The sequence below is a fragment of the Prinia subflava genome, chromosome Z (genome assembly GCF_021018805.1).
Source record: "Prinia subflava isolate CZ2003 ecotype Zambia chromosome Z, Cam_Psub_1.2, whole genome shotgun sequence".
In the NCBI taxonomy this organism is placed as follows: domain Eukaryota; kingdom Metazoa; phylum Chordata; class Aves; order Passeriformes; family Cisticolidae; genus Prinia; species Prinia subflava.
Genome location: NC_086283.1, coordinates 49,753,944 through 49,826,032, shown reverse-complemented (window position 1 = coordinate 49,826,032; position 72,089 = coordinate 49,753,944). Strand labels below are relative to the sequence as shown.

Here is a 72,089-nt window from a genome sequence, read left to right as displayed (position 1 = left end):
CAGAGCCACCCCACTGCTCCATTAGCTGCTTGCTCCCTCAGAAAAGGAGGAAAATGGCAATGACCTTCCTGTCTGGCACCTTTTTTTCTTTTTTTTCCAGTTTACACCACAACCCACTTCTTCCCAAAAGCCATAATCGCATACTTCTGCCCCAGCAAAGACATGAGGTGATACAGAGGAGCAATCCAGATACATCCACACAGCACCAGGCTCCACTCCCTCTCAGCTACTGTGGAAAATTAACCCTGTCCTTGGCTGATACCAGCACTCCCATCCAAGTCATAAATACTCTCATAGTGTGAAAGAATATATTTTAACTTCCATGTATTAGATGTTATATTGATGTTTTTTGCAAATTATTGATTCTCTAAGAGAAATTAATTTCTGTTTCCAGTAATATTCAGTGGATTTTTTTCCACTGGTATCTAATTGCCTCTTCATGATGATGTGTTGAAGATATGCAGATTACTTTACAAATTAAGACTGTGACAAAATAATTCTTCACTTAAAATGTTAACTTTCTTTGTTTTCTTTAAAATGTTTTACTATCCTACCATTTTCCCTATTGATTCAAAGGTAGTAAAAATTAACCAGAGTATGGTTTTGATTGATGTATGAGGTTCTATTTCTAATGTGGTTATTAAGGAAATGCTTTGTTAAAGAACATGCATTATGTATTTGAAAGATGAATGAAATCATAATTAATGTACACCTGCAGTACCAGATTAATTCCAAACTTAGAAATCCTCTTATTCTTCCCTGAGATACAAAGACATTTCAGGATCAGAGAGCTGAATGACCAGCATTAGTGCATTAGTAAGTTACCCTTCAATTGATGAAACTAGGCACAGATAAAATTTCAAGAAAAACAGCACCATGCTGCATGAAACATATCTGCAAACATAATAGTCTTTCACTGACCCCTAGATTCACTCATATCATTCATTTAATTCGTTCCAATCTAACCATAAGCTTGTATGTTTTCACTAGGTGCAATTCCAGAATATCTTAATATTTAAAGTCCACCTCCCGCTGACCTTTGCCTGTCAGAGGCAATACCATATTCTGGCTATCTCAAAATCTTCTGAAATCAAAGTACAAAATCTATGCCTGAGAAGAGGGGAGTAAACGGTTTAGCCAGCACCTTATTCTTGCAGAACATTTCGAGCACTGATGAGCTTCTTTTCTCATTCAATCAATGTGCATTTAGTTCCCTACCTGATTTGAGGCTCTATGTTGTTTTAAATTAATCTTCTGCTGATGGTGATTGTAGCTAAATCTTTTCTGAATGGATATAACAAGGATGACACAGATTAAAGTTGCCTTTATGGAGATGCTATGAGCAAAGAGTAAAGACATCAAAATCACTTATTTAATTATTTTTCAGACTAACTCTCCCCCTTTCCACTCCATTCTATGATTTACAGTGCTATGGGATGGGAAGAGAAATCAAGACTTTGTTCTGTAAGTCCAAGAAAGACCATTGGATTGTGAAGTCTAAGTATCTTTTACAGCTCGGTTCCATGGGCTGGAAAAGCCTAAGCCGTGGTGTTGCAGAAGTTTCCTGCATTCCTTCCTTAATGTAAAGACGACCACCACTTCTGAGAAGGCAGCAATGAAATCAGTAGAAATTACAGGTTTGTGTAATCAAAGAAATGGTACTGAGCTGTGAACTGTAAAGATTCAGCAGTGGGAACTGCTCCAGCTGCTTCAATCTGCCCCACTCAAAGGACACTTTGCCTAGTACAGTTTCAAACTATTGTTTTCCCTGGGCTTATTGAAGTATCTTGAAATTAGGCAAGGTGCATTACTTTATTACAAGTGCTTTATGTAGAAGTCTCTGTGCTCTCCTTGTCTAATGAAGGTGTAACAATAATTTTTACTTACAAAAGTAAAACATTCAGGATATTTTTGTCCTGGTTCATCAAAGCCATCATTACAAATACAACCGCTTCACTGGCATAATATTTAACATACTGAAATTAAGAATTAAGGCTTCATTGAGATTCACATGCCAAATCTAGAAACATTTTCTTTCCAAAAAACAGAAGGAGATTTTTACACAGATGTTCAGTAATGAAGGAAAATTATAACATCTAGAAGGTTTTGTATAAACACAGGCTAGATTTCTAGCTCTTCCTGTCTTCTTTCATTTAATTCAGTTCTCATGAGTCACACAGCAAGGTGTCACCAAGTTTTCAACTCTTTTTACATATAGGTATTTTTACAGTTTGATATGTTCTGTTCCAGGTATTCTAAGACAGCTACACCTATCCATATTTCATGTTAACTTTCATGTAAATGGAAGGGTTCTGTCATATATGATTTCTAAAGCATTACATTAAGGTCTTGATTTACAGATTACAGGCTATTCATATCCTGTTAGCACTCTTAGATCAAATTAAACTGATATTATGGAATGTAAAGTGATATGTCTGCAAAGACAGGACTATCATTTATCTGCACCTTGTGATGATAGACAATTGGGATTTCTGTGCCAGCTGACGCTTGATATTTCTTTCACACAGGTTCTATATTGCTAAAATTTCTCCATTTTCAGAGGTTTTTCCTAGTGTTCATTTACGGAAATAACATGACAGTGAAGGATATTTTCCCTCTTCAATACATAAGAAAATGGAATGCTGTTTCCAAGATGGTAGTATTAAAACAGTCAAATGAGAAATGCCTGAAATTGTATCCCTTTTAAAGATTGGTTGTTCCTATTATGTTGTTGTTCATATCCCTTTCACTTTTGAGCTTTTGAACCTGTACAACTGCGGAAAATGAGTGCCAGGAAAATTCACAAAAAAATATTAAAATCTGCAAATATTTTGCCTCTTTTTGAAAATTAAATCCTAAATCTAGCATTATTGCCATCCACAGGTATATAGTGATAAAAGTCCGTTGATGCTGGATTCCTTCAAGAACTTACATGGATTTTGTCTGCCTTGCATAAATCCACAAAATATATTGATGCCAAGTGACAGCTCTCCAGCTATATGTGGAGTTCAGCACCAGAGATCTTCATCACCCCTCATTTCTCACTATAATTCCTCTCCCATCTTAAACAGAACAGGCTGGTGCTGGTTTCTTACAATGCAAATAATTCTCCATGTTTTTTATTCTACATGGTAAGCATTCGGTCCTCTGTGCTATGGACGGAATATCCAGTCCTTGCCCTAAATTAGCATGTTTCAAATCTTTTCAGAGGTCCAAAACAAGTGAAGTGGACCTACCAGTGTTTCGTTTGTTTCTTTGTTTGTTTTAGCACCTAGTTGACTAAGTCCAACTAGTAACTGCTAACGATAATCTTCCAAGCTATACCATCCTAATAACTCCCAAGATACACTATCACTTTGACTGACTTAATGTAGAAACTAGAATTTTAAGATTCATTATGAATATTTTTGAGAATTTCTTTACTGTCATGTCAGCACCCAATTCGTGAGCATGCTTTGGAGGTGGAAGTGTATATGGTGAGCAACAAGCAATGTGATACCTAAAAAATTAATCAGAATTCATCCTACATGTCATCAATAAATTTCATGGATTTATGTAAGACAGACAAAAGCCACATAAGCTCCTGAAGGAATCCTGCATCATCAAAATTTTATCACGACTAAGATATGATCTAGGGGCTAAATGCTCAATTGTATTCTTGCAACAGTCCACTGGGCAATTTTCCAGTCAGATCTCCAGTCACCATTGCTGAAGCTCGGTGAAATTTACACCACATCCACAGAATGAAAATGACTGAAAGAAATGTCCTATCTCAAGGCAACAAACACAGACTATCTGATCAGGATTGCCCATAGTTTTCTCTACAAAACCATGTCTTATTTATGTTACCCAGACTTGCAGGTGAATTATTTCTTTGCTTGATACAAACTTGATATAAACAGTTGGTTTGCAAATTAGTTAATGGGAACTTTTGGAAACCTGCCCTTGGGAGTAAAGGATGACCGGCAGAGTAAACAGAGCTGACATCTGCTCAGAATCTTTAAGGCCTTTTTCCTTAGAGTAAAAAAGCACTCTTTCCCATGCATAAGAAATTGGGCAAGGAGGGCAGGGGACAGACATGGGTCAGAAAGACCCTCCTAATCGAAGTACAAGAAAGAAATGGACATGCAATGGAATCAGTGGCATGTATGCTGGGAATATTACAGGGATGATGTCTGAGTGTACATGGATTGGATCACATAAGCACAACTGGAGCTGGATTTGGCAACGAATGTGAAAAAAATATTGGGAAGGGCTTCTACAAGTACATTGGCCTGAAAAGGATGATCAACGAAAATATACCTTCCCTAAAAAATAAGACACAAGAGATGATGACAACTGACATGAATCCTGTGCAGGGGACAATTTCCCCTCCATCAGCTGCTGGGAGCTTGGGGATCCTCCATGAATGCTCTGTCCAGCCTCCAGGAGAGCCAGGCCAGGCGTGTAGGGGAGTTTACTGCTCCAGTTCTAAAACCAGGTGAATGCAGAGGAAAGAAAACACTCACTGTAAATCTCCTTTCCCCCCCTCTCTCAAGCCCTCGAGTCTTTAGACAGAGACTGGGGGGGATGAAGTCCCTCCCATCGTTGCAGATCAGGTTCAAATCTGCAAGCCTGGAGAAGTTTCACAGTAATGATGCTTATAAGGAAGACAGAGAGAGAATTTTTACTAAGGCCTGCCTGTAAAGACAGGACAAGGAGAAATGGCTTTAAGATGAAGGCAGTAAATTTAGGCTAGATATAAGGAAGAAAATTTTTTTATGATTAGTGTGGTGAGATACTGGAACAGGTTGCCCAGATAGTTATAGATATCTCATCCCTGGAAGTGTGCAGGGTCAAGCTGTATGAGACTTTGAACAACATGGTTTAGTGAAATATGTTGAGGCTGGACCACATGATCTTTAAAGATCCCTCCAATCCAAAACATTTTATGATTCTACATCACTATGAGCTTTTATCCTTACTGCAACATTGCATTTTGTATAGAGTTAATATGGCACATAGGAAGAGTCAATATCCTGTTTAGGGTCATTATGAAATTATTTGGGGAGCAAATGAAAAATTTGCCTTCTGGCAGCACTGTTGGTCATTATGGAGATGGTCTCAGCAATGCGGCTGTGTTCTTATGTGTTCTCCCAGCTTTTAAATCAGGATTACATATTTAGCTGAAGTGAGTAAACCACCCTAGATGACTGGTTTCCTCCTTCTTCCACATTCCAGATACCTGCTTAATAGTTTTGTTCCAGGACTACCCCATGTGCTTTTCCAGCACAAGCAACTATGCAGCAAATCAAAGCAAGGAACAAACCTGGTAGAAAAATAACCTCTTCTTTAAATAGATCTTTTTTTTTGTTTGCCACACAGTCAGACACAACCACAAAGGAAGTAACATTTGGCCAGAGAAACACTTAACTATGCAACCTGTCAGTAAGTTCTCAAAACACTGCTGCAGACCTTTCAATTCATTTGACCATCTCCTTGCTGGAAATCCTGATGTTATTGCCACAGAAAGCAAAACACTTGATATTCACATATACTAGAAAGGAAGTGCATAATTACTGTGTATTTCTTATCTGAGTGAAAGCTATCAAAGAGAGCCTGTATTATACAGACCTACATAACGAAAGTGACTGTTTAGCAAATCTATTGTGTTTTGCACTAGTATATTGTGCTCTGCTCAACTATTTCCTAGCTCCCCTCACTGTGTCATGGGTAATGTATATCTTAAAGTCACATTTACAGCAGAACTGGTGTAATCTCTACTACTCACACAACACCGAGCATTAACAGTGAAAATGCATCTTCATTCCAACTCAGCTACTGATTTACAAAATCATAGGATCATATAGCTTGGAAAAGACCTCTAAGATTACAGTCAAACTATTGTAGTGCTGCTAAATCATGTTCCTGAATGCCACATCTACACGTATTTTAAATACCTGCAGAATTGGTGACTCAACCATGTCCCTGGGCAGCCTGTTCAAAAACTCAGCTCTTTTCTTGAAGAAATATTTCCCAATATCCAGTCTAAACCGTCCCCAGCACACGGCAAGAGACCATTTCCTCCTGTCCTAACTTGTCAGAGACTGTACCTCTCCAAAACATGAACAGCCACTTTTTCCAGAAGAATGCTGCCAAAGGTGTCCTGGTTCTAACCAGGACACAGTTAATTTTTGCAGTATCAAGGAGGGAGGCTATTCTATACTACCTCATATCGCTGTCAGGGGCAGGGAGAAAAGACATTCTTCTGGGGAGAAGGGGTTCATTCCTTCTGGTCTGGAAGACATGGTGGGGGAAGCCATCTGGTAATTGATTACTATTGCAGGCTTTCCATGTGAATACTTTATTTTCTTATTCATTTTGTCACTAGTATTGTTGATGTTACTGTGTTCTCTTATCACCTTGCTATTTTCAGTAAATTGCTCTAATCTCAACCTATGATCTCTGCCTTTGGTGCCTCCAGCTGGGGGCATGGGCAGGAAGGGGAAGCAGTGTGTGGTTTTAGCAAGAATACTAAATTGGAGAATATCATTCCCATGACAAAAGCCTTTAATAAAGTCCAGGCAGACAACACTCACAACCTTTTACACATCCACTGAGCAGGTCACTGGCCATAAAAGACAACCAGGTTGGTCAAGCAGGACCTGCCTTTCACAAACCCCTGCTGACTGGGCCTGATTTCCTCATTGGCCTGCACGTGCTGTGATGTGATGGCACTAAGCATGATCAGCTCTATGACTTTCCCTGGGTTGGAGGTCACACCTACAGGTCTGCAGTTCCCTGGGTTCCCATTCTGTCACTTCTTATAGATGGATGATGTCACATTTGCTAACTTCTAGTCATCTGAGACCTTCCTCATTAGCCAGGGCTGTTAGTAAATGATTGAAAGTGGCTTAGTGAGCTCTTCTGATAGCTTCCTCTGTACCCTTACGTGGATCCCATCCCACAGACCTGTGTGCATCTAAATAAAGCAGCAGGTTATTAACTATGTCCTCCTGGATTATGGGGAATTCATTCTGCTCCTTCCAGCTGAGAGGGCTGAATACCCTGAGGATAGCTGGTCTGATTATTAAAGACTGATACAACAAAGGCATGAAGTACCCCACTCTTGTCCTCATTCTTTGCTGCAATATTTCCCCCAGCGTCCAATAAAGGATTGAGATTCTCCTTGATCTTCCTTCCATTCTAATGTATTTGTAAAAACATTTCTGTAATCTCTTACAGCAGTGGCTGAATCATTTTCTAGCTGGGCTTTTACCTTCTAACTTGCTCCCTGCATAACCTAACAATATCCTTGTAGTTCTCCTGAGTTCCTGCCCCTTCTTCCAAAGCTAGTAAATCCTCTCTTTTCCCCTGAGTTCCTATGAAAGTTTTCTATTCTTTTTAAACAGTTTTCTTCTCCACCAACTCATCTTTCAGTACATGGTGATAAGTGTGCTCTTGTGTCTGTAAGATTTTCCTTTTGAAGAATGTCCAGTCTTCCTGGAACACTTTATTATTAAGGACTGCCTCCCAAGGGATTCTTTCAACCACCATCCTGGACAGGCCAAAGTGTGTGCTCCAGAAGTCCAAGGCAGTGGCTTTGCTGACCTCTCCTCTCTTTCTCTGAGAATCAAAAACTATAATTTTGGGTTGCTGGCGTAAGCTGGCCACCACATCACCCACAAGTCTAGTAACAACAGCAGGTGTAGTGGAGCACCTTAGCTGGCTGGCTCCTTACAAGCTACATCACAACATTATCCTTCACACACTCCAGGAACCTCCTAGACTGCTTCCTCTCTGTTTTGTTGTTTCTGTCTGTTTCTGGCAGACATCTGGTGAGTTGAAGTCCCCCACAAGAATAAGTGCCAGCAACAGCAAGACTCCCACCTGTTTACAGAATGTTTCATCTACGTCTTCATTCTGGTTGGATGGTCTGTAAAAGATTCCCACTAGGAGATCTGCTTAGCTGGCCTTCTCCCAATCCCTACCCATAAACATTAGACCTTACTGTTACTGTCATTATGCTCTAGAATATCAAAACTCTCCCTGATTTCTATATTTTCTATAATATTTTCTATAATATTTTCTATAATATTTTCTATAATATTTTCTATAATATTTTCTATAATATTTTCTATAATATTTTCTATAATATTTTCTATAATTCTGATCTTTCTACTAGGACACAGCAAAAGAATGCCACAGAAAAAGGAAAAAAATTCTTAAGGTAACATTTTTATATTTTTCTTTTTTCTGTCAGGGTGAAGTTTCTGACATAGTCAGGATTCTCTCAGACACCAGTGAGTTGCATGAATCTAGAAACACAGTTTTTCAATTTAGTTAGAAAATATGGTGCTGTGCTTTCTGAGCTTGCAAGTGTTTTCACTTGGATGTTTTACATTCTGCTCTCATGAGCCTCCATAAATAATACTCTAGAAGCCCATTTACTTCATTTGAGACATTTTAACATAATATTGAACAAAACATTATCTCCTCAAAGAGAACTGCTACATAATATATTTATGGATTTAAAAACTGATACATGGCTCTGATTGCATGGATTTATGTGCTTGAGAAAGAAAGACCTAATGGATGTAATTTATAGTACGTATGTGAGATTGATACCCTTATTTATTGATGGCAATAATCTATTAATATTTGAAATATAGTTCTATTCCTATTATTTATACATACCTTAGAACATATTTTTTTTCTGTGATAGTTTATCAGTAACCTATCCACATTTCCACTAATTACATTTTCACAATAATATACTTTAAGACTCTACTGTATTTGTCTCCCACTTTAAAATTCATGGCAACCATAAATTCAGAACTTTAATACAGTGTTTTAACGTTTCTTAAGAGAGCAGAACAGATGTAGGTATGGAAAATCTCCAATTCAGAAAAAGCAAATAAATATGAAGCAAGGAATCAAAGGATTTTAAAGTCATGTCGGACTCTTCATGGGGAGTGGGGGGGAAGAGTAAAAGAGTACAATATACATTCTAGCTGCAAATATGTCTTTGAGACAAGATACCCGTACCATTTTTTTCATCTCGCTCAGCTCAAAGTGAGCTGATTTTACACTAGTATAAAATCAGAACTCCTTGCTGGGGTATCTGTCTTACAGATATGCTTAAGCACGATTATAGCCAGAATCTGGGGTAAGTGAATTTCCATTCAGATGAGCAAATGGGGCTAGGAAAGGTATATTAACTCTCCTGTTACCTGAAGTTTTGTAAGACATTATCGGTTCTTTTTCTGAACTTGACCAGGATTGTCTAACTGCCACAAAAGCATACAAGAAAGAGTTCTTTGATAAGTCTTGTCCAGTTGAATATTGCAAGTACTCTTCTTACACACAGGTTCTGGCCAAAGTTTGTTCACTGCTTTCTCTCAAAATGTAGCCAAAAGAGGGCACCTTACTTTTTTAATAAGCTAGCAAATAAAGCAGTTGTACAGGCAGCAGAGAATCAGTTTGTAAGCCTCCTCTGATGGGATTCAAGCCATGAAAACACTTAAACAACACTGTTATACATCATCAGAAAAGATACAGAGAAAACTAGGAATATTAACTGGCATCCCTTTCTCCTACCAGCTTGAACAGTAAGCTACCTCTTTTTGGTCTGAGAAATTTTATACTTTCTACCCAATCATGATATGTGCACAGGAGAAAAGAACTTGTTTGAGACAAGCAAAAAGTTGAGGAGCACAGGTTGAAAAACAGTACCAGCAAACCTGTCTACATGGAGGAGTGCTTTAAGATCAAGCACTGGGGGTGGTCTAACATTAAGATAGCCCCGACCAACTCCTCAGACCCTCTTTAAACGGATAAAATTTCACCACATCCCTGCTTTCAGGTATTTCCTATTGACTTGTTCAGGTTACAGATTTTCTGGAGCACTGCTTTGAAATACAGTGCCCTTACATACTATAAAATGAGAGAAGGGCCTGCAGCTCTAGGGTTTGTATTTCGGTCCTGCTCCACGCCTTTGACTTCCAGATGCTCGTATTCATTGGTTTGAATTCTGAATTTTAAGTGGCATCAGGTCAGCACTTCATAGCACTGTCATAGAATATGCCAGAAGAGCACTAAAAACAATCCGTCCTTCAAGAACAATCCGATGTTCTTGTATCCACAATTACAGTAGTTACCACCTTATTTCATACTGGTCCAGCATTTTGCTCATTTACAATTTGTCTTTAATGAGGTGATAAGTCTTTCAATTAAAGCCAAAAACTGCAGAGAGACCTTTACTTTTCACAGATGTGCTACCTAAAGGTTTCTCTTTTTCCACACCCCAGGTGCTAGTAACTACTTTCTTGCTGCAGGTTGCCACCCTTGCAGCGCAGGGTGTGTGAATGATTCCTATTTAGGTGCCAGCAAACCAGCTGCATTAATTTCAACAGTTCAAGTAATAGTTTGAATTAACTTAGTTTATTTTGCCAAATCTGAATTAGGAAGTGTTCCAGGACCAGTTTAACAAGACACAATAGTGAGGGGTGGAAATTTCAAACCATCCAAGAAAGATACCCAGAGGGACCGAACAATAACATATTCAGCTGATGCTGCTGCACCAAAAGAGAACATCTATCCATAAAATAAAACGCAGTTTCAGAGTCAGTAATACTGGGGCTTTAAACTACTGTATTACCAGATATTATGAATTTGATTTGAATCAAGGGTAGATATATAATTGCATTTTTATCAAATTAACCATAGCAAACAATCCCCGATCCAATGCAAAGTTGCAGCAAATTATGTTTGTTCCAAAATAAAATTTGCCTGCAATACTGTTGCCATGAATTTTCCTGGTTTGCTGAGCGTTCATATTAAAGGAGAAATGTGCAGTTTCTCACGCTGGTGAATTGTAAACACAGGACCATGTTTTGTAAATATTGGCAATGTTATGAATACTTTCTCCAAGAGAAGGGGAGGGTGAATGACAGCCTCCTGGACCAATGTGACAGGAGAGGTGGTGATACCCTTCTCCAATCCATGGTCACCTTGCCACAGATATATAATGGAAAAATAAACTAAGGGCAGGTCTTCTGCCCTGCTGCTGTTGATGCACCCAGATCTGTGTCCCCAGTCTGTTTTCCTGGTTGGGCCTCCACGGTGATAACTGGTGCCCAACGTGGTCAAGTTGCAAGCTAGTGAGGAAAGAAAAAAGAAGAAAGAAAATCTGCCTTCTACAGCTGCAAAAAAGAAGAAACCCACGATGTTCTCAGAGGAACGATTGATGATGGAACTGCTCCACTCCTTTTTGTTGTCCTGTGACGCTGACTTGATCAGGAAACACGTGAGAGAATTGTTTAGCTGGGGAAAGAACCTTGGAATTTTTTATACTGCTGAAAAGGCACTTTATATTGGCCCATGAAGAACCCTGGGAAAAAGACTTTTCTCTGCCGTCCTTGATGGAAACTCTAAGGCAGGCACTCTTTTACGGGCATGGACAACAGTCTTCCCACTTCTAAAAGAGGCTGGAGAGGACTTTGAAGTTGATTCTGGGCTTTCGACAGGAAGCAGGACTGGCTCCCCTGCAAGCTCCGTCGCTTCTGACGAGGATTGCTCTGATGCAGGGTTAGAGCCGATGCAGGAGATCCCGGCCCCCATGTCGGGGGTTGGGCGTGCCCAGCGGGGTTTTTAGAAGGGCTGGGAAGCGTTTTTCGGTCCGCTCCCCGCGCGGTTGGGCGGGCGGGGAGCTGGGGTGCCGAGGGGGCGGAGCGCTCGGCATCGGGTCCCACGCCGAGCGCGGGGGATCGCCCCCGCCGCCCCGGGCCGCCGCTCCGCCGGCGCCACGCCCCGCCCCTCACGATCCCGGCCGCGCGCCGGGTCCCCGCCATAGCCCGGCCCCGCCCCGCCCCCCGCCGCGCCACGCGCGCTCCAGCGGAGGAACCCGGCCAGGGGCGGCCCCCGCACTGCCCCGGGCCCCACCCGCCGCGGGGTCACCTGTCCCGCCGCGCCCCGCGCCGTGCGACCCCCCCCGCGCTGCCGCGCGGCACCGCCGCGCGTCCCCTCCCTGCCGCTCGGGGAATGCCCTCCCGCACCGAGCGGGAGGGGCTCTCGGCTGGCGCTGCTGCCGCCGACCTGGCCACCGACCCATCGGCTGGCCGGGCAGGAGCTGAAGGCTGTGGCCTGTCGGCCACGCCCCCCTGCCCAGCATGACAATCGCCCCCCCGCTCAGAGAGGAGTCTGAGCGAGTCACTGTCCCCCGCCCGCCCCCCCTACGGGGCCGGGTCGGCTGTGGGAGATGATAACGGGGCAAAAGCGTTTTCTGAGGTGCACGCTTTTCCTGTCTTGAAATTGGATGAGGTTTTTAGTCCTGCATCCCAGCCAAACCAGGCTGCTGAGATAACGGAGCTGCTGCCTGAAGATGCAGCTTTGCCCGAGCCAGTTCAGGGACCTGTGGTTTTGGTTCCACAACATCATAGCCATGATGACCCATCATGGGCAGTCCCGCTTCCCTTATCAAGGGACGTGGCAGAAAATAATACAAGCTTCACTGAGGCAATTCAATGGATCAGTGCAGAATTTGAGAATCTGATCTTTCCTTATGTGATAAGAGGTTTTGCAACAGTGATGCTTGAACCTCAACAGGTTTTTACCTTTGAAAGAAATTGGAAATTCCGAGCTGGACAAATGGCTGTCGTAAATAGCCACCTGCCTCGAGACGATCCCTTGTTTGGGGTCGGAGCTGACCTACTTATGGGGAGGAGTCAATATGCTTGCCCTGATGTGCAAGCTGGTCTTTCTCGCACTGTCTTAGATTCGTGCAGATACACAGGGATATCTGCATTGATAAAAACCAAGTTATCCTTCTCCTCAAAGGAAGACTTCTTAGACATAGCACAGAAGCCAGAGGAAGCTTTTCATGACTTTATAGTGCGTCTGGTGAAATTTTTAGAGATGAGAGTCAAAGATAGTATCTTAAGATTGATATTATTGGAGCAATTAGCATGGAGCCATGCTAATTCTGCTTGCCAGAGGCTCCTGGGGACCATTCCAGAGATTTCTAATATCCTGAAAATGATGCAGACCTGTGCAGTTCTAAACACCTGTGATTCTATGGTGATGACCCCAACGGCTGCTTCACAGCCGGCTGAACAGACGCAGAATGATGGACATGAGACACAGGCAGATATTCAGCCTAGTGGAGAACAGGAAAAGGAGGCACAGAAAGTGACTCCCTTGTTTTTCTGCGCACAATGTGGGGGTCCAGACCATACTGCAGAAACTTGCAAAGCAGTGGGTCATGCTGAGCCCACGCCAAGCCCAAAAACTCGGAGGCGAAGAAAAAGACGAAGACGTCAGGGGGACGAAACAGTTTCCCAAGCTCTAGAACAAGAGCAAAATTCTCTGGCTGGTGTACAGCCATCATCTCAAGTGTAGGAAGTGTTGATGTTGCCACATAGCTATGGTCAGTTTTCTTTGGACCTTGCAGTGGGTTTCTACGTCCACATCCTATGTTGCATGCATTCTTTGAGAAAAAGTCAATTGCTCAATTTGTGTTTTCTAAGTTCTCTATCCTCAGGTTCTGCGATCCATGCTAAGAAGGCGGCCACTGAAAGTCTGCTGAGCTGCCTCAGGTGCATTGGACTGATCCTGAAACCTTGTGCATCCTGTGCCACCCTAGTGCCACCCATCACAGAAGCCTCTTCGAGATCTGATTAACATGGACACGGACTGGCATCTTCTCTTTTCCTATATGGCCTCCATAGAGACTTTGGATCCTGTGGAGCTGCTGGACAAGGACTGACTGAAGCAGTGTGATGCTGAGAGCCAGCGGACTGTTAATCATGGACTCAGAGGAATTGTTTGCTATGGTTCAGTTTTATGTATGGTAGCCATTGTGACCTCTGTGGGGAAAGGGCACGTTGTTTGGGGGTTGTGGTTTTGGGACAGAACTTTTGGGGTTCAGAATTTTGAATTGAGTGATTAATTTTTCTTGGAATGCTCCTGCCTTTTGCACCGTATATTCCCTTGTATCTTATAAAAATTTAAATATATGAGGGTGTTGGTTGAATTATGTTAGACTATGCTCGAGATATTTTGAGCAGGTTATTGCAAGGGGTTCAGGGTGAAACCCTGGGTAGCAAAGGCAGAATCAGACCAACATGTAGCCCTCACACCGTTACCTAAATGAAGGTCGGTGAACTTTATATAGGTTTTTTTTTTTTCTTTCTTTTTTCCTGCCATAGAATTGTTCATTTTTCTTTTTCTGTTTTCTTTTTTAATATACTTAAAAGGGTGAGATGTTGCCATGAATTTTCCTGGTTTGCTGAGCGTTCATATTAAAGGAGAAATGTGCAGTTTCTCACGCTGGTGAATTGTAAACACAGGACCATGTTTTGTAAATATTGGCAATGTTATGAATACTTTCTCCAAGAGAAGGGGAGGGTGAATGACAGCCTCCTGGACCAATGTGACAGGAGAGGTGGTGATACCCTTCTCCAATCCATGGTCACCTTGCCACAGATATATAATGGAAAAATAAACTAAGGGCAGGTCTTCTGCCCTGCTGCTGTTGATGCACCCAGATCTGTGTCCCCAGTCTGTTTTCCTGGTTGGGCCTCCACGGTGATACAATACCACAAACAAAATACATTAAAACCATTTTGGGAGGGGAAGGTAAACTTACATTACTTTGGTATGTTTCATCATAGTAGTGCAGCTTTTTGGATCCATGTATAAGTACTGCAAATCAAAATGACATCTCATGAAATCACAGTTTGAGAAAAGCTTATTCCATCCTGTTTTGGTTTGGGTTTTTTAGTTTGGTATTTTGGGTGTTTTTCTTACTTATTTTAAGAGGATTCATGCTTCCTAGGTTTTGAAGAGATCCCCTTATACAGGAGCAAAGGAATTTTCATAGAACAAAAAGGGGAGAGGTGATCTCTGTGTGTCAATGTTGCTATGGAATCCATAGGAAAGATTAGGGTACCATTTATAGGAAATGCTTACTAATTGTAGGAAAACTTGCAACGATTTTTCATATATTGCTTTACTTCTTAGGTAAGCCCATGGTAATTAAACACAGTGAGATCACTGGGACCAGAGTCACAATGATCAGAAGACTATCATAACAGGGTAAAGGGCACATTGCTTTGATTTTTATATTCTTTTGACTCAATATTTTAAAAGCTTTCTCCTGAAGTTCAAGCCGTTTGCAAATACAAGATGTTGATGTCTTTATGAGCTTCATTGTTGATTACATATATGAGTTTCATTGTGATTGAGCACTGCTTCAAGAACTTGTTTTTGAAATTACACTATGAAGATCAAACATTTCAACACTTTTATTATCGAAAATTATAATGCTGTACGGGGTAGATGACCATGGGGAAGAGTTAGATTTACTTTAAATATTGCTTGTCTTGACTGTTATCATTAGATTAAAATATGCAGCTGAGGATGAGTCAAAATCAAAGCAATCCAGCCTATTGTTCTTGATGTAGAATGGAAACAAAATCCAGATTAGAATTTTGAATGATCACGTAAAGTTCAAAAACAGTCTAGGATGAACACCTCTTGAACTACACGTGGTTTAAAATCCTGGTCAAGTTTCAGATCAATATTTTATCCCAACATTTAGACAAAGCATTTATACCATTTCAACAACATTGCAGCTCATTTAACATCTAAGATTAAGGGAATCTCTAAAACTAAATTAACCAGACTACTAAGGGTGGCTGTAGACAAGTGACCTCTGTATATGGAGAAAAGCCTTGCCCTTGCCTTTTATACAGATGTGCTGATGAACAGGTGAGTGGGTGGTTGTAAGAACACAATTCTTCTCTGCTCATCCAAACCAGTTTTTAATTGACAAGGGAGACAAAGCTTTCTGCTTTCTGCTTTCTGGCTGCTGGTTTAGGCTCTCTGAGCAAGCTCTGAAGCTAAAAAAACCTAAACCAAACCCCAAAAGTAGAACCCAACATACATAACCCCCAAAATTCAAAACAGCATCGCCACCACCACCAATTTAAAAAACCCCACAAAATCACAAAAAAAAACCCAAACAAACCACTCATCACAAAAAATTGCAACCCAAAGCTAACTCCTTATAATTTTAAATCTGAAGATTATTTTCTGTCTGTGAAACTGTGAAAGCAAAGAACTACTTCAGGACTGATACTTGCATGGCAGAAATTCTAGTCTCTATTCTCTGAATTGTTTCTGTTTAGGTTGGTTTGTTTATTTTTTGTTCTATTGTTTGGGCAGTGTGTGTTCAATTATATATGTCTGTTATTATTTCTATGTTTCCTAGAAGCACTAAAGAGAATCTGGGTTCATGTAAATGAAGTTATCCAAGACATTTTAAAACTTGCAGCCATTTTTTATAAGTGGGTTTTGCACTTTTAGTTTAAACCACTGGAAGCTGAATTTAGTGGACATCTTTTCAAATGAAGTGATTATTATCTGTGTACTCAAGAAGATAATGAGACAGTCCCTCCAAAAATCCCTTTTACCATAAAATTGCTATAGACTTTTTCTGTTTGGGTAAAGCAGCAAATAGTATTACATACTCTGGATCACCATCTGCTGGTACCTGACTAATTCTTTATTCACTAGAGCTATTATTTCTTTTTCTCAGTGAACAGCTTTGTATTTTCTGTGATTTGGAGTCTTAAGGAGGTGGCAGGATCAGAGCTGAGGGGAGAGTTCCTGTTTTACCAGAAAGTGGAGAAGCTGACTAAATTGAAAAAAAGACTGTATTTCACAGAAATATTCCTGTCACAGACAGCAAATACATTACATAGCTATCTTGGTTTTTACAGCTCACTCTTGGAATGCATCAGTGCCTTGGAATGCACAGCTCAGGACCTGTAACAACCCATGAAACCCAGGGCAACAGAGGCCTGGCTACACAGACTCACTTGGGAGGACAGCAAGAAAAGATTACATGAGATACCAGGGTATAACTAGATAATGGGTCTTAATAAATTATGCGGGTTTGTCTCACAATGGCCACTGTCATTAAAGTTCCAGTATGAAGCAATAATCCACTCTCCAGAAGTGGTGCCTTGGGAGACAATGGCAACCACTGTTTCTATTTTGTCCTTCCAGTATCCCCAATATTGACCTGTCTATGGAAAAGAGTTGGCTAGGAGTTTGCATGGGAAATGGCTTTTCATATAATTTTTTTAACTATACTCTGTGAAAACTGAAATATTTCATGAACAGAGTCCAACAAAACAGGCATGTCTGTATCCTCTCTGGACTCTACCAGCTAGCTCAAGGAAAGTATTGAAACCACCATGGGCTGCAATTGGAGGATGGTATCATTTTCCTGCTAGGTATCAGAACTGGAGAGAGCCTCAACTGTAGGTTTCAGAACAGCTAGCTTCTCCCTGGGAGAATCATAGCCAATCATTAAGTTCAGAATGTGTATTCCCAAAGGAAAAATAAAAGACCTCTAACATTATACCCTAAATATATTATTTTAATCACTGCTAATTAAAGGTCTTAAAATTCTTCATCCCACTGAAAATGCTGGAAAATTGGTTTACTTTTTCCAAAGAGAAGAAAATATTTTTTTAAATTTCCACAGAGGGGAATTTCAGTTACCAGAGTGTTCTGAGCAAGATTATTCAGTGCGTTGCTGTCTTCCTAAATCCAGCAACCGCTAGTCATTCCTTTGGGAAATGAAAAAGGGGCCAAAGCTTTCCTCTCTCTCTCCAAACACATGCGTGCGCACACACACACACATCTTAATATCTCCTGAAGGCATAGTGATTTCAACAAATGTTTTCAATGGGCCCTGTAACTTTTGAATTCTGATTAGTTCAACTCCCAGCTCCCAGCCGTACTGCTTCACTTAGCATAAATTATTAATTTATTACCAAGAATTTCAAGGGGATGAGGAATAATTCAGCTTGATAAAAACAACTACCAGAAGGAGACTGAACTTGTCATGTAGTAAGAGGAACAAATTTCTAGTCATTGCTTTTCAAATGAAAATATATGGAAGGATGACCCAACTGGACATGAAAATCCCCCAGCCTCATCACTAAAATTATTAATAAGTGGATGACTTTTGTAAAAGCAAGCAATACTAAATCTATACTGCTTTATATCACCTAAAGACCTCTTTTAGCATTTGAGGGAGATTGAGTTGTTTTCTAGCGTGATTCTTTGAAATCCTGATGTCCTTTTTTAGGACAAACATCCAGAGTTTTGAGTATCGTAAAGAAAGCTATAATATAACATGAATTTATTACATACTGTAAAAACTACCTCATGAGACAAACAGATTGTCTCCGCTGAAACAAGCTGGAAAAGGAGAACTAAAACTGAGAGAAGGGGGATCTTAAAATACATTTTTGTTCTAATTAATTGCAAAAAGCTGATTGCATTAAGGAAAGAAGGTATCTACCTAGAACCCTTAATTGCTCAGTTTTACTGGAGTATCAGAACGTAGCTTTTACTAGTGGCACCACTTTAATCTGCTATTCACATGTACAGAAAACAAAACAAAACAAAACAAAACAAAACAAAACAAAACAAAACAAAACAAAACAAACAAACAAAAACCCCCAAACAAACCGAAACAAAACTGAAATACAAGCATTTATACAAATTTTATTTGATAATAAGATAGGTTTGATACAAATTTCAGAACACAGAAAGAGTTGAAATTAGGTATTGGTATATGTGTGCTAAAGTGGTTTGTACATTCCTCTTCACGGTAGCCCTTGTGTTGAGCTGGGGTGCACTTGCCAACTCACCCCAGATGGCTTCTTGACACCTTTCTACCTCTGCCATTTCTGTGCAGCATTAGAAGGGGATTGATCTGGTCATCTGTACAGGCTAGCCACTCAGATAATCACTTCCAAAAGTATCACCAGTGTTGAATCAGCAGGAATCGGTGTAGGAAGCTGCTCATTACACCTGGGGACTGTTCTCACCTACTCACCTGTTTAGACATATTCTACAGCACCTGAAAGTTGACAAGTACTTCAGCCACTGCAGGAGAATAGTAGCCCCGGAAGACAATAATTATTGGAGGCTAATGCTGTCATAACAATCCTACCTTCACTGTTAATCAATAGAAACTAGATCAATGTTATTAGCTGCACTGTGATAGATTTCAAATTGTTTATGTAACTTTTGTCCTGAGATCGAACAAACAGGGTCAGTGAGAACTCCCAAGGCAGAAAGTCGACAACTAGGAAAATGAAATAGTTAAAGGAGAATAGTTTTTGACAGCTGTGGAATTAGGACTAAAGAGACTAAATCATATTTATTGTCCTTCCACTCCTCTTCTGTGACTCCCTTCCGCCCTGCACCCCCTTCCCCAAATGCCTACAGCTCCCTGGAGACTGCATTAAACAGAGTTAATGGAGTCACCGGTGGAAGAACCCAGAGCAAATACTGCCATCCAGTGTCCAACAGACCTGTTTGCAGTGCAGACTCTTCCATCTGCATCTGCGCATGGAGGTAAGGGTGTTAACACACGGCAGCCATTGGTGGTGGATGCTCATACACAATTCTCTCTGGTAACGTCGAACAGTTAACAATTCTGAATGTACACGTCAGTGCAAACCCAGCCTCCCGGGGATAACAGAGATACATTAGAGTCTAAAAAGTGTAGCCAGGGTGGGAAATCCTTCTCCCCACGTCTGGGCTTCTGTAACTGTACAGCTTATTCCATTTCCTGGAATGCCTCAAAATTGAATTTAAATGTTTTCTCTTGGCTCAGAACTTAGGTGTGCTGACGAGAGCTTTAGGAGAAAGTGCACCTAACCATGTGGGATCACTACTGGCACCCTGATGGACTGCCAATAATGTTGGTGTCTCAGTCAATGCACTGACCACAGTGCAACAACAAACTACAACCTCCAGAAAGATCTGCCAGCCCACTGGGTGCACCCAGGGCAGCGCCCACCCAAAGGCAGGAACCAGCTCCTGGGCCTTATTCCTTCTTTCCTCCTGTTGGGAGGTGACACCACATTGCCTGCCTGGCCCTCTGACTCACTGGCAGCTAACCTTTTCCCCCTCTTTATCTTTTGATCTTGCTGCTCAATTTCAATAAAATCGAACTGAATATATGTAGTTTTTGAAAACTGGTGATTTCCAGTGAAAAAGAGAAACCCTAGCTGAGTTTTATTCTTATTAATCTTGGGAGATGGCTGATTCATAAAAATGGCAGGGAACAGATGGCTTCTCATTAAAAATATTTATACTTCAATTTTCACTGTTTATTCTTTTAAGTAGTTAATGTACAAAGAGTCCTTTGCAGTCAGAAAAAAAAAGTGTGTCCTCTGAACATGTTAATTTTCACTCTGCAACTTACTACATGAACAATATAAATAAAAGTTTTGAGGGAACTGAGTTCAAACAACAGCAATCAGTACAAATGGCAGGAGGAGGAAAGTTTTCTGATTAAACTCTCTTCAGAGAGGCTTGAATTAGACTCACGGTGAACAGAAATTGTGCAGCTTATTGAATCTTAGGAAGCAGCAGGGCAGGTCATAGGAAACTGAAAGGCAGAGAAAGAGATTAATGAAATGGTGAAATTAAAGGATTAGGAAAACCAACTGAATTTATGAGGAATTTACAATAAATAAAGCTATAGATTAAAGCAGAAACATGACTACATGGAACAACCAAGGTAAAAACATAGAAGAGATTAGATAGTATACATAGCTTGAATATTACATATTGCATAAAGGTGAAGACTAAAAGTCTGAAGATAACATTAGAAGATAATCAGATAATCAATGTCTCTAAAAGGAATTCAAGACTCTTGACAAGCATATAACTTTATAGGCAGCAGTGGGTTAATTATTCTGTGTGTATTCATTATCAGTATGATAGTAATTAGTACTACTTGGGATCCTTGGGATCCTTGTATTGGCAAAGAGAGGAAATCCTTACTTAGGAAGGCTAGATATAAATAAGATAGGAGTGATTTCATTTAAGTGTTGAAAAGAGGAAGACTACAGTTAATCCAAGTTGTACAAGCACCACAGCAAAATATAATGTGGGATTTCAGTGTCACCAGAGGATGTGGGCAAGGAGTTACTGTACTTGTGCCTCCACAGAGGATGTGGGACCAAGGATGACCTCTCCATTTTGGAGCTCTCACAAGCAGCAGGGGAATCTAGCACTGTCTGTCAAGTCACACTTTGACTCCTGGCAGGAAAATTGATATGAATGTACACAAAGTATGCATCTGTCAGCATGCATGGACCAGACACTTCTTTTCTGTTATTTCGTCAGGGAATCAGGGTATACGTATGAATAATCACATATGAGAAATAGGAAGAATAATGCTTACATTCACTATTCAGACCTGAAAGACAGCTCACAAGACCAGTGCTTGCTAACACTGTCACTTTAGGATAAACAGAGACTTCCTGCTCTGACAGTCTCTGGTGTGTGGCCTATCTGGAGAACATGACATATATATTGTATTTCTGCTACCAACAAATTTTAATCCTCTGCTTAAAATTACATAATTCATTAGAGCTTGTTTCCCCTTTTCAAGAAAAAAAGAGGTCAGGAAGTGCACCTAACCCTTCACAGTTTTATACATCAGTCACTACGAGGACTGTAATATGACTCCCGCACAGTGTGCTTTGGTGCTGCCTAACAATTAATCTTATATACATTTGGTGTAAGACAGCTCTGCAAGGCAATTTGCTTCCAGTGGAATTTTTGAATATACTTTAAAGCACTTAAGTGTAAAGCTTTGTAAAATTGATAATCCATCACAAAGAATTAGAGCTGTCCTTAGAGGACTTGGCTAGTTAGTCAGAAACAGATGTGTCGCGTTTATTTTACTGGTTAGGCATAGCCAGAAGAGTCAGCTTTTCTGATAGAGAGTCTGACTTCGATGGTAGTTAGCAACTCCAGAGGATGCCAATGGACAGCCTGTTTACTGTGAAAGAAGTCCACAAAGGAAGACAAGAATCAAAAAAGAAGTAGCAAGTACTTTTGCAGTAGTTAAAAGGAGATGTGACAAGCTATTTACTTTTTCTCCCCATGTGACATTCACTATTGAACTGGCAATTGCTAGTTTTCTGCAATTTCTTTTCTCTCATTATGCTCTGCACTCGGTTCCATAATTAACTAGAACATCTTGCCCTCAGGTTGCAATTCCTTCCTGCGTTTAAGCTAATTATGTACTTTTTAGTCCAATGGTAAACAGATTCTTTTCCCCTTCACTACTTTTAAGCTAGGTTTGACTCCTCATACATACTGAATATGCCTGACTCACTCTACTGTGTTGTATTTGGGTACAAAACAAAGGTTTGGAAATGGATCCTGGAAGGATTAGAATTTGACTTTCTTCGTGCAACTCTCACCTTCTTCTTGAAAAGGTCTCATTTATTCACCAGTAACATTCAAGGATCCCACATACAGGATGAAACAAGTGGAATTTAAAGACATGTAGAGAAATTGCAACCTGTATGAGGTCTACCAAAATTCAAAGGAACAATATGGGGAATGAGAAGACTGAAGTGAATAGGATCCTCTATGTAGAAGACTTGTGCATATGTATCACCAAATTTCAAGTGTTTTTAGTTCAAACTAGATAAACAAGTGTAGATAAAAAAGTAGCAGATAAAAAAGGGTAGCCAACTTTTCTGCAACAACACTGTTGTGTGTCATCTTTGGATCTAGGGCACACAAATCTGCTAGAGAGCACTCTGTTATTGAAAAAGCTGAAAGAATAATTATAGTAGTGATAGGGTGAAGTAAGAAAAATTACTTTTTCTGTCAGCAACATAATGAAAAAATGTCTTTAGGTTATGTTGTGTCAGTTTTATGAACAGGTTACTCTATCAAGCAGTATATTTAAAAAAATTCAAAAGGTCATTAGGTCAGGAAATACTTAACTGAAAGTGTACTAATGAACCAGCAGTACATACAGCCTGAGATACAGAAACATTATAATAGCTTTGGATTTTTTTTTTTTTTTTTTTATACACAGTCAAACAAAAGCTGCAAAAATGAGACTGCAAATATAAGTTTCCCACTAACAGATTAGTTGTGCAAACATTGGATCCACTGGCAAAAGGCAAAATAATTTATGGTACTGGTTGTCCAAATGCGCTTATGCCCTGTTACGCCCTTTTCCTTGATAGACAAGATATAGTTTTGTGTCTCTTGGACCTTAAATGAAGATCCCAAATTTCTTAGTGAGGAGTGGGAGATTGCAACTCCTTATACTAAACTGTGCTTAGAACATACATTCTTAGGCATAACTCCAGGCTGGCTATCTTGCAAGATGAGTTTGACTGATTCCCAGACAAAGCAAACAGTGCAGGGGGTAGGTGAAATGTCCTGCTGGGACGACAAAGGGCACAAAGACCTCCAGATTCCAACACTCGGTAGATTTCAGCTGAAGAACTGGTCTAGGCAACTCTGCTGTGATGCTGGGGCAACCCAGAGGTCCCCTTATTGTTCTCTAAGCCAGGTCCTCCCTGAAAGCTATCGGGATGATAACAGCTTTAGCTGTGTTAACAGGTATGTTAAGAGTGATATTTAGCCACTGTTTACCTCTTCCCTTAACACTTCATAGCTGCCGCAAAGGCTTGAACTTCTAAGTATCCATTAAAAATTCAAAAGATCATTTTAAATCGTGCTTCTCCCTCCCCTGGAGGCAGCAATTTTAAAAAATGCCCTGGAGTTCAAACTGAGTGCACATATTGTCCTTGGTTGGTGTAGTATTTCAGAACCCAGGAACCTATGTTCTATTCTGAAGCATATTTTACTTTAACTTCTGCATCTGGTCAATAAACACAAAATACACAGATACAAAAAATATAAAAAAGGTGCTTAATCATATTTAAGTATTTCAACGGACCAACTTCTTGATATTCAAAGGGTAGGATTCTTTCTTGTAAAAATGCTTCTGTTCGTTCAAATTGAATTCAGGACTAGAGAAATGACCTTTAATAGAATCACGCTGGGTGTTCCCATTGCATCAAACAGAGAGATGCTGTATCATCTCTAGTGCACCTAGGGAACCAGTATGAGGGTGAGATTTAGCACACTAACTTACAATTCAACCTCATTTGTCTTTAAGACTTTATCCTCCATACTGGTCTCATTTTGGAAGATTTGTTCTTCTGTAAACCTGTGGAATATTAATTCAAAACCTCAGTGTGTGCTTGCCTTGCTTCCAAGTCATCCATTCCACCAAAATTTATGTATGTAATTAAAGTAGTATTGTTTAGTGGAAGTGTATGAGTAGTGTAGTTGCCATTCTCTCAGAGGAAGTATCAGGAGCACACAAGCAAAACGCCAAAATAAAACCCTATCAAAACAAACAGACAGACAGACAAACGAAAAGTAAGTTAATGAGTAAGAAATTTACCCAAAAAGAACTTGCATTATACAGCATTTCACGTCCTTGGATAGGCCTTGTTATCTGTCCTAGATGAAATGTACTTCTAGTACTAGTACACTAAATTAAAGGTACTCAGAGTAGCATGCATCCTCTACCTCCTACGACTTTTTTTTTGTGTTCTTAAGGAGCCCCTGACGCTAGAAGTGCTGTAAATTACAGCATAAGCCTTAGCTCTGTTATTCCAAAAATAGAAGCTTGCTGAACTGCCAGTGTGCCCAGGCGACAATTTTAAAAAGAGGAAAGAAAGATAGGATAACCACTTGCTGGCAGTTAAGACAGTCTTACAGAGACTTCAAGGTTAAATCTCTCATCAGTGCTGCTGCTTTTCAAATCTAAGTAACTTGGTCTGCAGATGAAGGTACAGTTCTGTGTAAAAATGCTCAACCCCACTGCGATGGTTCCAGCTCTATAAACTGTGCTGGTTGCCATTTTTACAGCAGGGAATCTTTGTTGTCTGCATAATGAGTGTTTCCACAGGGAACCACACTGAGCACTGTATATTTGCAGGAAATTACCTTGGATCCCAATAACAATGAGTGATTTATGATTAAAAGTAAGGAATGTAAGTACAGAATTTTTTGTGACTTTCTCTTCCTTTCCCAGCCAGTGAGAATTCCCACTGACTGATTTAAGCTCCTACTTATCATCACCCACTTGCAGTTCCAAGCTCCATAAACACTATTAAGTCTGCAAGGAAAGCAATAATCACACAGAAGAATAAGTTTTGTGTTATGAGTATAGTTTTTCTTGTAGACAGACATCTAAATGCTTCCAGAACCTTTGCTCAGGTTTTTTAGATTTCTGATCTGTCCTCTTTTTAGTCCTTTTGAAATTTTTTATCATAAGGAAAATGTTAATTTGTGCTGCTGGAGCTTGAAAATCAGTACTCTACTCGAGCTTATACTGTACTGGCAGGATATCTCTATTTATTTACGTAAAAAATAGTTCAAGTAGCATTGTTTGGATTGTAACAGCAACAAACAAATACACAACAAGCACTGAAGAAAAAAAAACCCAACAAACCACCATCTTGTCAGATTCTTACCTCACTTTTAAACAAGCAGTAATAATTTATGTTGGTTTATACCTTTGTATGACCTTGAAGGTCTTCTAACCTGGTGATTCTGTGATTATACCAGATTGTTTTGTTTTAGGAAGAATACTCTCTGAACTGTACACACATTTACAGACTGAGTGCTAGTTACAAAAATGTTTTCCTGCGATCTTTTTCACTGATCACGTAATGTTTTGTGGGGAACCAAATCTCTCAAACAGGACTGTCAGTCACCATGCTGATGATGCAGGACTCCCCACTGCAAGTGTTGCAATGGCATCTTCACTGGATTAGATCAGACTCCTGTATTGTGTAATTGAGATAAATTTTTACCTTAGTGATCCTGCTAGGACTCTAGTCCAATAATAAATTGCTATGGGCTAATTTTAAATACCTAGGAAACATATTCTAATTATCTTGGCAGTGGACAAATGATTATTCGACCTCACTATTCCTACATATGCAGGAACCGTTTCTAGTCGTTATCCAAACTCTCTTATCTATGCACATCTTAGCCCGGAGGAGCTCCCAGGATTACTCGGTTTCTCCACCCAGGATAACCATTGACACATCTCCATGTGCACCTATCAACATGTCTCAGCCTCCTATGGGGGCTGCCAGCATAACACCTGGCACCTCTGGGAATCCAGCACTTTGGGACAGCCAGTGTCAACTAGGCAGCTGCTTTGAGACAAAGCAAGCTAGAAATTCAGTGAAGTAATTTGTCACAAATGAGTCTGCTCTCTCATCTGTACAGAAACAAGCTGGGAAGTTCCCGTGAAGCACTACGGGTACGCCCACAGGCACACCTTTGTATACACAGTCCTTGCAAATGCCAGCTACAATACAACTGGAATTACAGAAATAATTTGAATTCCTTCCTCGTATCACTATTATAAATTAATTTCCCAACAGGGTTGGTCACACCTGCCTTTGCAGGAAGTGCAACAAGTAATGGTACCTGTAATTCACTTTCCAGCTCAGAGGTCTAGTTTTCACAATACAAGTGACTGGCTGTCTTGTTGACTCGCTGTAGCATTTCATTCCACTGAACAGAAATTTTGCAGAAAGGCAAAATCATTACCAAGTAAAAATAAACACGAGCCCAGAATTCCTTTTTTTTTTTCTTTCTTTTTTTTTTTTTTTTTTTAACTTTACACAGGTATTTGACACAAAGTAAAACACAACAGCCCTCAAGGCCCTTTACTTTCCTCTTAGAAGTCTTTCCCCTCAATTCATCGCTTATTTCAAATGCACTTCTTTTGCAGTGTTTCCATCCTGTGAAGGGGCAGCTTAGTTCAGCTGGGAAATATGAAAATGTTTCATTTCTACTGTCACAGAAAAACGAGGAAGTGAACAAAACAAGAGAAACAAGGAAGAGTCTGCTCAAATTCACACTCATTTCAAAAGATCTCAGAGGGGGAGCTGCAAGCCACAGTAAGGGCTGGAGATTTACTGGACAAGAGTATATGACTAGCAAGAACCAAAAACTGAACTCAGTGCAGAACCTGGAAGAAATGGAGGCAGCACCTGGCCACGTCATTTACAGTCACTTTGTACAAAGATAAACAATTCTAAAAAATGGAGATCCAGGGGTTTCTGTCCACATCTCATTAAACTTGACACCAATCTGATTTTTTTAACTGTTCTTATCTTACCAAGAGCTTTTCACTGTCTGCTTTTCCATTAAAAATATAAGAGCAGTACCTAAGAGTTTGCAGGGGAAATTTCCTTTTGATAAAAATGAGTCCCAAAGTCATAATTTCCAAGAAAATGTGTGTTGAGGGACCATTTTACATACACAGAAAATTATGTTTCTTTTCTGCAAGACAGTACTTTCTTCCTTTTACCCTTTATTCCCAAGATGATGTGGAGGGTTATAGGTTATCTTTGACACTGATATGAAAATGTTTCTAAAAACTGAATAGGCTATACTGCAAACACCTGAAGTTGTAGGTTATAGACATGAACAAAAAATATCTTTTTGGCCCATGTCTTTTCAAATAGGGAAAGCATCTTTTTCACTCAGAGAAGTCAGAATCAGAGAATCAGAAGAGGGATAAGTAGGACTGGCTACATAAATGTTAGGATATATAGGAAAATGTAAAGCAATCTTCTGCTTGCCAACTTTTTGTCAATGATAAACATGGGTTTTTTTCCATTCACCTTTCCTCTGAGGTGCAGTTTACTCAGGGCATGTATGAAAAATTGGGATTTGATTATCTCAAGACTTTTGAAAATTTTAACTGAAGTGTTCTTGAAATCACAGCTAAGTAATATTAACAAAACTATACATAATTAATAAGATCAGTTAAGAATGTAAACATTTCGAATTTTTGAACTTTACAGGTTATAACTATGAAGTTTCTTCTCACAGTTCAATAATTAAAAAAACCCAGAATGACTTTACACTTTTTTAGATACCTTACTCGTTTCTTCATACTCCTGCTCATCTTTCTCTAGGCACCTAGCAAATTATTAAGAATCAGGTTGCTATATATTTGCCTGCTGTGTGTACAGTAAGCTGTGCTGTTGGTTAATGTTTTTATACTACCCAAAAAAATCTTTCTAGCTTTCACCAGTCTGTGAAAGTCAATTTCAGAGCAAATTGAGCATTGCTGTTCTGTTACTTGAGGAACAAAGAGGTTCTGAATGTTTTACCATGTGACTAGGATTTCACTGCAGAGTTATATACAAGTGGGAAGGTTTCATTTGCTAACAAAATATTTTAGTTACGTGACACAGCATTCCGTTTCTTTGCCACTCAGGTGTCTAAGCAAAAAGCTCAGCTGAAAGCCTCTCCTACTAACAAGACTTGATTGCTTCCTTCATCTGCATTAGAATACAAGGAAAAACACTCTGAGGGTGTGATAACATGCTTCTTCCTTAAAAATTTTCTGGGGAATGACTGAAACCACCTTTCACATGTTTTGAGGAAAGCATTCAAGAAAATAGCTGGTTATATTCAAAACTATTTAAAAAACATTAATTAGAAAAGTTTATTAATTTTCTACATTTTCGTCATAGGTACGATGAAATAACAGTAGTTCACTGTGTCAGCTCTACATAATATTGTAAAAATACCCAACACATTAACACTAAGTTTTCCTTAGTCTGTATATGAAAAGCAGTTTCTGCTTTTCCAGATTGTTGTTTCAATACAATAAAGTGCTTTTTTCCCTAGTTTCTCAGGACTGCCAACTGAAAAAGCAGCATCCTTTCAACAAATTCATAAACTTCTACCATTAAAAATGGAAGCACCCAGGCAAATTATTCCTTCAAATGAAAATAAACTTTCTCCATATATTATTCACACTAGGAATAATATCAGTCTCATTTATATGTGATATTCAGTAAGATGGTTAGGCCTTTTGATTGGTCTTTCTCTAAATAAAACAAAGAGATTCCAGAGTTTATGCAGAAATAGTGGGATGGAACATAAAGCTTCTTTCTCATCACTATGTTTTGGGAACAACTCTAAGATTATTATAAATATTTTCTGTGCTATTAGTCAGTAGAATTTTCACAAAACATATTTGTTTCAGCCTAGAAATTATTCTATTGTTGTAAAAACACCTTCAAATTTAACAATGTGAGTCTTTAATGCTATCTCACAGGCAAAGGAATCACATAAGAAGAAAATAGACAACAAGGCTTGTTATCAGTTGAAATGATGGGATGCAATATTTCTCAGACACATAACGTCTTGCTATAAAATAACATATCTAAGTAGCATTTAACCAGAAACAGGAAGAGTTTGCTGTAAATCAAACATTAAATATAATTCTGACTGATCGTGTCAAAAAATGTCAGTGAGTTACCTAATTTTCTTTAGACATATGATCCTCTGTCCAGCGAGAAATGGCAGTATTTCTTGGTTTTTATAGTGAGTTCAGGATTTTTCTTGGCTGTGTGGGTATTTTTGTTTTAAATAACCTTGAGTTTTCTGAGATAAAGTGTAAATGAAAGGAGGAAACCACACTGAAATTATTGAGTCAGTTTTATTCTGAGGGTTTTTTTAAATGAGAAAAGCAGTTTTAAAAACTATCGAATGGGTTGCCAGAAGACAAGGAACAATAGCAGAAAATATTTGTGTCTTATAATTGTTAGGAGGGTAGAACTTTCTTCCAACCATGCAAATGCAGATTACAGATTACAAAATTGCATGGACTGGATTTGAAAATTATTCATTGCCTTGTTTCCTCTATATTCTTGTAGTAGAAGCATGTTCAAAATTGAAAGGGGGAGAGAAGGAAGAAAGGAAGGGAAAGCAGCCGAGGTACGCAAAAATCAGCAGGCAATTTTATAAAAACTTGTTAAAGATATTTGCAGTTATTTCTAGCTGAAGATTATTGTGCAGAGAGAAGTAATTAGTCAGAAAATTTCCTCTATTCACAGGGCGAATACAATTACCAAAAACACAAGCTAATTTCAAAACCTGGGTCACAAAAAATATTCTGAACTGCAAACCTAAAAATCATTAAAAGTACTGTACTCTTTGCCAAAAAAAAAAAAAATCCCAGCTAGTCCTTCTTTTTGAGCAATAGTTATAATATTCAGAAAGCCCATATTGCAACAGTGTGATTTATAATACTAGTAAAACAGTTGGAAGATTACTCAGAAAGATGCATCATCTTATTTTCATGTAATTGTTCATTATTTCAAACAATATATTCAGTCATGCCAATTTATTCTGGTTTTAAACGTAAAATGGGGCACAGTTTTTTGCTTTTCATAGGGTGAGGTATAACTCATTTTCCATCTGCATGTAAAAAGTTATGAATGTAGGCAGCTAATGAATTCATAAATATACTTTGCTGAATTTCCAAGAAACAAAACACTGTCACTTTTGCTGTTCTTAATGGCAAAATTTATATTCACACAAATCCTGTCTGACATTGGTGTCTGTAATAGTGCTATTTTCAGGACTTATACAGAACAAGCTACATACACAAAGTCCATAGTCAACAAAAACATGGGTAAAAGACCCAATTGATAGTTTTAAGAACATCTATTTGCAGTACTGCAAATAGCAAGCCTGAAAAGTATCATAAAAACTCTTCAGTTTAGGTGAGTAATCTGTGGACAGATAACTAAAAGACTCTGTGCCATGAAATACAAGATGCCAGCTGAAAGTGACTTAACCAGCACCTGTCAGACTTTTGAGTGTTGTTCACATTCTCATTTTTTCTCCTGCTAGGTGAAGTCCCCAACTACTATGAAAATAAAGCTACAAAATATCACAAAATAATTACTTCAGAATCCGCGCAAAGAAGGACAAAAAAATTGTTGGCCTCTTAAAATCTGGACATGGAAGATTTTGTCCTAGCAAGTGAGGAAAGACAAAAATCACATAAGTATACACACTCGCCTTTAGTACCCCCCAGAGACATACTGGTAAAATCTGTTTCTTGGGACTACAGGTATCCTCCATTCCTGCTTCTGGAGGCCGTTTCCCATACTGGCCAAAAAGGGCTGTGCTAGCGAAGTGAGAAGGTGGAGCTAAGTGGGAGTAAGAGTAACCTGAGAAGGCCTCTAGCTAACTTGACTTCAAGTGATACCGGTGCTGTGGATGGGTTAACCACATCCTGGCTGATTCTGCCCTGTGCTGCAAGTGGCTTCCAACATTGACCAAAACTCCACACCAGGCACATGGAGCTGACGGAGACCAACCGTGATCGCTCAGGAGTGCACAATTTGGCCTTCCAGGTAAGCATGGTTTCCTTTGCCTTCTGGGGAGGAGGAAAGACTTATAAACTGAACAATGTTGAATTCAGACCCGAACAAAGAAAAAGCATTTTCTGCGCTCTGCCTGCAGGTATCTTACAACATTCAACGTGCTGATACCCTGCCAAAGTACACGGCTCTTGTAAAAAAAGCTGAGCACAATTGACTAATTATTCAGGAGTATGCTCTACTCAGTGGTATACAGCTAGCTTTGAAAAGTATTGTGACTTGGTAATATTTCATAGGCTGATGGATCTCACAACTGACTCCCATCTGCTGTATCAGCTGCTGGTTTTTCCTGAAAATAGGTGATTTATAGTTCTGTTAAAGAGAAGGTCAGCATTATGCAGCAGACATATAACTGATCAAAACAATGTATTTCAATAATATGAGAAAAATAATAATGTAATAATGTAATTGTAGTGAGGCATAACATTGTTCCATGCATAAAGTAAGTGAAATTGTCTGCTGCTCTCCAGAGGAACACAGAAGGAGCCAACCCAGAAGGTTTTGCGTTTTCTAGGCATAAAGTAATATTAACAGTTAAGAAAGAAAGAAAGAAAGAAAGGAAGAAAGAAAGGAAGGAAGGAAGGAAGGAAGGAAGGGAGGGGGGGGAAGCCCTAAACAACCCCCACCACCCCGAAAGTACTTAGTCATTGTTCTTCAATGCCAGCATTCCTGTGCTTCCTCTGGAATTAAAAGCAGACACAAACAGAAACTTTCAAACCCGCAGCCGGGCTGGCTCACTGTACTTGTTGCTGAAAGTAGAATAGGTTGGGAGAGACAGTGGCCGTGAAATACTCTGAAGAGGGCTATGTTAACAAACCAGCCTCTTGCTCTCCGTCGCAGTCTCCGATCCTTACGCTGCCCCTGATCTCAGGTAGCAGGAAGTGGGTAGCGGATGTCGGTGTCTGCCGACACTAAATAACACAGAAGGATCTTTGTAGATGCTAGGCATGTGGACTATTGCATAACATCAGCGACATTTATTCATTACGCTATACGGACAGACAAGCCCGTCAGGAAATATTTACAGAATGCAGGCAAGAGTGATAACTCTTAGAACATGATGGGCCGGTGGTTAGGGCTTTCTCCTGCGTAATCAGCGCGTCCTCAACGCATCTGTGCTTCGGAGCAGATAGATAAGCCATTTGAACTTGAATCGCCCTTAGTTCAAGTGAGCGAGTTAAGGGGTTTCATCCTGTGTTTTCACACAAAATATGTGCCTAAGCTAGTGCTATCAGCTTCCTAAGTCTGTGCTTACAAACTCAAAAAGGAGAGTCCCTATTGCAAAAGCTCGGTGTTGAACTTTCTTAAATGGCATAAACTGAAAATCACCTTTTTCATCAGAGATCTGTGGAGCACAGTAGAGTGACCTTCTGCTTTATCCGAGCAGAAGGATATTTTATTTACTTTTACAGTGTCTATCTCTGTTTCAATATGTAAGTCGCTCCCTAGAGAAAGTAAGACACAGAAGGAAATAGGTAAAAGTCTGTATATAAACAAATCGCTTCACAGTAAAAGCCACTGAAAAGTAAACAATCTCATAATTTCCCGCTATTTCATGTGTTTAAAGGTTTTCTTACACAAGGAGTGAACACTTTAATTCCTCCAAAATAAATGTGTCTTTATGTATTAAGCGATTAGTATCTTACCTCATTCTCAAAATATAAAAGTGGTCTGGAAAAGGTGTAATTTAAACCATTTTAAGTATCCGTAGGTACCTTGATGATCAATGCACATAGGGATAAAGAGAGGGACAAAGTAAATCCAAATTAAGGCAATTTGTTTTATAAAGTGCTTAAGTTGTAAAACAGCTCTCAGTGTAATACAAAGCAGCTCAAGGCTAACAAGTATTAGATGAAGGATCATATCAGATCTTTATTAAGTCAAGAATAAGAAGCATTGAGCTTTTTGTTGCAAAGGGACTCTTAACAGGATTAAGAAGTTGTAATATAGAGTAGTCTGCTTTTTGATTTGTCACATAAGTGGCCAAAGGGAGATAACTAGGAGCTCTTCTCAATTTTTCAGTTGCTATTGATACACATATCCACCTGTACTGTGATAGGATTTTCATTGCATCACAGAAGCATTTCACTGCATCGCCATTTACAATTATACTGTAGTATACCCTCAGTTTAACCTATGTTAACTTTCAGATAGCCCATCCATGTAGGCCAAAATTACATTAATACAATTAAATGCATTTTTTAAAATGCCTGGTTCTGCAAAATATCAGCTACTTCTTTTGTACACTGTGCAGTTTCCACTTGAGCACAGCATTGAAATTGCGAATCTTGCAGCATTATTGCTTTGTGATAATGCCCATACCTGTGAGACACAGAAGCAACTTTCCCCCTCATTAACAGCTCAAAATGGTCTCAGATGAGAACAGACACCAAACCCCAATAGTACACCTCTGCTGTTTCTTTCTTTTTGGTATTAGGAACATCTCAATTGCCACCAGCCATTTGGGTGTATTACAATGAGTGAGCTTTTTCTACTGATTTTAAAAAGATACAAACCTTTCTTTACCCATACTTCCAGTCTTCCCTACCATGCTCCTACACTTCAGTAATAAAGTGTTTACCTTCATTAAACCCAATGCTGTTTTTAAGACCTACATGCTAAAGTTACCTGCTTTGAATGCTGCCTCATAGCTAGAACCAACAGACTGCTGCATTGTTTATAATGAGACATTCAGATTGTTAATTTTTTTTTCATCTTAAAACTGTCATGTAGTTTAAGGAACTTAAATCATTATCCTCAATTCAGAAAATTGTTCCTGCTAAGTGTCTATGTACCAGCATAACAGATTGTGTATCTATAGTTACAATAATGTCATACATGAAGTGTAGAAACGCTACTGCATCTCTTGCCTTCAAGGTGGTTCAGTTAACTTCTCATACAGCACTGGCTGGCTGGAAGAGCACTACATTTGCCCAGTTTCCTGCTCAGAAACCCTGTATCACTAACAATTACCCAAAAACTGAGATTGGCTTTACCTAGCTTGTCTTTAGCCCTCGATAAAGAGGCATTTTTTTTAATCTAATCAGTTCTAACGTTTCAGATCTTTGATAACATTAAACATCAAGTCACAGTTACTCCATAAGGAATGATAAAAGCTGCAGCTTAAAAAGGAACTGGTAGATGAGATGAATAGACTGCCCTACATTTAAAAACAACACAGAGGCAAACATTAAATAAATACAATGCAAGAGGAAGGTAACAGCTAATAAAGGTATATTGTTCACTGGCTTCCTATTCCTGGTGTTACAATACATTAAACTACATGTACCTGTTTCTGTAGCAGAGCACACCATGCTCTTAAGTATTTGACTTGAGGAAGGATCCCCTTTAAAATTCTGCCCTTTACTCGCAGTGCATAGGACACTGATATTGCCATAATACAGGCAGTATTTGTACTCCATTTCATTCAAACAAGCTTAAAACATATCCTAAAAAATGCCATTTGTGTTTAGTGCCATCTTCCACAGCTTCCTAGATACTCTTGTCTTCTTGGTTAGTTAAGACTAAAGATGCTATTAAGAATTTATATTTCATGAGCATCACTGTTATGTTTACCTTTGGAAATGAAGGTGCTGCACTGTATTGTTTAACCAGATCCAGACACGAAGTTATGCAATCGATCCTTTTCCACATTTTCAAAACTTGCTTTCCAAAGTCATATTTTTGAAAGCCTTTTTTTTTTTTTTTTAATGAAAAACACCTGCATTTCAGGATACTATTCAACTATCCTACCCTGACAATCTAAATTTTTTAAGAAAACAAAAATGTACTCAGAAGTAGGGAGTCTTATTTACAGTCCATTTAAAAACAGCCCATGAAGACATAGCCTGCTAAATTTAAATGTGTCAGAACCTGTTTCTTATCTATTGTTTCTACAGCTCCTTTACTCTAGTTTAGCACATGGGTAATGAACATCCTTCCTGCCTTGTACACTGAGTTTTATAATTTGACAGGTACTTATGAGTGCTGTGATTATTAATTTGAAGAAATTCTTCCTCAATATTTAGAATGCATTTACACTTCAGAATCACAGCACTGGCTAGCAAAAGATAGTACATGAGGGAAAAACTAGATGAATGGTGTTCAGATGCACTGAATATTTTAAATAAAAGCAAGTTTTGAACTGTAAACTAGATGGCTTCACTTCTTCTGGGCAAATACAGTTAAAAATCTAATGAGATGAGACGAAATTCAACATCATAATGTGAACTATTCACTTTTGAAGTATCTGTTTTCCACTAAGTTCCTTGAGTGTCCTGATTCTAATCTACAACGGAATGTAAGGACCGACCTTTAAACCATAAACAGTTTAAGCAGCTGCCTGGATGCAAAGTTGGCCAGTGTATTTTCCTCCCTAACTAGCATGAGTGTAACACCATGTACTCCAGAGTGCCTGCTATTGTGAAAAGCACAATAGAAGTCATTAGCTCTTTGCAAAATCCATCCTCCTTCAAAATCAAGGAGGAGATGGCAGGGAGGGTCAATGAATGTAGTCCTACAACAATACTTGGTGACTTAACAGTCAAGAGGGAATTAAACAAATATTGAAAGATCATTTCACTCACGCCATTGTGACAGCTATAGTCTTTGTCATTGAATCAAACATTTTACAAGAGAGGAATTGCAATCAGTTAGAGTAAAGCAGTTTGTGAAAGCAGAAGCACAACCTGGAAACACTTTTCATATTACAAACATTCAAAAAAGATGGATCAATTCTGTAATCCTTTAACTGTGCACTAAAGCAAAGGGAATTTTCCCATCCAAGCTTCTCTGTGAACTTCCTACTCTCTCATGTCATGTGGAGGTCGAGTAAGTTCAGAATTTACTTTACATATTGCTGGACTGGACTATGCTCATAACAGAACTGTGCTAACTGTAGTCTCTTAAGGCTTGAATTTCCATTTTCTCTTGCAGTTTTGTTCTCCAGTCTTTTACAGGGAGTGGTACAAGTTTTCTGCTTGTGCTGATTTGCTTACATAGCAATCAGCAACAGTAGATGATAAGCACAGACTGACATTTTGTTGAGGATCTCCTTCAGCACCTCAGACACTAAGTAAGGAGGAAAGGGAATAGGCAGTTTTACTTGTCACTTGAATATTTCTGTTCCTATTAGAAATTAAAAATAGCTTTTTTTCTTCAAGAAGTAGGGTTAAAGAATGTATTTTCGCAAAACAAAACAAAAAAATCTATAAAAGGGAGAATGAATAGATAGTACTTAAAAATCAGCTGTGAAATAAGAAAATCACTCAGCTTCATGGCACTCAAAGACTATTCTAGTCAACAGAAGTCTTACTAAAGTAAACTTGTTATCAACAGTAATTAACCAGTTTCTACTGAATCAGCAATAATCCAGAAATGTGATATGATCAGCTGAAATAATGACTTTTTATGTTCACAGAGAAGCACACAAATGTATCAATGCAGAGTGGACTACAGAGTTCCAGTAATTGTGTGATGCTTTTCCTGGTTTTGTTACATTACTCATATATTCATATATTTTAATTACTCCATAAATTAAATTCTTATGCAATTATTGCACCTTTATCGCTAAAGTGAATTCTAGAGGTTTCTTACAACACAGATTATTCTTTACGTGTGTACTTCATGGACAGCAAACTTGAGTGCTTATTGTTTTTCACATATTTACTGACAAAAGTTCTAGGAAATCTCTCCTTTTTCTTCCTCAGCAACAAGTACAGAAATCTTTAAAGACATCATTCTCAGGAGTTTGTGTGTGTGTGTATGTATGTGAATTACAAAATTATACTGCTTTGATTTCACTATGCTGTCCTGTGTAGTATTTTTAATATATCATATCTCAATGCTACAGTTAACCTCTGCTTCTTGTGATTTTTTTTTTTTTAATTTTATGGAGTGTTCAGTAGTTCCATTTGCTGCAGGGGCAGCTACAGCAAACTACTATGATGGCATAGTTAGAAGGCAAACAAGTGACAAGTGTTTCTGAAAAAGAAATATCTCTCTTACCGGAAAGAAAAGATACTCTTGGCTTAGAAGCCAGGAAACTGATGTATCAAGGCCATAGCACTTGAATAAACAGCTTCTTGTGACTCCTAGTTCTCCCAGACACACAAAGTTACAAAACCACTTTGACTGAAACTGATTTTTTGTGAAGTTCAAAGTATCTTTAAGGAAAAATGTTACTGAGCATTGTTCTAGTTGCTTCTAAGGTCATATTTCTGCTAAAATGCAAAATTCAATTTATTTCTAGTAGAACTGCTTATTTCCTGTCTTTACCATAATTTGCTATGATTCGGCTTATTTTGTATTGTTCTTGTGAAAGTGATTGTTTTCATTGTAAATACTAATTTACTGGGTTTATTACCATGTAAATAATGAGATACTTCATTCAATAAAACTCAGTGAAATGACCATACTGTAATTGCTGCTGTAAGAAACCACTGAAATAGAAAACATTCACAGCAATTGTAGATGTAAGTTATCTGAAATTTTGTTTAAGTAGCTTTCTTACAAAACCAAGAACCAGATATTCTAGGACCATTTAAGAGATAGCTTATCCTTCAGAACATTAAGAAACAAGAAAATGGAGATTCAGAATTTACTTTAAAAAACCCAAAAAACCAAAAAAAAAAACCCACAACAAACCACACAAAAAACCCCCACCAAACCAGCTGGGCTAGTTATGGCTGTCTTCGTCTCTCTGATAAAAGGTATACCTCAGAGGATTAATGTGGTAAAGCTATCTCCTCTGTTGAAAGATACCGTGAGTGTTTTATTCTAAGAGCAATAGAAGTGCATGTTCACATTTACTCCATGTGTGTAAGGAACATAAATACTGGAGCAAAGGTATTAACAATTGGTAAGTTGTTGGTCCATTTTGTCCAAATAGTCCATTTTGCCCTTGGTGAGGAGAAGGTCTGGATTTTTATAAACTTGTTGAACCAGTCTGAGACAACAAGCAGCACAATTCACCATGGGAGACGTGAGTTTAGTCAAGAAAATAGCTGATTCACATTAGCTGAGCACCATCCAAGGCACCTTCGTGCAATAGTGCAGGGACTTGAAGAGCCAAGCTTTGCACACCAAGTTTTGTACTCCCTGTTCTAGTAAAGTTACACAGAGAATTGTAGAATCATTTAGATAGTAAATGACCTGTAAGATCACTGAGTCAAACATTAATCCAGCACCACCGTTTAACCATGTCCCCAAAGTGTCACATCTTCAGGTTTTTGGAACAGTTTGGGCATGGTGATTCTATCGCTTCCCCAGGCAGCTACTGCAATGCCTGACCACTCTTCCAGCAAAGAAATTTTTCCCAATATCTAATCTAAACCGCTCATGGTGCATCTTTATGCCATTTCCTGTCACCCATTCACTTGCTTCCATGGTAGCCCAGGCACCAGATTATAAACCCATTCTGACTGTAGACAAGAAAGGCTTTCAGCTTCTGATTTGAACCAATATAATTTCTGGTCCTAGAATGACAGTGATGATGGTGTGGATGATACAGCTCTGAAAGGCCTTGGAGACAATTTGCAGAGAATCAAGAATTCACAGAATAAAATAGTGCATAGTAATCAGGTATGTTTTTCTTCTTTTATTCTTCTAAATAACCTTACAAAAATTAGTAAACCTTAAAGTTAATGTCACCAATGTAATAGTGTATCTAAGACAGATATTCTAACAAAATCTGAACATAATTCAAAGTGTATAAATTACAGGGAGTTGAGTCCTGTTCTCAAAAATACATTGAAGAAGAAACAAAACAACATGTGTAGGGTTCAGAAAAAATTGTATTCCAATGTCATAATGACTTTATATGGGATTTAAAAGAGGCATCAGAAATGGTAATCAGAGAGAAGACTGTGGATGAAGTGATGACATAGAAGCATTTTCTTGTATGAAGGTGAAAAAAGAGAATCCGTAATCATTAATTTTAAAGATACAATCTTTTAGTCAGACAAAGAATTCATATTGCTAAATAACTAATAATGAATTAATATTTTATTATTAAATAAATATCTAAATAGGGAAAAATTCAGAGGCAACAGGACCTGTGTAAAACTGACCAAAGAAGATTATTGTAATACAGATACAGATTATTACAGTTTATAATTACAATACAGATTATTGTAATAATAAACATTCATTTTGACTTCTTTTTGACTGTTTGTTTGTTTAAGCCCACATAGTGAGTATCCCACTATGAAAAGATGAGAGTCAGGTTAAAATAATCCATAGGTATTTTACCATATTTTCACATCCTCACTCCAGAAATTACTTGCTACTCTATAAATTCGGTTGTAATCATATCTACTTCCCAAGTTTGGTAATGGTACTCAAAGTAGCATATAAGAAGTACTCGATGCAGTGGGTACTCATTTCTGTCTTCTATTGTTTTCTTGGATTTGATCAGAGGCAGCAAAGGCATGCTACAAAGTAATGTTTCTGTTATCAAAGCTGAATTAATTCCAGATGTACAGTGATGGAAAGGATCACTTAGACTGTTCTGATAAGCACTCCTGGAAACGAGATTGTAATTTGAGATCCTAGGAGAGAAAGGTGGTAGATGGTACTGATACCTTCATCTTCAAAAAAAAACTATCAAAAAGGAAATTGTTAAAGAAGAAGGACTTTCAGAACTGATTGAAACTGTAAAAAATTGGAGAAAAGTAGTGGCATCTATGAAAGCTTGATTTTTACGAGAGAAACCAATTTCCCACTGAAAAGGTTCATCTGAAAACATTCTGCCACTACTTGGTGCAAGAGTACCAGAGATGTGTGTATTCACCCCAAGAATTTCTCAGGCACACTGTGACTGAGGAATAAGGATTTATTTTGAGGTCTTTACAGTATGGACTTAGCAGTGTCTCCCTTTGCTGGCAGAAGTCCACATGTCCACACAGCCCTTGGGTACCTCTCAGCAAGGGCCAACACTCCTCACAAGCCAGATCTACTGTCATGTTTGGCCATTAAAAAAAAACCAAAAGACATTTGTGTCCATTCTCCAATTTCCTTTTGTATCTGCACACTTTCACATGAAGTTGTCTTTGATTTCCTCACCTTTTAATGTAATTGTAGGAAAGCATTTATGACAATGAAGAAGTGACATAGTAATATTCTGAGCATATTGAAATACATTGTAAACAATGCGAAAAGATGTAGATTGATGCTTTTGAAATACTCAAAAGCAAAAATCTGTTATATTCTCTAGACAAACCATATATTTCACTCATTGTCCCTCAGAAAAGAAGCCTACCTCATACAGCCACTGAGAGCAGTACTGCCAGCTACCAAAAGTAATAGTAATTACTAGGCATTTTTCAGGTTTGCTTTATTTCACAGTCAAGACCAAAGAGGTGGAGAAATTGAGTTTGGTGAAGACGCCATCATATGGTGCAGTGAAGCTCCACAGAGCTACACAGCACCCCGCTCCAAAACTGCAGCCAGAGGATCAACAGTTCCTGCTGGTTTTTCACTGAGCTTTCCCTAAGGGAGTGAACAGCAGCTTCCCTCTGTATACCTCTCTGGTCTCGCCATGTGTTAGTTTTGCCTTTGAAATCAGTAAAGTCTGAAGACACTTGACAGGCTGAAAGAGAAGAGAAGCTCCAGGGATCCCAATGTAGTCTTTCTGCACTTAAAGGAGGCTTACAAAAAAATAAGGAAGAGCAAGTTTTTATAGGGGCATGTAGTCCCTATAAGGGACTACAGGACAAGAGGGACTGGCTTTAAACAGAAAAAGGGTAGATTTAGATCAGCTATTAGGAAGAATTTTTTTTACTATGAGGGTGATGAGACCCTGGAATAATTTGCACAGAGAAGTTGTGGATGTCCCATCCCTGCAGGTGTTCAAAGACAAGCTGGATGAGGCTTTGAGAAACCTGGTGTAGTGGGAGGTGTCCCTGCTCATGGCAGGGGGTTGGAACTCTATGATCTTTACAGATCTTTAAGGTCCCTTCTAACCCAGGCCATTCTAAGACTCTGAGGTTCAAGTTTCTCCCTCTCAGAGAGACTGAGAGCTTTCCACGGCTTCTGGCAGCACCTGCAGCAGGACGGACAGACAGAATGCATGGGCAAGGTGAATGCAAAGTCTGTGATGGGCCTTGCTTTCTTGGTGTGCCTTGTGGACTGGGGGAATGACTTAGCACAAACAAAAGTGACAGAATAACAAAAGGTAAACTCACCCACAAATTGTCACTGCTCCAAAGGTGGCTGAGCACTGTGGGCCACACTTCTGAAGAGGGTGGGACATGTCCAGAGGGCCAGGCAAAGACTGTCTATCTTCGCCCTGGTCGTGGCCAGGCGCTCCAGGCCACTCAGCTGGCCACAGTGCCCTGGCACGGTGCTCACAGGGAGAGGCGTGAGGGCCGCATGCAGGTACCCGGCTGTCTGTGAGCACAATGGTCGCCGGCCCTGGGCCCTGGCCACCCTGCAGGCCCCACCATGAGCATGGAGGTAAGTAGCCACGGGACAAGCTCCTTCCTTGGCCCCCGCCGTAGTGGGACAGGGAAGGTGGTGCAGTGTGGGCTTGAGAGCCCCCACGGGTGAGCTGAGCAGCTTTGAGGGGCACAGCCCCTCCTGGTGCCTCAAGGCAGCCCTCAGGCAGGGTGCAGGGCAGGCTGTAGTCATACAAAAGCTTTAACAGTGCCATGCTTATGTGGACTCAGGTAACAGTTTTTCTTAAGAATAAAAGTATTGGCTTAGTTAAATTTTTAAAGCACTGAGCCTCATCCAGGTTAAGCAGTTTCCATATGCAAAAGTTCCATCATATTAAAACTCTGCAAAGAGAGAAGCAACAAAACCAGGAGGTGTCTAGAGGAGGTTCAGAGCAAGTTGGCTAATTCACATCTTTCCCTTTTCTACTGTATGCAGTAGGACTATCTATGAGGCCCTGCCCTCTTCAGCTCTGAGTAACACTGTATTTTTCCCCATTTATTTCTCTTTTTGAAAATGGTATGGATGGCTTGGGAAACTCCTCAGCTAATCTAAACACTGATCATAGAGTTGGTGGCAGATGGGAGAGCTGGAGCCACGCACACGGTGCACACAGCAAAGTCTAGAGACTGCTTCAGCCATATGCCAGTGAGGATGTTTTTTTGCACCTTACCTAAGAAGCATAAATCCCTCTAACAACCTCCACACTGATCTGCTTTCCAGGGAGATGAATACATCAATATTGAGAGTCATCAGCCTGAAAACAAACGTGACTCCGAAGATGATGAGCAACCACGCCTAAAAGGGTAATGTGTTTCTGCATGAGTAAGTCTTCCACTCAGTTAATCCTGGCCCAAGCGAAAAGCTGCCAGTGTTTATGCTTCCGGAGTGACAGCTCTAAATTTCACTGCTGTACCCCTATGCTACATAGACTTTTGTATTGCCTAGCAATTTTTGTAATATAGAAACACAACATGTTTAAAATTATTATACCTTACAAATGACATCTGTGGTTGTGGAACTATCCTTTTAAAGCCTTGCAAATTAAAGGAGCAGTACTTTTTGTTCTTGTACAATATTTTCCAGGATTTCTAGAGCAGTGTGTTTTAGATACAGGCCTTAAAGAGTGGTCTCTTTAAGGAAGTTGAAGACTCATTCGTGTCTTTCAGTTTGCATAGCCATTTGCTCCAGGATAAAGTAAAAACAGAATAGCCATGAAAAGCCATTTTAATGGAGCAAAAGTTTTACATTGTGTTTGCTCTACTTCCAAGTGATCACAGAGTGGAAACACACATCCACGTTTTACTTGAGGGTCAGGTATTTTTTTGAAAACGACAAACCCTTTAAGGCATTAAAAAGTTAAGACACAATGCTTAAAATCCTACTATATGTTCATATGTGTCATTGATTTCTTTCAATAGATAGTACTAAATAGCCTGTGATCTAAGACAGAGCCCTTCTGAAAGATCAGTCTGTTGCTATCATAGATTCACTACAAATGCAAAGTTTTAACATTCCTTTCTGGCGTACATGCACAAGAGAAAATTGATTTCTGACTTACAAAATGCAAGCAAGAATAGTTTTGACATATATAAATATTTCACATTAATGTGCTTAAGCGAGATCTGTTTTATCAACATCTTTAGTTACATTTCAAGCCTATTGGATCAGCTTTTAGAAAAGAATGTTTCCTTAGTAAATTAAGCATCTTTCATAAGGAACGTATTTTTTCTGCCACCTTTCAAAACAGAGCTGCATATTTATAGGTGCTTAAATATTTGAGATATTTTGGTACCAAAGTCATAATGGCCTGAATTAATAAAATAAAAAGGAGAGAGAGGTGTTACATAAAAGAGGAAATAACAAGAAATTGTAAACTATAAGTAACAATTTTAAATGCCAAAGGACCCATAAGTAGCAGTAACCGGTAGTAGATAGTATCTTTTTCTTTCCTTGGGTGATGGATGAACCATAACTTTGATAAAGTAACTGTCTTTTTCATCTATTTTTCTCTTATTTCTCCTTTTTTCTTTTCCTGTTGTATCTAATCTTTCTGCTGAGATTGGGTAGATAACCTAATGTTCTTACAAGTTGGAAAAAAAGCACTATGATTTGTGAAGCAACAGGAATTCCCAGAACTGAAATTGAAGTATCAAAAGCAATCAAGATTTCTCTGAGAACCTATTACTCTTGCATTTGCAAAGGAGCGTGTTCCTGCTCTGTTCTTCTGTATACTGATATAATTTAAAATAATATTTCTTGTTTCTCTCAAAATTTATTTTAAATTAATTGAATTTTCTTTGAGTGCAGGAAAGAAGGGTATTCAGGCTGGAGTTCAGTGTGCATCTATCTACCTCCAGCTCATTTAATTTCCAAACAAGTACAGTCTGGATAATTAGCATCTCTAAATGTAACATGGTTTTTATGGGCTGGGAATATGAGGCACTGCTTCAGAGATGTGCCTCCCTAAAGCAGTGCCTCTGAGATGACAGAGACATAGCTGTAATTCTTTTTCCAGCTTGCACAATATGAAGAAGTTTTTCCAGTCATTGCTTCCGTAATTTCCATGGATATACGTCTATGTCACCAGCATATTTAACATTTGAAATCTGTGTTGAATTAATTCCCTTAACTGCTATTTCCCTATATTTTGACCTGCCTCCTGAAATCACGCTGTTACTTTTAGTGAGAAAAACAAAGAAAGTAAAATATAATTGGAGGAACTGATACTAGCGCATGACATTCAAATATAACAAATAATTTTAATTTCCATGAGATGATGAGATGAAAAGTTAGTGCAATAAGAACCAAATTTTAAAAAGTCCAGAAACATCTATGCACTCTGTGATAAGGTTTTAGATGAGTGTTGGTTATTTTACACACACATACAACTGCAGCTTTAGGCCTTCACAATTACAGCAACACTACTGTTCCATGTAGTAATGCTGGTCTGGCTGTACTAACAGACCTTGTGGGTCTAGTAATGGACACTGAATCTTTCAACTACCTACTCAGTTTGCACTAACCCTATTAACAGATGTCTTCACAGAACAGCTGTACTTCAGAGGGTAGCAGAACTGGCGTGCTGATTTTGGCCCATTATGTAGATGATAGATTATCCCATTAAATATCTGCATTTTTTCCTTTTCACCTGTCCAACATCAACTCAAAAGAAGTCCTTCTCAAAAGGCACTTTTTATTTAGCATTTTAGCAATCCTTTCCAAATTCAGTGAAATTCAGTGGAGAAGTTTTGACCAATTAAACACAATTTTCTTCTGCAAAAACTTACATTTCTATTCTCTGTTATTTTTTTCCCTAGATATTTAGAAAAAAGATATGATGAATTCTGTGAATTTTGCAAGAAACATAAAACAAGAATTCATTATGTGATCTATGGAATTTTAATAACAGGTACAGTATATTTTACACCCAGGATTGTTGAAGCCTTATTTATTTACCTGTATGAGATTATAGGCTGCGCTGTGTCTTTGTCTGACATAAAAACTCTTGACTTTCTTTAACAATGTATTTCGAAGTAGTTAAGAATTTAGTCCCAGAGAAAATTCCAGATTGCAAAACCTCCACTAATTTCCAAACATAAAAAAAGCACAAATCTTGCTAAACTGCTTCTCCAGCATGTTTAAAGTCTGACTAGCAATTACACTTGTGATAACAGCATAGTTCAGACTTTGTGCCTACTTCATTACCAGCTGACTCCAAAATTACGGTTTCAGTAACTTGTCCGAGACCATGAAATCACTTTAAAAACTGTCAGGCACCAAATAGGTCTGAACTTAAGTCATGTGCTTATGACAGTATGCACTGCAACATCATTCAGATATTCTTCTTTCTCCTTTTCCTAATTAGCCAGTAGATTGGTATATTTCCTTCTATTTCACCAAGTTTGTTTTTGAGATCTTCCTACTTGAACACTGGGAACACAGAGACTTGAAATATCTATGAGACAGGCATTAGCATACCAGGGGGTGGTTGTAAAAGTGTAGCTTGAATGATGAATATCCTGCCCCTGAACACCATCTTGTTTTGCTTTATCATATTACAGACATAGAGAGTGAGTGAGTTCTAAGAACATGTCAGGATTTCATACATTAATTCCATGAAAACCAACTTGCATTACAAAAATCAGTAGTCCTTCTTTACTTGCCATAGACAAAATCAAATCATTCTTTACAAGAACTGACTATTTTTTTGCCAGCATTTTATCAGCATTGAACCTGTCAAATAAATAATTTGATAGCTAATTCATAAAATAAACTACTTTTAAGCTTCACAATTACTTGTGGTCATGAAATCAGTCAACTGACATATGTTTATAAGAGTTTGTTTCTAGTTTTATTGGATAAACTCATCCTCTTTGGAAAAGGAGCAAGACTCATGATATTAATTCATACTTTTTACACAGGAAAAAGAAGTTCTTGTAGATATGTTAAATTTTTCTGAGTGATTAACATGTTTCATATGAACTTATCTTGGCAAAAATATATAATCTGCTTTGACAGAATGAAAGCCACCTTTCTTACCAGTGAGCATAAGTAACAATGTTACCCCAAAAAGCAAAATTTTTCAGTAATTAGGCTGAGTCAGAAAAGTGCTGAAAAAATAAATACGGGTCACTTTGATCACCTCTTATAAATTTAAAATTTGATCCTGTTTTTAAAAGATCAACATAACTGACCTGTGTGTTCTTGTTTCTGTGACAGCATACTTGGCAGTAGTTATTGCAGCCTGCAGCTTGAATTTTCAGAGAGCTTTGCCACTGTTTGCCATCACTGTCATAGCCATCTCCTTCATCTGCTGGGATTTTTTAATAGCCAAGTATGAAGACAGAATTGCTGCATTCTTTTCCCATGGAGACCAATATCTGAAAACACAGTGGTTTTGGTTAAAATGGTAAATATTAATTGCTTGCTGTTTATGTAGAAGGACAATGCACTAGACAAATTATCCCTATGATTTTATTTCGACTTCCGCATAAGAACAGGGAGATGGGCAAATCATACCTATCTCAATAAAATCACAGAATAATTCAGTATTTACCAGTTTACAGATACCAGAAACGCATTCAGGATTTCAAAGCAGTAGCTAGGGATCAAAAGTCTTGGCAGAAAGCACAGAAAAATACCAAAAATTGAGATGACAAAAGTTTGTGGTTGAAAGAGAATATGTTCACAAAAGTTCATGTGTGTTGCAGCCTTTTGCATTCATTCTGCAAAACAGAAGGTACTTCACTGTTGACAGAGCTATTAGGTTCATAAAAAACATACCTCTTAACATTTGCAAACTGCTAAAGACTGGAGTGTATTATCTAGACATTGCTTTTCCACATATTCTCCTAGCAATTTTTACTTGACCTTCAGGAATCAAAACATGCCAGCCAAATTTAATGTCATTATAAGGTTGTATGACCTTAATTTGGGATGGTAGACATTCATCTGGTAGATAAATGGTAGATAATTAGACCTATCAGATACTTATTTCAAGTATTCCTGAGCAGTGATCAGAGTTATTGAAGTTGTCCCTGACAAAATGAGGAGACAAAGGAGCCTTGTAGACCAAAGGAAAAACAAATGAAATCTCATTAAAAATGAAAACAAAATTGGCCAGCTTCCTTCTGTTTCAGCTAGGTCATCTACTAGCTGAGAGAGAAAGAGTTTTAAGGAGGAGTCATTCTCAGTTCAGAAAAATGTCCCAGATTATTCTTAAAATTTAGAAATGGCTTTGCTAAGAAAGGTGGTATAAAGATTGTGGTCCTTCTGCTCAGGAGCCACTTTAGAGAGCAGTCACACAGAGGCATTTCCATTAGATGGTCTGGCAGCCTCTCTGGGAGAAGGAGCAAAAGGAACATGAGAGCCCTGAGGAGCAGATAGCCCTGAGGAGCAATAAGTCGGGGGCAGTAAGTGCTGTATTACCTGGGCTGCAATCATTAAATTGTACATATCTCAGATTAGGTGCTTGACTGCTTCCAAGAGACAGAAGGATCCCAGGTACAGAAATGGTTACTCAGCATTGCAATGGCCAAGCTATTTTGTGGAGTTTGCCTGAAATGTTTTTAATTTCCATCTAAAGATGGATTTTATATATCTAGGCACCACTGAAATCAGTGAAAGCTTACTGTTAGACAGAACTAGCATTAAAAACTTTGGACAGTGTTTGTTTCCTCTCTGTACATGGGGCGACACATTTTGTTGTCTTCCAATCTTTTGTTGCAATAATTATCTTCAATAAAACAAGCTTAACATGGTTCTTATAGTGGGGACCATAGAAACACTGAAGGATTGTTGGGTACATCTCATGTCCTTGTTTTTGAGACAGCTGAACAGACTACAAATGGTTACAAGGAAATGAGCTGTCTATAGCCTGCACCTCAGCAGAGTGTGCTTCATAGGCCCACCAGCTAAACAGCACAGTACAAGTCATAAATACCACAGCCTCTCTTGCACAGAACTAAAGAAAGATTCAATAAAGGAAGGAAGGGGAAAAAAAAGAAGGATGAAGTGAGACTATATTATGCTTCATTTAATAGAAATGCCACCCAGACAGGAGTCACTCGTTTTTTTTTGGGGGGGGGTTCCCTTCATACTCTGGCTTCGAGGACATTTCTTCCAGAAGCCACCAAGGGATGTTGCCAGAGGTACATCATCAAAGGCAGGTTCGTGCTTATGTAGAGCTGTAGATTTTACAGCACAATACATTGTACAAAGAATTTGTTCAAAAACAGAGATGTAAATGTTATGGGTATGGGAAGGGAATATCCAAACATCTTGTTTGGGATATCATGATGCTTTTTATTTCCTAGGGTGTTGTGTGCAACTCTTATGGTAACAATCATCTGCTGGCTCGTCTTTGACACAACAAAACAAGGATCACGTCAGCTAATCTCCTTTGGGGGGCTTGTGATGTATGTCCTCCTGATGCTTATCTTTTCCAAATATCCAACCAGAGTGAGTATTCCATGATGGATCTTTTGGGATATTCTTTTATTCTGTCTCTAGAAAGCTATTCCCCTACCCTAGCACCAAGTCTAGCAAAAATAACAAAGTGTGGGAAAGTAAGAATATGGACTTGGCTGAGACCAAGCATTGTATTTAATTTCTGAAGAAAATAATTTTGCTGTTGAGGGGGGCACCATGTGTGGGGCTGTACACCTGTCTGTTACTCTTCAGGAAGCTACTGCCCATCTTCTGCTCCAGCCTTGATCCAGTTTAACTGAGATAGGCCTTCTCCAGGCTTTCACCCACAGGAGCCTCACCATAGTCCTCAGCACATCACAGTCACTTATTTGAGGACACTATCATCACATCAATACAAATTGCCTGGAATCAGAGATGTGACAGACTTGTGTAGCTCGTAACCCCTCACAAGTTTGTTTCCCACTGGAAGTTAACAGCCAGGGCTGAGCTGAGGTCCTCACTTTTTGCTCACCCCCTCCCATAGGCTTGCGAATGCCATTTGTTTTCATTTTCCTTCAGCAATATCCACTCTCTTTTCCTGTGGTATTGCAAAGGGCTTAGTTCAGCCACCACAATTACCACTTCAGCTTTTACTCCTGTTTGCATGCTCATATATCTCAGCATGCTTTCATTAATCAAACATCCATTGTCCAGGTCACTAAGTTTTCCCAATACTTTTCACATCTTCCATCAATACTGAGACTTTCTTAACAGGTGAAGTCCTCTCAGCAGGGACTAATGAACTTGCCCTATCTTTTGCCACTGCTGCTGTCTCCAACTGAGGTGAAAATTCATACTCCAAATGCTTTATGCTCTCCCATGAGCCCTCATTACACCTAACTGGTTTGTGTTATTACATTATGATCTGATTAAATTAGAGAATGCCATCTCAACTCTTTGTTTTGTAAGTGATTTGATTCAATTTTCACAAAACAAAGATGTTTTCTGCAGCAGAAGAACAGGAATCATCAATGCAGTGAAGAGGAACTCATCATAGGCAGCCACAGTTTCTCCTGTGACTGCCTTTATATGATGAATCACAATATAAAACTGAGTACTTCTCAAGTATCAAAAGTCTTTAAAGCTAGGGGACAGAAACAGAGATGAAATTACCCAAGGACAAACTCTGTAGCAAAATCTCCTTATCCTCTGTGCAGATATGTGAAGATCCAAGTCTCCTACAACCTGTTCTGGCAGCTGCTCCCATCCTGCAGTATGGTCAAATGATCTCATTACATTATTTAAAAAAACATCCAAAGTAAACTATTATTTATTTAACTAACAAATAGTTTCTTTATTTTTCTGTCTATCTAGGTTGCTTGGAGACCAGTATTTTCAGGAATAGGGATGCAGTTTATTCTTGGGATTCTTATTCTGAGGACCAAAGTGGGTTTTGATGTATTTAACTGGTTAGGTATTCAGATCCAGGTAAGTTATTGAGTAAAATCCTTACTTGTTTATTATAATTTTCTGTCTTGAGAGCCTTACATTATATAAACAGGCTGTTCAAGGATCCATTTGTCCCTTGTTTTTTCTTCTCTTGAAGAAAACTGGATTCTCAGAAAGGTAATAGACTTCCTGAGTTCAGCCTTCTTCTCATTTATTTTTTATTCAGTTAATACAATGGCCAGAGTAATCCCATTTATTAATAGCTTTACCATCATTGGGCTGAAGTTAAATTGGCATTCTTGAAACACAAATTACTGTTGTGCCAGGGCACTCATAGGAACTCATAAAAACGGCTCAACTCCAAATCATCCTTGCAATAAACACGATATGCAGAAAAGCCTTGGGATTTAAAGCACAGCCCTAATTATCTTAAGAGCAGCAACATTCCTGGCATCAGGGACATTTTATAGTCCTCATGACATACAAGAAAATTAATTCAGCTACATATACGTGGCAAAATCCAGATCTGCATTCCAGAAGGGATCTCTAGAAAGTGGACGGGATCTATACGCAGACCTATTCCTGCAGACACAAAGTTTTTTTAAAAAGTCTGTTACTGTAAAGTAATAAGTAATAACCAAAATACAGATCAGAGAGTACCCACTGAAGGACAGTCAGACTTTTCACCTCAGGGGTACTATCCTCACAGCTGTTCTTCACAGGTAATTAAGCACTTGTAAAACCAGACAGTGCAGAATGTACTGTCTTTGTGCAGGAGCAAAGGCACAGATCTGATGTCTGTCTCATCTGTAGGCAGTGAGAGTTAGCTGGGTTTTGTCACCAAGTTCTTAGTCTCTGACTGAATCAGGGCTGGTGCTCCCTTTTGTTAGCTTAATATTTTCATGTCTTACAGTTTATCCTGTCAGAACTAATTACTGTAGCTGTTAAAAATTGTATTTTAACTCCATTTTAAACTATCAGGAATGCATATATTTGCATCGCAAGTATAAAAGTACTGGATCAAAATTTAAGAGTAGAAGATTCCCTCAGACTAGCTCTTAGCTACACCTTTCAAAACTCATTACTTCAGCCATCAAATCTTCATCTTAAGCTGTACAGTTCATTGTACTTATTTACATCAGATAGAGCATAGAAATGCACCACAGTATTGGCATTAAAAAGTAAATTTTTTTTTTCAGTGTAGCTTATAGCCTCTATTGTGTCAGGTACTCAACAGGGCATAGCAGAGAGACTCAGTTCAGCCAAATACAGTCAGCAGTGAGGCTTGGACCCCTACAAATCAGAGCCCAAACTTCTTGGACCTCACCATATATCTGCAAGACAACTAGCAGTATATGGTTGGGTTTTGGCAGGTACCCAGAGCTTATGTCTAATTTACTTTGCTTTCTGTCTCTAGACTTTTCTGGAGTACTCTGATGCAGGTGCAAAGTTTGTGTTTGGTGACAAATACACAGATCATTTCTTTGCTTTTAAGGTAAGATGGTTATTATATGCTGTATGTGACAGATAAACAATGCTAAGAGGAATAGTCTAGCTGGAAAATAAATTGTGTGTCTTGTCATACCTATGTAGTCACCAGAGCAATCAACAAGTAAACTATTCCTTATTATGTGATATTCTGAATAGAAAATTTGGGAACACTTTCATTCACTGCTGTACACTTAGTTAGATTGCACTTATTTAGTGTAATTATAACAACATATATTGCATGTAGTCAGAACTTTGGAATATCTTTCTACTAGGAATAGGTTAAAAGGCTTGTACCTGGTCACTGACAGAAATATTACTTCCTGCCTATTTTCCCCACCTCTCCATGGGTAAAAGTGCTCTGCTGTTCTATGCTGTTGTACCTTTAAGGGCTGTACAGACCAGTGCTTCACAGACTTTCCCCCTGAAGAAGTGGAGAGCCTAGATGTGGATTTATTCATGTCTGGGAGAAGAGCTAGAAGCTGGATAAGCAGGAAGAATTACATGATATTGCCTTACTATTGCATTTATAAGATCAAGGGGAGATTTCCCATCTTTTTCTTAAGAGACCTTTTTGGGAAAGAGCTAGATTACAGTTTATCTGCTCTGTGCTCTCTAATCTGCACCAGCATCCTTCCTGGTTTTGCTTTGAGAAGCAGCTCATACCACAATGCCTGCTTAGGCTGAAATCAAGAACATACAAAGCAAAAGAAACCCCAAACCCACCCAAATAACCAATAAGTAAACCTCAAACAAATATGAGAAATATATCAGGACTTACTCGAAGAGCATTCTTTTGATATTTCAGATATGTGACCATGGACTTACATGCCTTGTATCTTATTTTTTTCTTCAGCTGATATTCCAATCTAGATGTTCTGTAAACGTAGCTATTTCTTTACTTGAGAGAGAAAATGCTATCTGTAAAACATCCTGCTATTAAGAACAGTCAGAACATCTTAGAAGGGGAAAAAATTTAGGCATTTTATCAATAAATATGAATTATATTTTAAGAGCAGGCTCCTCCTACCTGTAATCCACTGAGCACTCAAATAACAATTTTGATTCCCAATTGTGTGTTTTAGGGATGCATTCATTTAATCCTATCTCCCCCACCTATTATGCAAAATACTTTGCTTACTAAAGCCATAACTAGGGATTAGACAGGCAAAAGTTTGCTTCTGTGTAGGCAGACACCTATCAGTCTTATCCTACAGTTCAAGTCAGTAAAACCATGGAATTTCTAGAAGATGATAACAGGAATAAGTAGATTATTCTCATATTGAAAAACAAGAAAACAAGTTGGTTTTCAGAGCTGGATATATATAGGGATATATACATATATTTATGACCAGGTGACCCACCTGGTGGATGCAGGAAAGGCTATGGATGTTGGCTATTTGGGCTTCAGCAGGGCCTTTGATACTGTCTCCCATAGCACACTCCTAGATAAGCTGGCAGCCCACGGCTTGGACAGGAGCACTCTTTGCTGGGTTAGGAACTGGCTGCATGGCCGGGCCCAGAGAGCGATGGTGATGGTGCTGCATCGTGTTCCTCAGGGGTCTGTGCTGGGGCCAGCTCTGTTCAATATTTTTATTGATGACTTGGATGAGGAGATTGAGTCTTTCACTAGTAAATTTGAGATGACACTAAGCTGTGAGTGTGTGTCGATCTGTTGGAAGGTAGGAGGGCTCTGCAGAGAGACCTGGAATGGTTGGATGGATGGGCAGAGTCCAATGGGATGAAGTTTAGTAAGTCAAAGTGCCGAGTCCTGCATTTTGGCCACAATAACCCCCTGCAATGTTATAGGCTGGGGATGGTGTGGCTGGACAGTGCCCAGGCAGAAAGGGACCTGGGGGTTCTGGTGACAGCAGCTGAACGTGAGCCAGCAGAGTGCCCTGGTGGCCAAGAAGGCCAAGGGCATCCTGGCCTGGATCAGGAATGGTGTGTCCAGCAGGAGCAGGGAGGTCATTCTTCCCCTGTACTGGGCACTGGTGAGGCCACACCTCGAGTGCTGTGTCCAGCTCTGGCCCCTCAGTTCAAGAAGGATGTGGAGACCCTTGAGCGTGTCCAGAGGAGGCAACGAGGCTGGTGAGGGGCTGGGAACACAAATCCTGTGAGGAATGACTGAGGGAGCTGTGGGTGTTTAGCCTGGAGAAAAGGAGACTCAGAGGTGACCTTATCACTCTCTGTAACTCCCTGAAGGGTGGCTGTAGCCAGGTGGGGGTTGGTCTGTTTCTCCAGGCAGCAACTGACAGAACATGAGGACACGGTCTTAAGCTGTACCCAGGGAAATATAGGCTGGATATTAGGAAAATGTTTTTTACAGAAAGGGTAATCAAGTATTGGAATGGTCTACCTGGGGAGGTGGTGGATTCACTATCTCTGGATGTGTTTAAGAAAAGAGTAGAAGTGGCACTAGGTGCCATGATTTAGTTGAGGTTAGGGTTACATTGGACATGATGATCCTGGAGGTCTCTTCCAACGTAATGATCCTGTGGATATGGTAAACAGAGTGGCAGACAAGAGCACAACAATATCAAAACATGCTCCAGACAGGGAATTCCCTCATCCAACAACAGTGAGTGACAGACAGCCTATTCTCTGTTGAAACACTTGTCATTTATTTAGATACTAAGCTGGTCCAAAGCTTTTTTATGTCTTTCAGATATTTTATGGGGTTTGCATGTTGTGATGAGCTCTCCAAATCTTGCCCCAAGATATTTCAAAGCATCCTCCAAAAGATAATGCTTAGCTCCTGAGAGATTATACAAGGGACAGGATATGTCTGCAGAAAACTGTCTATTGAAGAGTCCAGTTGTATCCATACCGCATCCTTAGCAGTATGCAGGAACACATCAGTTTTCTTCCAGGTCAAGTGGACATGTTACCAGAGCAGACATATCTCATATGTGCATATGCATATATGTTCTGACCAGTTCCAGCAGTCCCCCAGTGCCTTTGAGCACACAGTTCTGGAAGCGCTAATTAGTCAAAAATGCACACTTTTGAATTCATAAACCAGGTTATTTTAAATATATATTTGTGCTGGCAGATGCAGAGCGTCAGAGTTGTGAAAAAAATCCACTTGCCCACATAAATAAGAACTTCCAAGTACTTAAGTAGATGGAAAAGACCTTTTAGTATTAAGTCTTCTATCCTGCTGACTATCCTGCTGACTATCCTGTGAAAGACAAAGTTTGCTTTGAACAAGGAAGAGATTTGACTTCTGTTAAATCTGTAGCTTCCTTTTTACACCAGGAGAATTGTGGTTCCCTGAGAAAGGCTTTGCTTTGAAGGTCAAGCTTTAGAAGTGTATGAAAAAGCAGGATGTTTCTTAAACATCAATAACAACTTCCTTAAAGGAAAATAAAGAAAAAGTTAAAGCCACAGACAGGAGAGGAATTGAGAGCAGCCAACAATTTTAACTTCCTGCTCTGTATGGTAATAACAAAAGAAATGACAGGGGAGAAAGATATTTTACTGATGCATGGCAAACTATCCCTACAGAATTGCAGAAAGGATCAAGGACCCAAACTAGAGAAAGCAGCGTTATATTAACTTGTTGAACAGCACAACAATATTGGTTAATTGCACTCTGTCCTTTCAGTGAAAGGTTCTGATCATCAAAATTGAGTTTCTAAATGTATTTCAAAATTGTTGACAGTACCAACTCTCCTAGAAAGGCATAGAGTCTATGTACTGAAAAGATCTGAACTAACAAAGTGGTTTGTTGTTTTTCATTCTGTTGCTTGATTTTATTTATAATGCATTATGTAATTAGTGAACACACATGAAAGCTTCCTAGTCTTAGTGGATGTGGGAAAATGACGGCGGGCCCTGTGGACTGGTAACTGGGGATACATTCAGAGAAAACTGAGTGCTTACATTCGCATTTGAACAGGAGTAATAATACAGGGTAAATTGCAGTTGCTGCTTTCTGGATGGAATATGGTTGGTGCATGACTTTGAAACCTCTTCCATTATGATTCCCTATCACCTGTTAAGGGGGATGGAATGGAGGATGGAGTGGAGTGGAGGCACCATGGCTAGGCTCTGTGGAAGTCCTTGCAGGGAAGAGAACTTGGTGGTATTTTGTAGCTGATAAACCATATACCAACTGTCAACCCCACTGTGTGGGACATCTTGTGGCTAGTGTCACAAGCAACTGTGGCAACATCTCTGCCTTAGACAAACTTACTTTGTAAAAGCCTAATAATAATATTAATGTGCCATGTCAAAGTTACCCATCTCTGATGGGTGACCACATCTCACTGGAATGCACTCTACATTCTTTTTGATTCTATCTTTAAAAGCAAAGGAAGAGAATTTTACTCTAACCAGTAACAAGGGTATGCATGACTAGAGTAACTCAAACTCCACGTAAACACAGAGAAATAGTACATAGGTAAGTTGAGTATGGAGGAACTTAGGGAAGACTCCATCTTAACTGCTAGGATCAGTCAATGGGCTGAACCTGTCTTCCTCATAGGAATGCCTGTTGGGTAAGAACCAGGCTCTGTATGCCCTGAGTACTTGTATTGGGGATTAGAGCTTGTCTGCATATTCCTTCAAGTATATTTTTGCAGTCAGATACAATCAGCTACAATCTTCAAACCTTAACCTGTAACAATTTTATATTAACAAGAGTGTTATTCCTTAAATTATTAGTATGAATCCTTTATGGACACTGGCAGCTGGCACCAGGTAACACACTCTAATAAGGGGCAAGACCTGCTGAGAGGTCTCCATTATACTGATGTGTTTCCCTAAGGCAGTCAAACCACCCTCCAATCCAGCAGGACTGTTTGGTTAAGCATCCCTCTAAAGGGATGCTGAAAGGTTGGTCAGGTACAAGGGTCTTGGCTTTCCTGGGACGTTGACAGAGAAACACTTAAGGGGCAAACAAGTCTCCCCACACTAAGGGTCAAGAAGGCCTCCTCTTTTCACATGACAGTGGTACTGTTTTAGTGCTAACTAATCTGTTTGACTAATTTTGGACCTTTTGGGGGGGCAGTTTTTCTTTTTTGTATACTAGCATAGAAGTGGTGTCATCCCAAATATTTCACATACTCAAGAATCAAGTTATATTAGTTTTATTCCAGATGAAAACCCAATCTGAGAGTGGTTTTGATAGCCCATCAGAGAGTGGGTTAGGCATTCATGCAATTCTTTTAAATTATGTTGAAAGAAAGTATTTTTCATGCCCACAGTAAGAGACCTATATTCACTTTCTGTATTTAGTAAGTATATACCTTTAAATAGATCCTTTTTACGAGATGTAAATGTTTGAATTGACTTAAACGTGGCTGTAAACCAGTGTATATTATGCTAAGCTAAACAGTTTCCAAACAATTGCAGTTGTGTTAGAAAACTATGTAGATAAATGAAAATGACTTAATTCCAGCACAAACAGGAAGGTCAAAAAAATTACAGTATAAGTGTAAATTTAATGATAAGTTTTCAATACCTATAAGTACAACTCCAAAAACATGACACACTTTTTTAAAGAATAAATAGCCTGAAGGACAGGAAACCACTGTAGAAGTTTTAATGAGTTTGTGTCTTCAAATTAGGTACTGCCAATTGTGGTTTTCTTCAGTACGGTTATGTCTATGCTTTACCACGTTGGATTCATGCAGTGGCTTATTGGAAAGGTATGCATTTTGCCAATTAGATGCTCATTTGGCTAGTGTGGGAAATGTTTTGACCATGTGTAGAGGAACTGTAACTTGGAAATAGTTCCAAATACTACCATTACATGGTAGATGTTAAAAATCTTAATTGGCATCACATAGCACATTTTCCCTCTCTCAGTCTGATTTCATTGCTTATGTCATATTAACTGTTAGATTTGCCTGTCTAGCTTTAGCATTCCTTGGATGCTAGACTTGCCCAAATTTTTCTTTCTGCCTGCCCTTCTCCCAGCCCCAAAGGGCAGGATGAAGATTAAAACACAGATGGTGGATTTCTACTAAGCATTTCAGTAGCAATTGCATATACCTTCCTATCACAGATACCCAGATAAGATCAAAGTAGGTACCTCACCTCACTCTCTAAAGTGCTCATTTCTGTCAACAGCTATGTCTAGTACTACTGTCTACTAAGATAAGATCAAGTCAACTTTCTGTTCTCTTTGTCCAATAAACCTATCATATGAAGGAGAAGATCTTCCTCTATGGTGGTAGTTAAACTTAATTTGAAGATATTCTTAAATTAAAAGTACTTTGCCCTTTACAATCACAGGATTGTTGTATAAGCACCATGAACATCACCTAGCTGATACTAGTGTGCTAAAATTGCAATGAGGCATTTTTAGATTTAATCTAAATTTCACATTTTTTCCCTCCATATGATCCAAGTCTTTTTGGACAAGAGGATGAGTAATAAAAACACATCAAAATGTCTGTTTTGTTTAATTTAGTTTTAAGATTTTTATGCCCGGAAGGAGCCTAGGATACTTTCAGTTCTCTTAAATTACTCCTCCTCTGCCTTATTTTAGCATGTAAAAGTTGCATGAATGTGCTATACCTTTAAGCTGAAATCATTAACTCAGGACGTACTGTAACATGTCTCTGAACTCTTGGACTGATATGATTAACTCAAGAAAGGCATGTTTTTTGTTTCTTTTTTTTTAAATCATTTTAGGTTGGTTGGATAATGCATGTCTTCATGGGGACAACTCCTGTTGAGTCTTTGGTGGCTGCGGGTAACATATTTGTGGGACAGGTGAGTTGGAGCACACAAAAACATGCTAGCATGTAACAGTATTACGGAATATAGGGAAATAATGCTGCTCACTGAGCATTTGTTTAATAAAAGAATAGTCTCTTATAAAGCTAGGATTCCACTACAGCAAGTCTGATGATTGATTTCCAAAACTGCAGCATGTTCATACGTTGGCTATGAAGAAATAACAATTTCAAGGTTCTTTTTCAGTTGAAAAGCAAGTGGTGTGAAAAGATGGCACACAAAACAGGAAAGGACAAGAGAGAAAGACAGTGAAGAAAACCAAGAGCTAGCAGTACCAGGCCTTCACAAAAAGAGTGGACATATCTAACTTCCCACTTTAATAGGAAATGCATTAAACCCACATTTACAACAGTCTGTCCCAAGCTCAAAAGCAATGTAGATCAACAATTACCATTCAAGCCCAAATGCACTATTAACATGGTATTTAGCAGCAGTGCATCACCACATCACAATGCTTCAAGATTTAGAGTAGTACCTTTGCATGACACTGCCTCCAGGACGTGCCCACACACATGCCAGAGGAGCATGTTTCACTTGACTAGCAGCCTTATCTATGGCTCAGACCTTTGCCTGTCCCTAAGTCACTCAGAATTGGAATAGAATTTCTTGGCAGTTTCATTGTGCCTTTTAGGGAAACATCAAACCAGCCACAATTGTCTTCAGACATTCTCTTTCTTGGGATAAAAAAAGCCCCAACCTATTGAAATTCGAGCACTCGTTAGCACTAGGACTAATTAGTCAAAGATACCTTAGAGAGTATGATGCAGACACTAATCTTTCTGCCCTTAATAAAAGAAATCTTTGGGCTTTTATTGGGGATTTCTTAATTTGGTGCTTGTTTTTCACTTCCAGACAGAGTCTCCTCTCCTAGTACGGCCTTACTTACCTTACATCACCAAATCGGAACTCCATGCAGTCATGACAGCAGGATTCTCAACTATTGCTGGAAGTGTTTTAGGAGCATATATTTCTTTTGGGGTAAGGCAGGGGAAGAGAACTAGAAAATATGTGGTTTATCTGAAATCTTTTAAGTATTTAGCCCAGCTAAAACACATTGAAAATCATTCCCACTGTTTGTTTTTTTGTCTCTGAAGGAATTAGCCACAAAAGTCCCTGGTCTTCTGACAGCTCATTTTCTTTTCCTCATGAGCAATATGAACTTTTAATGACCTCTTGTAGAAAAATCATCCAAACAACTAAAAAAATTAATTGCATTCCTACATGTTTGTGCATAATATGGTTATCATGGTGTGTTTTCTGTCACCTGGAATTTTAGGTTTCCTCCTCCCACCTACTGACTGCTTCCGTCATGTCAGCACCAGCAGCATTAGCTGTGTCCAAATTATTCTGGCCTGAAACTGAAAAGCCTCTGATAACTCTGAGGAGTGGCATACAAATGGCAAAAAGGTAAGCTGATCTAGATACTAGTTAATGCTACTGCAAAAGTGAGATCTGGAAAAATAACTCCTCACATATAAATTTTAGGAGGATTACATGGTAGGTGCACAAGCAACAAATTAATTACAGACTAAATACTGCAAATGGTTGATTTATTAATTCAAGTGAGTGTGCCCAGTTACAATCCAACATATGTCAAGGACTTGGGCCAAACTGTAAACTCTCCAAAGAAAGTGGGAAATGCCTACCTGAGGTGACCTGCTAGGAGGCTTTCCCATTTGTAATTAATCTGCAAATGCAAACATGTAAAAAGCAAAGTCAAAGCAATCATTTCAACCGCAGCAGCAAATTTGTTGCCCATCTGCAGGGAGGCTTCTCTTGAGAATGACAGGCAAAGCAAAAAGGCTTGTAAGGATCTGTTCCTGAATGGCCCAGGCATTTCTGCAAGGGTTGTGTTGAAGAAAAGCAGTGACCAGTCCTAATCCTAACAGTGCTACGATTTTGAGATCTGATCCATATCTTGCCCAACACTGAATGTACCAGAATATATTCTCAGGGCACCAGAAGCACTTGCTCCAAGTTTCTACCATGATGACTGACAGGAAAAGCCTCCTTCACCTCATCACTTCTCTTCATTATTTTCTCTATAAGTGTACAGACAGCTTCAGTACTAGAATTCTAATCAAGTGCATGTACCTTTTAGTTATGTTATTTGTTCTTAAATTTAAAGATGTTCACACGCTGTTTTTCTTTTCATTGGCAAAGTGAATCAAAGAATCTTCTGGAAGCAGCCAGTCAGGGTGCCTCTACCTCCACTGGGCTGGTAGCAAACATCATCGTGAATGTGATCTCCTTCCTTGCCTTGCTGAGCTTCCTTGACTCAGCCCTTTCTTGGCTGGGCAACTTGTTTGACTATCCACAGCTAACCTTTGAGGTATGGTATCCAGGTTCCTCATGCAGCTGACATACATGCATAATTTGTCATTCTCAAATTTTAAGTGCTTGTGTGGTTTGTTTGTAGCTGGTTTTTTGTTCCCATATTGTGTTTTAACATGATCTAAACCCATATTTTATTTGCGTATTCTGGAAAATTTTTTAACAGTTAAAGTAAGGTTTCTGTCATGTAAGTATTTCTGTATCTATTAGTCTGCATATAGTTTCCCTCTGAAGTTCTTGATAAACCCTCAGGGTATGTTTATAGAGAGTAGGCTAGCATCTGCCTTCTCTGCCTTGGCAGTGCAGCACACCTCTCAGTTACACACTTGCTGAGCCATTAACATCTTCTTCAGCTAAACATAGAAGTGGCTTTAGCTTCAGGAGGTCCCATCAAACCCTTAATGCTCACTAGGTTCACTTAGATGGGGATACTGGAGAAAGGCTGGGCTTGTCTGAAACCAGACACACTCGATATTGGTTAGTTCTCAATACAATTACAATGTAAAACTGTACCCAAATCACTCAACAGAGCAAATGGGTTTCAAACAGGATTTCTGTTTGAACCTAGGTCAGTATGTTATTTTTGTCCCAATGCGATCAACCTAGTTTCAGTGGTTTGGGCCTTTCTGTTTTGCAAGATCCTAAAAAAAGCCCTGTGAGAAACATGGATATAACTTGTGTACAGGTGCTGCAGAAGTGAATAGCCACTCATAACAGATATGGCTTCAGGAGCCATATCTCCTGATACTAAGGAGATGTAATACTCAGTTATTACCCTGTCAAGCTTTCACAGATACCTCACTGCACCCCAGACACCCAGCTGAGGAAAGGCACAAGTATGCATGCCTCAGGCATACTCAGGCAGGGGCTGGTATTTCCATAACTGCTGGGTGGTGTAAGATTTGGACAGGTAGATGGTCCACAAGAAATTGAGACAGACAATGCATGCAGCCAGTCTTCACTTAGGGGAGACACTAAGGTGTAACTTTTTGTGGGCAGAGAAACCAGCCAGGGATAGTAACTACTTAAAGACTTCTGTTACGTTCCCGAAGGACAATCTGACCAAACCCTTTCACAGCTGGAGTTATTTTCTCTCATATAGAAGTAAGTTATACTGTGATATGGGATTTCTTTTTCAATTTGCGTAAATCCTAATGCCAGGAAAAAATAGGTACAGCTTTAATTGTGTCAGATACACAGCTTTTATGCAGCGACAACTCTTCTGTTTACACCAGTTGGAGTCCAATAACCTGATAATTAAGTGTGTTCAATAACACTATTGCTTTAATCAGCAGAAGAATTAGAATTTTCAGTTCTCTTATCAGCTCTTTTAGTTCAATCTTCCTTCTTTTCCTCAAAACATTGTGCCTAATTTGAAGCCATTATTGAGGGAAAAGAAGGCACAGAAACCTTTGTTTTATTTTAGATATAAAAGTAGGGTCATATATCAATATTTTGTTATATCTAGAGTCTGGATTAATGTTTTTAAAGTTACTTAAGCATGCCTGACAATTAAAAACTGTCCCGGAGTTTGTGGCAGCAAAAATTCAAGGCCAGTTTTTCTCTGCTAAAATAAAACCTTCCTTATTTTAAGTTTAGAAAACTTACTGCCTGCTATTGTTCTTTGACTGTGTCTTTTGACCTGCTTTTTCTTATACATTCTGCAGAACATTTGTGCTTATGTCTTCATGCCATTCTCTTTCATGATGGGAGTCGACTGGGAAGACAGTTTTATTGTTGGTGGACTACTAGGCTACAAAACTTTCTTCAATGAATTTTTGGCTTATGAGCGCCTTTCAAAATTGATTCAAAACCGAGAAAAGGGTGGAAGCATGTACATTAATGGTGTTAAACAGTATATGACAGTAAGTACCATTTTCTGTTCTACAGATTTGATCAAATACTCCAATGTTGAAACTCAACTTATTTTTTAATATGGGCATAAAATGGTTGCATATTACTCTAAGATGTGTCGTTGAGCAACAGAGTTCAATTATGAAAGTGCAGCATTGCTCTGTGTGGTTGCTGTGATTGTCATAGCCCTAGCTGTCTTGAACAAGCCTAGAATGATGTGGATTTGGGGGACATGCAGTGTCACACAGGACACCATACTTAAAACAGAGGCTACCTTCATGGCAAGTTTCTTCTTACCTGATTCTCAGCATTTTTCCATGAGCTACTCTCCCAAGAAAACCCTGAGGAAGAACTTGAGGATCCTCCTGCTGTCAGACATTCGTCCAAGCATTAAACTTGGAGACAAGCACCCAGCAAGCTCTAGCAAGTGGCATTACTGGCACACCTTTGCTGTAGGCTATTGTTCCCTCTGCAGAGGGCAGTAATAAAAGACCTGTACAGGGCATACAGCTCCCTTGTCCCTTGGACACTGGGTCCAACCTGTCTGTCTCATTCAAGCTTTCCAGCCTTGTCCCACCTCTCATTCACTGTTTACGCAACAGAAGTGTAGCTCCTACTACAGTGCCCTGAGGAAGGCAGTGCTAAGGGCATCTTCTGTGTGTGCATGGGGCCAAAGGTCATCAAAGTGATGAAAGTGATCAAAGCTGACCTTTGCAAATGTGACTACTCCACTGGCATTCATGTGCACAGCATATGCTGAATTCATCCTGAGCTCAGACATTGAAAACCATGATATCCAACTTTACACCTCCATTGAGCCTTTTTTCTCAAATCAAGACAGATGGTCACTGTAGAGAAACCCCGAAAGTATTTTGTACAGCTCTTACTTGCTTCTTTGAATCAGATGGGGTGCTGTGGATACCTCTTGTATTTAAAAAACCAAAACCAAATTCCCAACCACTTGCATTGCTGATCAACAAAACATATTTCACATGTGGAGGTAGAAAGCCAGATGGTCTGATCAAATATTCAAACCCTTGCCTGAGCATCCATTACCAGTGTTCCTGAAATTCTTGGCAATAAAACCATGGGCTAGAATGATCTTTGATGTGCCTTGTTATAGCTGTGCTTCCTTCTACTATGTGAATATGACACTGAATTACTGCATGAGTGAATACTAGTTTTTTAGTGTGGAATACAGCCTTAAAACAAAGACCCTAGGAACCCTGTTTCACCACCACTTTCCCCCAAGATGTCATATAGAATCTTCACATTGACTTCTAATACCTATAAAGAGCTGTATTAGCTTCCATGGTGAAAAGCTCAGAGAAACAAACAATTTTGTTTCATAATGCTAGTAAAAATTGGTTGGTAACCATTATAATTACAGCACAACAGTTCAGGTGAATGTGTGCTTGGCTTCCATTTTTAATTTCTCTTCAGCTCCAGAGCTCCCTAATTCATCCACACACGGATATTCACTCAGACTGAGCAAACAAGTCTCTTCACCTGAGTCATTAATTACATGGCTTCCTGTTTTCGGAGCTAGGAAAGTGCAAATGAAAGCAGGGAAATCAGAGTACACAGAGCATTTCTAGGAAAAGCTGGTAGCGTGGGTACTTGAAAAACATTTTGCTGCATTTGTACAGATTGATTGGAAGTATCTACAAATTGATGTTCATAAAAGAGGAATTAAACCAGAGAAACTTCTAATAAACAGGAAACCTGCTAGAACACTCACTCATTTTCAGCTTGAAACCAAACCACAGTAAACAGGACTTCAGAGCTGCCAGGGAGAAAAAAATCCATTTGCTGAGATATGTTGCCTCCTTTCTCAAAGTGTTTGAACTACATTTGTCTGAAGACTTGCAAGGTTGGTAGCCTAATTTCACCTAAAGTCATTTTGTGTCCTGTGAGGGGTCCCCCTCATCTCTGCTCTGAGGCCACTTAGTTGGTGTTACCCAAGGGGAGAAAGGTGGCAGAAGTCAATATGGAAGTAAACTATTAATGGGGATTCCAAAATCATCATGTCCCTCTCTGCCTGTCAACACATCAGTGTACCCACTTCCTAGGAGACCAGCTTGCCTTCTTTGCACAGGGTGGAGCACACACAAAGCAGCTTTGTATATAGAGCCCTTTGCTTCTTCAGGGACAAAAGAGTCAGGGATGCCTACCAAAACCTGAGGTTTCAAAAGAGTTTTATAGAGGCATCCAGCTGTGAAAAACAAGTTGAATTATAGCTCTCTGACTCATACTTTAAGAAAACAGCAGCTAAATTGCCACTAGTAAGATAAGATTTTTTTTGTCTTTAATTACTAGTACTTACTTCAAAAAGGCACAACAATATTGTGAAAGATAAAATCATCACATGGTTTGCAAGTCCTAAGGTAGGCAGTGGGTGTAAAAGCCTGTGACTTTCTGCCCAGGAGCAATTCTGTCTTTTTGAAAGCCACGCCTCAGGCAGCAACCAAGCAAAACAGTTAATTTTTGTACTCAGAGCCACAGTGCCATGTTTTCAGACCTTTAAATCACAATGAGCTGTTTCAAATCACTCAGAGGGCATGCCTTTGTTTTTCAGGTTCGCTCTGAAGTCATCGCCACCTATGCTCTCTGTGGGTTTGCCAACTTCGGCTCCCTGGGACTGGTAATAGGAGGCCTGAGTAAGAATCACTCTCACTGACAATTTGTTTGTGAAACAAATCCCAAAGAAGGCACCCAAAGGAACAGGCTGGGTGTGGAGCTTAGCAGCATTAGGGGCTGAGCAGCTGCTCTGCCAAGGCCTAGCACTCAGCTGTGAATGGAAGGGCACCCAGAGGTGTACAGGGTTTGGTGTGAAGGTACTGAGAGAGATGCTGAAGGCAAGGGGAAGTAACAAAGCCCTTCTGATAGCTTTCCCTGTTCAGCCCTCAAACATGGGCCTGAGCAACCCATGAGCTTCAGGAGGAGCCATTCACCTCCATAGCATGCTGGTTGGAAAGATGAGTTCAGCTATTTCCCATAAAAATATCACATATATGTAGTAGGCTTATAGGGAAAGAAAAAAAAAAAAGTTTTTCAGATCTCAGTGGAAAAGAAAAACTGAAAAACCATCTTGAGTTCCTTACTAGGCAGCCAGAATTGCTGGCCTTCCTCTTTACCCTGAAGCCACAGTGGGCTCTGCAGTGCCAGGAGTGGGGAACAAGACCCAGCCATGGGGACAGACTCTTCTGAAGGGCACAATCATCCAGCACAAACATGCAATCTGCCAAAGCAAACAAAAGCTACCATTTTATATATAAGCCACTCACTTAACAGAGAGAGCCAACACTTGCACTTGGCCTTCAAATAACCCCCTAAAAATGTCCCATTTTTTCTTCCATGTTTCCCTTCGTTTAAACCGCAGGGTGGGAAATTACTCCTGTAGGGGCAAAATCTGGCAGATTCGCTTTCCTTAGATGTATTTCTGTTTGACATGCGCTCTGTTTCTCTTCCTAGCAAGCATGGCTCCCTCCAAAAAGAAGGAGATAGCCGACAGCGCTTTCAGGGCGATGGTTGCGGGAACGGTGGCGTGTTTCATGACGGCCTGTGTCGCAGGTACAGTGCGCGGGTGTGGTGTCCTCTGCGTTCGGTGGCCGCCACGGGGCAGTGCCCCAGCACCATACCACACCCGCCTGGGCTGCCCCTGACACTCAAACACAAGCATTTTTGTGCTTGGCAAGATTAAAAGTTGATACGACACCAAAAGTTCTTCAAAACTGGAATATTAAAAGATGTAAAAATGTTAGTTCTTCTATTACTCCTGTTTTTGGGAGGGGAGGTATGGTGATTTAACAGAGGGAGATTTTTGTTGGGGTTTTTTTTGTTTGTTTGTCTGTGCAGAACACATGACTCATAAACAAAGCAAGTTATAAATTAATTTCAATCCCTCTGCCACACCACTAGATACAGGAATAGAGAACTAATTTTGGAAAAGAAACAGAAAAGTGGAACGAAAGAGTGTAAAAGAGAAAAAAGTGAGGGAGAATCTGAACAACTCTTTGTCATAATGTTAAGTCAATATTTTGAGTGAGTATTATTTCCACAAAGCACTTAGGCTCATGAAATGGTCCTAAAATGAGACTCCACAGCTGATCCTTATTTTCAAAATTTCAGCTTCAATCTGAGTGAAGAATCACAATGCAACAATCATTTTAGGGCGTAAATTAAAAAGAACAAAATAATTTTTCAAAAGATTAATTAATTGATGTGTTTCAGTAGGAAAAAATATCTTCAGTATTTCACAATCCCTTTTCCAGCTCTCTTTCCTGAGCATGTGATACACAAAATTGTATGACGAAGGTTAAAGCACTCATATTTCAACAGTGAAGAAAGGTCTTGGTACTTTTTGTAGCTAAAACCTGAAATGTCTGTTTCTACCACAGCCTCTCTATGCCTTTGTGTTAATGATAGCAACAGAAACATACACATTTTAAGGATAAGCCCATACTATTTTCTGAAGGCTATGGAACCAGCACACTTGAAATAACATTAGTCTCACAGCCATCCATAATATTTTAATATATGACACTCCTCTACATACCTGAGGAACCAGAAAGTCCTAGCAAAATGTGTCATTTCACAATACTGATCTTAAGAATAATATTGTGAACAGCCACTGGGAAAATCTCTTCAAAATAATAGAATCTACTTTGGAAAGAAAATTGCATTCCACCCACTCCTGGCATGGCAAATGTTTTTGCTTACACTCAGGAGAAAGTTGAAAAGCCAAGCAATTTCTATTACCCCAGTTAAGATACCAACATATTAAAAATGTGTCCAAGTTCCACAACATTACATATACAAGGACCTATCATCTTCATATTTTTGTGTGTCCATTACTCCAGTGAATGATGACATTAGTATTTGTAGGAAATTTTAGAGAATATCTAGCAAAGCAAACTCAATTTAAAACAAAATAAGAGAGTCTGTATTTACTTGCTCTTCTATAAGTACAGCATAACTTCCATTTTACTTAATGAATACACACTGACCCAGCAGTGGGAAAAGCATTACTACAATATTAATATCATTAAAAGGGGCAGAAAACTAAAATTATCTAACTGTAACAGGTTGCAGTAGTTGAATTTCTACATATAAAAAGTAAATAAATTGTTGTGGTTGCTCCTTAATTCAGTTCTGTAAAATGATTCATATTAGAAGTCCCACAGTTCAAAGGTTTTGACCTTGTACCTTTACATAACCACCTTAAATTGTTATTTTGCGTCAGCCAGGATGGTTTGATCATGACCCCATGACTCATATTCTTATCTTCCTCTTCATTACTCATTAAGAAAATTGTAACTTACTTCACAGGAATGCTGACTGTCCCTGGTCTGGAAGTTCCTTGCCACATCTTATTAGGAAATGCTTCCAACTTCACAGATTTCCCTGCCAACAGCACAGAGCTATTTAAATGTTGCAAGCATCTCTTCACCAGGTATTGAGAACCCTTTATCCTCTGAGAGTAAAATTTAGGGAGCTCATATCTTCTCTGAAAACTTATTTTTATTTTTTGTATTTGGCTTTTTTCTTAGGCATCTGCTTTCAGTGAACTCGCATTCATCAGGAATTACTATTCTGGTGCTGTTGAATTGTTTTTCTCTTCTTGGGGCACTTTTATGTTGCATGACAAATGCCTACAGAACCAATAGAAAATTTAAAATATCTTTGTTGAAACTTCCTCATGAGAGGAGGACCAAACACTGATCTCCCCTCTGTGGTGACCAGTGAGAGAAATTGAGGAAAAGGCATGAAGTTCTGTCAGGAGAGGTTTGGGTTGGATATTAGAAAAGATTTTTTCCCAGAGTGTGGTTGGGCACTGGAACAGCTCCCCAGGGAAGTGGTCACAGCACCAAGCCTGGCAGAGTTCTAGAGGTGTTTGGACAGTTTTCAGGCACATGGTGTGACCTTGGGGATGGTGATGTGAAGGCCCAGGGGTTGGACTCGATGATTCTTGGTTTATCTCAAATACTAACAAAAAATTAAATAGAATATCTGAACTAATATAATGTTAACATAGTGTGTGAGGATAGCAATAGCTGAAAAAAAGTCAGGAGCCTTTCCCTCCCCTCTTCTGTCTGTAATGTGACTGAAGATAGCAGTAATCAGGCCTGTTTGCATTTAAAACTTTACATGCACCTAAAGTAAAAAAATATTTCAAGATAAATTGTATTTCACAGCTCTCTATCCAAGGCAGAGAAGAAAGAAATACTGATATTAAATAAGGAATATATTCAGATGTAGTTAACACTATCTCACAAAGAACCCAATGTCTATGTATTTAGGTTATGGCAAGAAATTTTCACATTTGTCCTAGTGTGCTGCTGCTTTTTTCTGTTTTCACAGCTAATTACTTTAGAATTAAATACTCTTAATTCATCCTTTTTCCCTGCTGTTGAAATAGAAGAACTTACACAGCAAAAATCATCTCTGGGTACATTCAATCATTTTTATTTCTTCATTACTCCAACTTTTGCTCATCACACTAATTTCAACTCTACCAGGTTGCTACAAAGACAAGAACCTGCTCTATTTTCAGCAGAATTGATGTTAAGTAGATGCTTTGAAAATGTAAAAATATTAAATAGAGAAGTGAAACCCTCAATAATTTCAGTTATCTAGGGATATATACCAGAGGCATGAGGACTTTACACAGAAAACCAGAGAACATCTGGATATGGCACTTGGCTGGTGTTTGGAAAGTCTTCTCTCTGTATTATTTCTCATGAAAATTTTAGCACATCTAAAGTTGCTTTGGAGAAAGTGTGTGTTCCCAGGTGCATGTGTGTGTGTGTATATACATATACTGCAGAGAGAGATTCCCATGACCAAATTCTGTGATTCTGCAGAAGGGAATTTGATCTGATTTCTGCTTTATTTCTTTCCCCAGTGCAAATCATTCGGAGGAGATCTTTCCTGGAGGAAACTACAGTCTGAACTCCTGGAAACTATGTTGCCAAATACTGGGTCAGCCTGCTTTTCATTGCACTTAGGTTAAGTTTTAATTTTTTTGACAGGATAGATCATAAATAAGAACTGTGTTCCTTGGAAGAAAGGAAATAAAAAATTCCTTTGCTACAATGAGTGTGAATTTCCCCCATGTGATCTTTATTTTTCATCTTTTACCAGCCCAATTCCTCTGACTTGCTTGGAATTATTTATAAATTAAACAGGGATAAATGGAAAACACCTCTTGCTGTGGAATTCTTCTTCCACTACAAATAGAAGAACATTTTAAGCCTGATTCTCCTACTTCTGTTTCTATCCTGAAACTGACTAATTTGCCAGATTAAACTGCTATAGGCATGAAGAAAATCAGATTCAGAAGATTTGGCTGCTACTTACAGAAAGCTATGAACTAGAAATAATATTCTGAGTTGCCATTAATTTCTAATAGTATTTCTGCCCTTTTTGATGGCAAAGAAGTCTTTATTGCATGAAGAGAAACTACTCAGAAATCTGCATTTTCTGCAGAGATAACTATATATATACATATATAGGTATTTACATATATATAAATTCCCACCTATAACTAGGTAGCTATAGCTGCACATGAACTGAGCTGCAAACCTCTTCTACCTCATCAGCTTGTCCACTGAAGCACTCAAACTGGGAGCTAGCCACTCTATGCCACAGTCCTCCTTCCTCTGCTGACAGAAGAGCAGGAAATTGGTCCCTGTTTTGAGTGAACTCATATGAATTAAAATGTCGAGACCCCAAGTAAAGTTTCCTTTATTAATTCTTCTAAATCTATGTTTTTAACCATTGTGAAAATTGATCCTGGAATCACCAACCAGGAACATTTACAGACATTTGACATTATCAAATGCAGGAAAAATCAGGTCCATACCATGACTATTCCCTGTCAAGCAAGCTTAATGTAGAAGACTCTACAGGATCTCCTTAAATAAGAAAGTATGTTAAGGTTTTAAGCTCCAGAAAGTTCATGGACTCAAAAACTGAGAAGTTTTGTGCAGAGATAGGGAGAGAGAAAATGATTACTATCCTATGACATCATTAATGCTAAAAGCTTGGGAAAAAAGGTCAGAACTAAAGTGCATTCTGACACATTCTGCAAATAAAATTTGTGCAGATGGTGTATCCAGGTAAAGCAATTACTAGCTTTTCAATTTCCCATTAATTACTGCAGTCTTTTCCAGGAGATCCAAATTCATTAACTTAGCTGCCAGTACAGCTATTTCCAGGGGCTATTTATTTAAACTTACTGTGAAAGGGCTAGTTTCCTGTAAAGCTCAGTTTATTAGCTTAATCCCCAGAAAAGTTATGAATGTCAGTATTGCTACTACTTGTGATTTTTTTATCTCTGGTTTTAAATTGTTAGGTGTTTTTCTTTGGCCTCATCCACCTACGTTTAGGAGACTGCATGTCATCCTCTCTTTTCAGTTGTTTTGAAGGATGTCAAAAATCCTGATTTGGACAGGAATTTATGTGAACCAATGTATTTTATGTGAACCAGTCCTAAAGAAAATATAAGGATTTGATAAATTATTTTTATCCAGCATCCTGTGTTATAGCAGGGTTTATATATGAAGTAAGTTTAGGATCTGGAATAATGTATTATTTCAAGGAATATTAATCAGAAATATTAGTTCTCGCTGTCAGAAAGAGCACACCCCACATGCTCTGTTTACAAATCTTCCCTGGCACTCTCCCTCTTTGCTACTCCCTACCATGCTTTATTTAGTATCAGTCCTTTGAAATGGCTGCTCTTTCCATTTCACAGTTTCACGCTGGGTAAAAGGGTTACTTGGGCTAGTAAATACAATCATGCATAAACTGCTATAAAAGCCTTTCATAGGTAGTAGCCTGCAGAAGACATATGGTGTGTTTCTTTTCCTTTTTAAGACTTCCCTATAGCTGGATTGGATGGAAGGCAATTTTTGCAGAGTATAAATTATATTTCTCTACATATGCTCAGAGAGATTGCCCACCTGGTTTGATGGTGGCTTAATCAGAAGACAATGTATGTGGGACATTATGTCTTAAGTGTAGCAAAAAGAGCAGTGACAGCAGGAGGCGATCGCTACCAAGTACTATCATGTGTTCTAGTGGCTATTTTCCTGCTGTCGTTGTGATGGTGCTAGGAGTCCAGTGTAGAGCTCTTTGTGTTTCTCTCAACACAAGAGTGGAATAGTGCATTTCACCAGCTCAGAGTTACCCTGGCAGCTTGGACCCTGAACTATCAGTGTCCAGAACACATTTCTGACAATACCAGTGGCAACAAATCTGCATCACAGATGTCAAAAGTAACATTTGATTTAATCAAATGCTTTGCTAGCACGTGTGATGGGTCGACCTTGTGGTAGGATGAATGCCAGGTGCTGCCTGTTTATCCTTCTCCTCTGCTGTCCAGGCAAGAAAAGATCCAAAGAAAGGTTTATGGCTTGAGATAAAGACAGGGAGAGATCACTCACCAAGTACTGTCATAGGCAAAACTGACTCAACTTGGGGAAGATTATTTAATGTATTGCTGATCAATTCAGAGTAGGATACAAAAAACCAAACCCAAATCTTAAAAATACTCTCCCCGACATCCCTTTGCCTTGTGATCAGTTTTACCCATGATTTTCTCTACCTCCATCCCCACCACCTGTCACAGTGGACACGGAAAGAACTACACGAGGACATGCTGGTGAGGAAAGCAGTAAAAAGGGACGAGTTTATTTACAAAACTCAGTTTTATACATT

The 72,089-nt window shown here is 39.1% G+C and overlaps 1 protein-coding gene across 1 annotated transcript; it reads left to right on the top strand.

Moving 5' to 3' along the window:
* The first annotated feature begins 30,938 nt into the window (after positions 1–30,938).
* On the top strand, positions 30,939–69,461 carry SLC28A3 (solute carrier family 28 member 3). Its single transcript, XM_063422922.1, has 18 exons — positions 30,939–31,112; positions 38,619–38,720; positions 42,297–42,379; positions 44,894–44,985; positions 46,296–46,485; positions 48,392–48,536; positions 49,860–49,973; positions 51,352–51,429; positions 56,999–57,079; positions 58,071–58,151; positions 59,028–59,153; positions 59,452–59,582; positions 60,339–60,507; positions 62,177–62,374; positions 64,942–65,023; positions 65,838–65,936; positions 67,695–67,818; positions 69,271–69,461. The coding sequence occupies exons 1-18, from the start codon at positions 31,056–31,058 to the stop codon at positions 69,371–69,373; spliced, it is 2,055 nt and encodes a 684-aa protein (XP_063278992.1). The 5' UTR covers positions 30,939–31,055; the 3' UTR covers positions 69,374–69,461.
* Positions 69,462–72,089: the final 2,628 nt, after the last annotated feature.

Coding starts and splice junctions, on each gene's coding strand:
- SLC28A3 (XM_063422922.1), top strand. CDS start 31,056: ATGGAGCTGACGGAGACCAACCGTGATCGCTCAGGAGTGCACAATTTG. Junction 44,986..46,295: donor CTATGGAATTTTAATAACAG/GTACAGTATATT, acceptor TTTCTGTGACAG/CATACTTGGCAGTAGTTATT. Junction 67,819..69,270: donor TGCAAGCATCTCTTCACCAG/GTATTGAGAACC, acceptor TTCTTTCCCCAG/TGCAAATCATTCGGAGGAGA.